The following is a 64,068-nucleotide window of genomic DNA, read 5'->3' as shown; positions in this document are numbered from 1 at the left end:
GCAACCTGTTCTGGTGTTGCATTACCCCTGCAGTAAAAATGTTTCTTCCTGTCCAACCTATGCCTTCAAGTTTAAGCAATTTGAACAGGGCTCAACTCTGTTTCAGTGGAGGAGCAATAAACCCCCACATGTTCCAATTCTACAGTACCTTGGAGCTCCATAGTATCCACAGCCATATTTATCACAACCTCGGATCTCATTTGTAGGATTCCCGGAGCACAGTGTTGCCCAGTGTCTGTCTTCTTGTGGGAACGGTGGAACAACTTTGAAATACAGAAACACAGCACATCAAAGTTAACTTTTAGGTTCTAGAGTGTTTTGTTTGTAATTAGCTGTGCTTTAATTTTAGTTGGATAGAAACATTCTATACATTCCACGTGTGTAGCTGGATGTTTGCTCCACAAAATATATCGTCCTTTAGGAAATAGAGTGTGCACCTAAGACTGGATTGTAATGTTTCTAACTGAGGGCTATCTCATATGAGAAATGTGACTTAAAGATAAAAATACAGAAAGGTTATCACAGTTCCTACAGTGTAATTGGAAGGATGGTAAAAGACTCAGTATTGTCTTATTCTATGCCCAGGCTGATGGGACTGAGCTCCTCAAGTCCTCTTCTCCATTACTGCCAATGTAGTATTTCTATTTGCAGAGATTCATCCCAAAGTCTGCTACAGATGTCATACTGAGATCATCTCAGTAGTTAAAAGTGTACAACCAGAAGAGATGTCTAGCTTGGTTTATTGCTGAGACCTGATGCTGCTGTGTCATGGGGCAGGCAAGAAACACAAGTTAAGCTCATATATTCTCTTACCTATAACTGCCTGCAGTCCTGTTATGCTGTATGTATAATGCATATTCTTTTTGTTTTGGATGTTGCTGTCACGGAGGGGGATTATTGCTATTTAATATTGCTTTCCTTATTTGAAATTAATAACTTTAATCATTATACTGGTTATTCTGGGGTGGCTTTTTGTTTGCTATTTTTTTACCAGGAGTAAGTAGATCAGTAGGATCGGAGTGGTCGCAGTTCTCAACATGGATGTGGGAGATAATGCCAGGAAATACTTTTTGCATTGGCAGCATTCTCCCAAGTTGTTGCCCTCTCTGGATTTGGCCGTTGTACCGGATGGGGTGAATACAGACGAGCTTTACACAGTAACCTGGAAGAGACGGGAGAGGAAGCAAGGTCAGGAAACATCAGCTGCCTCTGATCTTCGGGTGATCAAGAAACCTTCTGTGCCAGCCTCTTACTGGAGACTGTAGGGATGAAGCAGAAATGTGTGTCAAGGTACCAACAATCCTCACATCAAAATTACTGAATTTGCTGAGGAAGTGAGGAAAAGAGTGAGTTGGGACAGAAAACATCCTCTCAGCAAAACTGAGGGCTATTCCTGATACTTTATTTTTACTCTTTCGTTTTTTTGATCTGGGGTTGTTTTCCTGCTACCTGTTTTTCAGCTTTTGTCCCTCCTTTCCAAGAAAAGCATAGGAAAAGGACTACATCCTGCTGGTGCTGACTTGTGGTATTTTGGAGCAGCAGTGTAGTTGTGCTTCAGTGGAAGAAGTAGAGAGGGTGTAAGATCAATCAACACTTTGCTTGAATTGAAGAGGTACAGAAAACTTACTCGAGTAGATAAAATGATTACTTGTTCCTGTTTCACGAGGTATCTGCTGTTAATTACTTGCCTGATCCTCTGATTTGGACTCCATCATCAATGGCATTTCCATTATGGAAGAATCGAATGGGTCCAGAGAGCTGCCCGCTGAAAGGAGCATATACTGTCGCTCCATCATGGCAGATGACATCCACGCCAGCATGCTTTCCTTTACCACTGTGCCTGAAAACACAAATATGGAATTAGAGGAGTCTGTCAGGCTTAACACCATGTGTCGATTTGGCAGTTAACACAGTATGGTATCTGAGGCTTGTCTAAGACATCTTTTGCATCTGCAGTGAAATTGAAAAGAAGCATTGGCTTTGATCCATCTTTACTGTAAAATGTTTGTATTACCCTGGCCTTCATTAAAGGGGGGGTGAGATTTCAGATTCTAAGGGTACTTCTAATTTTCCCTTGTTCATGGTGTATTTCAAGCTGTTACAGAAAAGTAGCCCTGTTCTGCGCCAAAATACATGGGTGTTGGTATAAAATAGAATCTTAGGTTTTGCATTTCCTCGCTTAGAGATTTGGAAGTTGCATGGATGAGGATGGACACTTCTTACAGTGCCTGGAGAGAGGAGGTGACAGGGAAATGCAGGGAAGGCAGGAGCCATTCTATGCATAAAAGCATTTTTCAGGGAAATACAGCCTACTTAAAGACAATGATGCTGGCAGACCATTAGCTTGTGTAAATTAATCTACTTGGTATCCTTTAAGCTGTTGCTGAATGTTAGTTTAAGTATCTGGTCTATAACCAACAAGAATAAATGATTCACATCTTTGAAATGCTTCCCATTTCTTCTACTCTGGCTGCTAATTCATGTAATGGTCTTGCTTCTTCCCCCATGCATCAGTTGGTAGCAGTGGTATTACTGCACTGTAATACCAAACCAGGCTGTGATTACCTGTCAGCACCGAAGTTGCCACAGCCGTATCTATCGCAGCCCCGGATCTTGTTGGTGGGGTTCCCGCTGCAGATAGGAGCCCAGTGTCTATGTTGCTGTTGGGGTGGGTGTGCATCCAACTGCGTGGCAAAAACTGCATGTGCAATAGAGGAAAATGGGGAAAATTTAACCGCATTCTTTGTATAGCACAAAAGAAAGGGTTAAGGTGCAAAATAGGCTGTTTAAAGCGGAAGACATGAGCTCATCGGAGTTTATAATTTCAGAACATAGGTAAGAGAACATTGTATAACCTGCCCTATAGATCTGATTGTTTTTTCTTGAGATCTTATTGTAAGGTACACTAAAACCAAAGCAAAACTGTGGATAAATGTTTTGAATATTAGTTTGTGAAATAAGTTAAGCTATTTTCACTTTCTTCATAAAACCTCTCAACACATCAATATAAATATCTAAATGCACACCTAATTCAGTGTTTTATAATAGTCATAACTGTGCACATTACCATAATTCTTCATAGAACTACATCGAAAACCCCTTAGAATTATTTATGTTTGAGCAAATGTCATTAATTCATTAGTGCCTACCTAAAACCAGTCAAGACCAACTGCAACTTAGAGATCTCAACTCACCAGTGGACACCAGGCTGACGAGGGCGACCAGGCTGAGAGCTGGCATTGTGTGGCTGGTTCACCAGTGTTCTTTGATCAGATCAAAGACATTGAGCGCTTGCTGCCTGGGGTATTTATGTGTTTTTGAAAGCCCAAGCCTGTTGTCTTGGCCAATCAGTCTTAGGTGAAGTATTACAGCTCTGGGCAGATGCTGTTGCCACATTAGGCACTGAGGATGTCTGCAAACAGTTGTTAGAACTGGTTGGGAAAGATGGATAAAATAACTGGTGTCTTAGCACACAGTAACAGATGGAAACGAACAGTCCCACATTTCAGGAAGCTCTGAGTGAAACATTTCTTAACACCTTTTCTTTCCCCTCCTGAAGCAAGGACTCATTTAGGCCAGAAACGGTAGGAACCAAGAATATGGTCCAGAGGATTGAGTTGGAGGGAAAACATGGGCAAAACTCCATAGTGGTGGTAACCCCTTCATTCCAGTACCTCCTCCCCAGGGGTATGTGCCATTAGAGCTTCTAACAGTGGCAGAGAGCACATGAAGGTGTAATGTTTGCTGTAGCATAAGTATTCATTGAGGCTAAGAAGTACAAATGTTTCTGCATGGAAATGTCTCTTTTTCATCACCTAGCCTGGACTTAAATCCAGGAAATCCATGAAGGCTTTTCACCGAAACCACAGTTTTTGACAACTAAATTCTTATTAAAGCATCTCCAAGTTCTGAAACAGTTGCAAACCCAAGTTGCACAGAATAAGGTTTTTAAGTGATTGATTTAATTTCTGCTTGATTTTAGCTCTTGCACTATTAAGCAGGCTCCTTAATGTCTCTCTTAATCCTCCAGTTTGATTTTCTACACTACGTGCAGAAAAGCATTAGGTTTTCTTTACAGGCATGTCTTGGTTAATATGAAATTTAAATGAACCATGGTGCTTTCCGATGCTATTTGATGTTCCAAGTTACAGAAACCTTTGGAAACCCTGCAGGCTTTATTTGGAGGACAAACATGTGTCCCTGCCCAATTCCAGTTTGCAAAGAGCATCTGCACATTGTGTTTTCTGCAAATCTCCATGGAATAAGCAGTTGGAGACAAATTTTCTGCTTATGGTTCCAAGCTTTTTTTACTGACAGCCAATATTTCACCCCCAAACAATCTTTTAGCCATCCCTGGGGTTACTACAAGTGGCTTGGCTGATTTTACCCATGCTGCTTTCTCCCCAGTCCTGCCAGAAAGGACTGCTGTTATTCACACTCATATTTATATATGAGGCTAGTTTTGATGGGGATTTTGGTTGTCATTTGCTCAATATAACAGAGTCTGGGCTGACAAAGGTGCTGGTAAGAGCTCTTGACTTGCGGCACCTCAATCTGCTCTACATTGTCTTGCCAAGGAAAGGCTGGGTGTAAAGCCAGCCAAGCTGGGAGGCAGGAGGAGAGCAACTCTGTTGTAGGTGCAAAGCTACTGAAAGCTTCGAGTCCAGTTTTGCAGTGTGGTGCTTTGTAAAATGGTTCTAAGCTACCTGTTCTTTACCATTTTTACTTCATCTCATTTGTGTTAGAGCTGACTCCAAATGTCTCATAGCTGTGTACAATAAGAGATCTTAACAGCATTGTTTCTAGCTCTTTTCCCTCTAAAACTTGTCAGAATGTCATTTGCTACTATAATGTATCTAATGCAGTTCTGGTAAAGTATTCTTAACAAAATAGTTTTCAGGGTATGGTATTGCAGTTGCATTCCCCATCTTCCCTGGGCAAGCTGGAAGTTGCAGACCTGCTTGGTGAAACACTGGACCAAAGCTGGTGGGATTTCTGTGTGGGGCAATGGGGATGATAATAGAGCAGTTGGTAGGTGCAGTTATGAAAGACACAAACTGGCTGCCGAGCACATTCTAACAGAAGGATATGGGACAACCAGCCCGTGTTGCACCATTTCCTTCCCTGTGGTGGGGAGTGGATGAGGAGATGGAGAGGAGCCAGCACTTGCAAGGAGCACAGTGAGAGCAGGTGGGTGCACTTAGGAAATGCTTGTGTGAGTTCCCCATTTTGCCCTTTTTATGTCAGTTGTAACTTCCCTGGCTGTGTAAATCCATTGGAGGTCTTCTCATGGACCAAGCAAGAGTGCAGCAGGCAAATGAGTGCTTAGGGTGATCTTAACAGGCAGTGAATGAGTGAAGCCTGATGCTACCCAGGAGAAATCCCTACTTTGCTGTTGAGCCTTTCCAAAGGTGCTTTGATTGTGCTGTGTAAATGATGTGGTGTTTCAGAAGGGTCCCTGCCAGCTACCAGTGCTTTTGGATGTATGGTAACTGCCATGTATGTGCCTGTAAACCTTGCAAATGTTAGACTGGACCCTCTTATTATACTAATTATCTTAACATTGCTTCTTAATAAGAAAATTCAGATGTTAAAATGATGGAACAAGGGTTTTGGAGGAAAAGAGGCCAGAAAACTATGAGCAACGGTAGTGGACCCTTGGAGCAGAAACATCACCAAAAGGCAGGGCCAAAGCCCAGCCCCAAGGCCTGTGGCTTACTTCCATCTTACTACTTTATATCTTCACTTGCCACCCCCCTTTGATTGCCCCCAAGGGATGGCTGCTCTCTCCGTTTCCTTTACACACGTTTCAGCCAGTGTCCAAAACCTGATGGTTTGGTCCATGAAGTTCTTCCTCTGTGGGAATGAAAGTTGCACATCTTACTTCTTGGTCATGTTACTACATCATTACTGTAGGTTGGCCAGGCTTGTTAGCAGGCAATTGGAAACGTACATCCTCTTCCTAAATGTATCTTACAAGGTAATTGACTTTGTCTTCTTGGCTAGTGCAGTGTGTTCAGTGTGGGACACGCCGATGCTGAGTCCTCACCTCCCAGCTGATGTGTGTGCAGTATTTAAAGGACCTTAAAAGGTTTCTCTGAAAACCTAATAATATTTGTGTTATTATAAAGCAAAATATCTTCTGTAGAAGAATTCCCTCCTGCAATTAGCAGCACAGGCTTTCATGGTGAAAAGCAAGCTGGCACAGCATAAAGTAAACTGCAATCTCTATTGAGTCAGGCTTCTGATGGTGGACAAGGCTGAGATAAAAGGTATTTTGCCTCAATGGTTACGCTTTGTGTGCAGTATCGCTGAAAAGTCAGCAGGTTGCGCTAGCTGATCAGCCAAAAGGCAGGGCTGGGTATGTCATTCCAAAGCAGGTAGCAGGCTGTAGGAGACCTGAGTGTGTTGCCTTCCTCCTTTGCAAAAGTACGAGCTGAAGATGCAGCTGAAGTTGTGCTGGTGCACAATTCTGATGGAAGGCTCCATCCTGGACTTATTTCGCCTTTGTTAACATCCTTGCTAAGCCTGAGTTAGGCCGGTTTTAATGAGGATTGAGGAACACAAAATCTTTTTGCTACCTATGTCCCGTCTTATGGGGAGGCCAAAGCTCTGGCTGAACCCTTCGGGAGTCCTTTAACGCTTGGTGAAACAGAAGGGAACAGTGTAGATTTGGGCTGCAACTTTAGGCAGGGGGACCTTGTGGTCCAAACTTATAAAATAGAAGGGGTGACAATGGAAGGATCCCTGCAGAACTGGTGCGGAAGCAGAGCAATTCTGCATGGCTCTTCCCTGAAAGGCCTTGTGGCACAGGTTACTTCCCCAGCACCCTCTTCCCTCACCCTGATTATTTCTACATCTGTGTGTTTTACCAGCCCTTTATTTCCTTTCCTATTTGTAGAGCCAGCTACAAACTGTCCTTTCCCTCCCTCTACAGCCAGTGTTTTACTAGACTGAAAAGATAAAGCTGGATTTACTGATGCTGTTTGCCCCAACTGCTCTGCAACCTAAGCCAGTAAGTGTATTTGCTTTTCCCTCCCAGCTAAACTGGAAGCTTTAGTGTTTGCCCTGTTCCTTTTTCAGGAGCATCCTGCATCCCAAAGCAGTGCACCTCCCTGTGCTGCTGCTGGAAAAGCTCTGGTTAAACAGTAGTTCCCTGCAGAAGGTTTGTGAAACCAGCCTGTGGGGAACACCACAAAGACATTGAGCTGCTGTCCTTGATGTACAGGAAGAAATGCTTCTGAAATTGAAATGTTTCTGCTTTCAGTGTAAGGAAAAGTGCTTTTTCACTGCAAATTCAATTGTATTCACCCTCCTGCAGTGACTGGTAGCTCTTTGGCCCTGCAATATATTTATAGGGACGTGCTGATTTTTCACTCATAGCAAAATTAAAGTGGTTCCTGTGGGAGGTGAATGGGACACGGCACATTAAGCACTTCTTACAGATGCAGTGAGTATCCTTCTGTAGTTTCTTAGGAGAAACAAGCCTGCTGTCAGGACACACGCAGCTCCCACTGAAGCAGCTTATCGGAGGCTGCATTTGTGATGGTAAATACATGAGTCTGCAGAGCTTGTAAAGCCATTTAGCTCTTGAGACTCCCAGTAGCATGTTGGTAGTCTTGGCCTCAGAAGCCCTGTCCTGTTAACAAGAGCTTGTTGTCCCGGGAAAGTCTTCAGCTGATTTACTAATGGAAAGAAATGCCTCACTTGGACAAAAGGCAGTGCGGGTTTGCCAAGGCAATGCTGAAGCAGGAGTCAGGGGAAAAGGAATGAGTTACTTCATTAATGGTGGTTTATGTTTTTGGTGATGGGCCCCAGGAAAGATTGAGGTTTCAGCTTTATAAATGGGTTTTTCTCCCCAGCTGTATTTAAAAAAGCAGAACCCAGCCCAAACTCTGTGACAGCACTGAAGGAGCTCAAAGCCATTTGTAGTGAAGCAGGTCTTTAATAATGCCATTTTCCATATGTTAGTACAAGTGATATTTCTGGCTTATTGAAGAAACCTTCGTGTTTGGCTGCAAAAAGAGCTGGGAAGTCCAAGAGGAGAGAGCTGCAGCTGAGCACCAAGGGTCCATCACCTCCCAGCCAACCCGTTCCCCACTGCTTCAGCCTTCACCTGCGAGTGCCATGACATGCAGTATACGATAACAGTGTTAAAGCATGTGTTATACCTTACTCTGAGCCTCTTTATGTTCAGATGACCACCAACATATTGCTCATGGATAATTTTTAGGTGGAACATCCATTTGAGGCTCAGTGGCTTCGACTTTACTAGTGTGGCTACCCAAGCAATTTAATGAGTACAAATAGGAGGCTGAAGGCTTTGCCCATGATGTGCAGCCTCCCATTTACAGGTTGGGAGTAGGATCTGTTAAGTCGCAGTTCTGGATGTGGACATGGGATGTAATTCCTCTGTAGACCTTCTGCATGGGCAGCAGGACGCCGATTTTCTCCCCCTTCCTGATGGGGCCGCTGTACTTGATGGGTTTGATGTAAAACATCTTAATGCAGAAGCCTGTTAAAGGGAGAGAGAAGAGAGGGAAACTTGCTCCTGTGAAATGAGCCTGGAAAAGTCATAATGTTCAGTAGCAAAATACAAATGACAATAAAATTATAAAGAGATTCAGCAGCAAGAACAGTTACAGAAAATGATGCTCCTATAGCATCACGAAGAGAGAATAGGAAAAGAAATAAGAGGGGAAGGGAGTTAGGGTGGGTTCCTTTAATTATCCAAAATGTGCAAAGGGACCGGCTTCATCCTTTGGCTTTTCTAATGGAGGTTTCCAAGTTAGTTTTCACATGGATTCACTTGCAAGCACACACGGTTCGGGTTAGGGTCATGATTTTTGGGTTGGTTTAAAGCTCTGTAAATGAATCAAAGGGGTTTGCAGTCAGACTTTGCAAGACACACGTTTTAGCTCTGTACCTGATCCTGACAGCTGGACTCCGTTGTCGATGGCATTGTTGTTTCCATAGGGCCTGGCTCGCTTGTCAATGTTCCCTGTGAAGGGTGCATGCACCTCCGAGCCATCCTCACACACCACGTCCACTCCCTTGTGCTTCCTCCCTCCTCTGGAGAAGGAGAGCAAAGGGGTTAGCCCACAGCAGAGTGCTAGAAACCTTCCTCTTGCCCATTTTCTCATGCTTATTCCTATTTTAAGGAAGCTTTAAGCACATCCATCTCCCATCATCCCATCCCAGCACCTGGGGTTGTTGTATCCGCCACAGCCATGGGGGTCGCAGCCTCTGATTTTGTTTGAGGGTTGACTGGAGCAGATTTTGGCCCATTGTGCTGCAGTAGCTGGAAAAGAAGAAAAGAGAAGAACAGAAGATGAAAGCCACAAGCTAGAAAGGGGATTTTTCAGCCTGTGTTGTTTATTCAACAACAAGGTCCCTTTGGACTTTGCTGTAATCAGGGATCAGGCTTCTGGGAACTTGAAAGTTGCTCCTCTTTTAATGTAAGTTAATATTAGGGGTACAATGAAACAGCATTCTGTTGTTTCATGCTTTTTCCAGTGATGTTTGAGGGTACTTAAAGCAGCAATCTCAAAGCAGAAATGCAGAACAAATAGATCTGGAGGGGACATCACAGGGTGACCCACTCCTCTCCCACTGCCCCCCAGGTGGGTTGTGCTGCACCCACAGTGCCAGGCATGAGGCCAGAGCTATGGGATCTCTCTGCCTGGAAGGTGAGCTGAGCCACCAGGAATTTTGAGACATTGAACTATAAATGGGGCTTCGGGAGACCCACTGAGTTCATTCCTGTTCCCTAACATGGGATCCAGTCAAAAATATAAGCTGTCATCCATCTTTTACTAATTGCATTTTCTATCTCCCAGTGTTTCTGTATCACTGTTTCGAAGTAGCAATCAGTAGGGGATTAGAGGAACATCCTCCTAGCGTTCATTCCAGACTCTAGCTATCACCACCCACAGTCAAATCCGTGCTGATGCTAAACCCCTTATGATGTCTGAGAGGTGGGAGACACAGGAGAGAAGGGGGGAAAGGCAATGCCTGCCTTGCTACCTTCTGCAAGCATCTGACAGCCCTGCTCCCCTCCCAGAACTACCAGGACTTCCTATAGGATGCTTTAGCACAAATGGGGCTGGGAAGAAGCAGCAATGAGTTGAGGCTTATTGGTGTGTGTGGACAGCTCAGCTTGGGCTTGGGAGTGCACACAAACAGGGGAAATGTGCTGGCACTGAAGGTCTGATGCTATGAGGGTGCAGGAAACCTCTAATCCCTTTCTCCAGCAAAACAGCCCTTTGTTCTAGGTAGTCTTCATTTAGTTTAATGACTTCTGTATTCTTTGTGGAATCAAAGGTGAAGACATTAAACACTGCAGCATCTCTGGGAGCACTCTAAGCTCAGCGGGCTGATCTTTGAGGGGAAGGCTTGTGAGAAAACATGCATGCTGTTAGTGATCGATGTGCTTCATCTTATTCTTTCTTACCCATTCAACATTATTACTCCAACAAAATCTCACCACAACTCTTTACCGTACCTAAAAGGGATTTTCCCATGGAGGTTTCTATGCAATGGGCGAAGGGCTGTTTTCCAAAGCAAGAAAACAGCAGAGAGCAAACCAGTTCCTAAACCCTTAGAGCTACCCCTCATTAAAAGCACAACAAAGAGGGCAGGTTGCAATGAGCAATGCTCACTACAATGCAGGCAACTCACCACTGGAGATCACAATCACGAGGACGACCGCTGTGGCTCTGCGCATGGCCATGCTGCCTGGAGAGCTCCGCTTTCAAAGTGGAAGGTCCCAGATACTCTGTTTTCCATTTATACTCTGCAGAGGCTCTATCCAGACCTTTTCCCCAGCCAATCAGGGAATTTATGTGGCCTCAGTTCTCCTGTTTGCAGATCGAGGCCAAGAGCAAGAACTCGGAGAGGCCCTCGAGGTGTGCCACCAGCCCTGCTAATCAGTGGTGAAGAGGAGCCAACCTCTTGTGCAATAGCAGCTGCATGTTTTGTTTGCCTTTCTTGACGATGAAACCATGATTATTAAACACAAATGTAAAGCTCCGTTTGTTTCTGTCCCTGCCCCTTGCACAATCCTGAAGATAACTTAGGTGAAGAGGGAAAGAGCTTACATGAACTTAACAACATATCTGGGCCCATGGATACCTTGCCCTCCCACCATGGCTGTTGCTTCATGGAAGGAAGGTGGACACAGCACTTGAGCATCACAGCCAAGCTCATACTGGAAACCTCTGATTAGGCAACCCATGAAATGAGACCTTTGTACCCCAGTTTTATTAGCCAGCTTCATTAATGCATCCCAGATATTGCCGTGTGCTGCTGCTGTCCCTTCAGGATTAACAGTGGGAGTGGCAGATGTTTACAGTCTTCACTGGGCCTGAACAGAAAATGTCATAAAGCCTATAATGTTGTGGCTAAGCAGGATTACGGGAAAAAGGAGAAGAAGAGAGCACTGGAGCACGAACAAGGCCACCTCGAGTGTTGTTTCTGGGAAGGGAGGGAATGTGATGCCCTGGTTTATAGCCAGGAGCTGAAATCCTTTGTGTTCTTGGCTCTTTGGCCGCCCGGTCTGTGCTGCTGGGAGCCACTGACCGCCTTGTTTCTCTGTGCAATTAAAATCTGGGAACCCAAGTTAGGTACAGCTTCGGGTCAGGGCTCCCAGCCATGATGCTGTGCCTGTGCTGGCACTAGATGGGTGAAGACTGATTTCACATCCCAAAGGACAGCCAAGAGCAATTCTATTCCACAGGGTTCAAACCTCTTCTTTGTCATAGAATCCCAGCATGGGTTGGGTTGGAAGGGACCTTAAAGCTCATCCAGCTCCAACACCTGCCACGGACAGGGACCCCTTCCACTAGAGCAGCTTGCTCCAAGCCCCTGTGTCCAACCTGGCCTTGAACACTGCCAGGGATGGGGCAGCCACAGCTTCTCTGGGCACCCTGTGCCAGCGCCTCAGCACCCTCAGAGGTGTTCCCACCACGCTGCATTTCATGGGGTTTGCAGCCTTGTTCTGTAACTGAGCAGCAGCCCAAGGACTGAAGCAATGCTCGTGGCCTGCCAGTTGCTTCATGTTTTGCTTGTTGCTGGCTGTAGCCAAGGGTGGGTTCCTTTCCTTGGCAGAAAATCAGGCTGCAGAAAGGTGGCCGCAATTTGCAGTTGCTTGGTTTGGCATTGATGGCAGGTGAAAGAGTTAAAGCAGGTCAAGGGGAGGAAAGCCAAGGGCAGAGTTTGTTTGATGCACATGATGAAGGGCCTCTTCCTTGGGCAAACAGTATAGGAGGTAAGTGAGGCAGGGGAGAGCTTTTCCTCATCTCCCACAATGCTGGAAACCACTCAGAAATAGAGGTACAATGTGTGCATTAGGCAGTGTGTATGACTGGAGGGGACTAAACCCCACAAACCCACCCCAAGCACTGCAGCTTTGCAGGATACCTTGTGGCTTACAAATACCTGTTGTGCTGTGCTTAGGAATGATGCTGGGGTTAGGGGAGGTCTTGCTTGCAAAAGGATGAGTAAGGAGCAAAATGGTAAAATGCAAATAGAGCACGGCAGCACAATTGAATTAAATGTGGTTTGAATGAGATGAAATTGAAAAGACAATGACTTAAATCCTCGCTCCCAAACTCATCAAACTCCCTAAAAGCAATTTCCAAACTTGTAGCCATGCTGGGATCTAATAAAGGTTTCATTAAGGAGGAAGTGTTTGACTCAGCCTGGCACTCTGCAATGTAAGGGGTTTTTCCCCCCCTGTTATGGAAGGGATGCACACGGCTGTAATATCTGTAATAGTTTCCTTTCTGTTTTACCAAGGCATAACTGAGTGTGCTGGAAGCCCTCTGAAGGCTGTGAATTCCTAACTGACTTAGGCAAAGAGTGCTTTTTCTCCTCCCTCCCACCCCTTCAAGTTTGACCTTTTGCTAACCCAGGTATGCTGCAGCTCACAGCCTGCTCTCGTTTTTGTTCACCAGAATTACCCAACACATAAATACAGCAGGAGCTTCTCATGCTCTTCTATTTAGTTCTTCTATTCAGGTGTGGCTGCCCCATCCCTGGCAGTGCTCAAGGCCAGGTTGGACACAGGGGCTTGGAGCAAGCTGCTCTAGTGGAAGGTGTCCCTACCTGTGGCAGGGATTGGAACTGGACGAGCTTTAAGGTACCTTCCAACCCAAACCAGTCTATGGTTCTATTCACCAGTTAGTGCAGCCTGAAACACCTAAATATGCTTTAAAAGCCTTCAGAGTCAAATAGAGTGAAATCCCTGGGTACAGGTATGTTGCAGTGAAGAAGAGCGCGCAGTTTGGGTACTGAAATGTCAGGTTTTGGAAACATCCAGGTTTTGCAAGATCCCACTTAAATTTCTAACATGAAATTCAAGGAAGTGAGCCCTGAGGCACGGTACTGCAGATGTCTACTGCCAGCATCTTGGTTTTCTTCTCTTTGTTGTTGATGGTAGCAAATGCCACACATGAGCCTTTCGAGGAGGGGATGAACTGTAACCCCATGTGCCAGCACGCTTTCCCTCTTGCTATGCTGGCTTGCGTTGACCATGCCCATAGAGACTGCTGAGTGCATAAACCAGGCCTTGAATTAGTTAAAAAGCTGTTTGTGTGGATGACTACTTATTGCTTCTGTTCATTATGCTCATTAAGAACAAATATATTGGGAGAACAGGGCATTCTAGAGAGAACTCTGGTGTCCAAAAGCAGCTTTTCCACCTCCATCCCCTTCCCCGATAACATCCCAGACTTTTAAAGAAATAGGAACCAGTTTATCACCAAAAGTTCCTTTTTTACATTATTCTTTCTATTTATTTTAAGAGGAAACGTTTTTGTTGTTAGCATGTAATGGATTCCTGAAGTGCAGCACCCACCTAGTGTAATGGCTGGTAATGAAACCCACTGTAGGCAATGAGTGTAATTTAGAGACTTTATTGCAGAGTTTCATGGGGGGGGGGGGGGAAGTTTAGAAACCTTCAGCCTGTGGAAAAGCAGGGTTTTGTGGTTCCTCAGAAAGCCTTGCTTCAATCTGTGGAAACACAGAGTGGGTTTTTATTAGCCAACTTGAGCAACTGAAGGTGCTGTGTGCAACCATGAACGCACACTTACCTCCCAGTGCTTTCTGAGCTGATGGAGAGCTGTCCCACAAGGTGCTCCTCTGTGTCACTCTGCACCCAGCCTTTAATTTAGCCCGTTTTCAGCTTGCAACCCTGCAGTTTACTGGGCAAAGCTGCCTCTTTGCTCGTGCAGAAAGGGATTCCTTTGGGTTCCTGGGTCCCTGTTAGCGTTGGGATGCGATGGGATGAGCTGCACGGCCCCATGTCCCTTCCTTCCTGATGCAGTGCGTCGCCCCCAGGCTGCTCTTCATGCCCCAGGGCAGTGGTCACTGTGTATTCTCCATCACAGGTCTCTGCTCTTGTCCTGTTGCTGGGTTTGGGAGCATTTTAGGATGTTTTCTTCTTCCAAAAGAAACCCTGTTGAGCAAGAGCTCATCTTGGCACAGCTGGAATCATCCTGGAGAAACCCATGGAAACCTGGTGCCAGCAGGGTTTTGGCTTTGGATACCTGAGAACCAGGGGAGGGCAGTGATCACCCTCCAGAGCATAAAGGTGTTCATGAGATGAACTGGACTGTGCAGGGGATGGTGGAAATGCCACTGCTCTCTGATGGAAAGCAGGTGAACACGGTCCTACCAAGCAGCCTGCCCTTATCTCCCTGGGTCTTTATATCTGTGTATATAGCTAGAGATAAAATATCTCTGTGTGTGTATATTTACCACCTGCACTGCTCCTTCTCTCATGAAGGGAAGCCCAGCCCTGTGGTGGGTTTCATGGGGATGCTCATCAGCATCTGCCCACTGGGACTGGAATGAACTGGTGTGTGCAGGTACCCAGGATCAACCCACAGACAGCTCCTCAGTACGATGGCATTACCAGCAAGGAGAACTGCAGTGCAGTGGATCTTTAAATATGAAAGCACATAAAGATGCCTACAAGATAAGCGGTACAGATGTAGTGGTGATTGTTACTCCTTTGTGTCCAGCAGATCTTCTCTTACCCTGTAAGAGGAGCTGTTGTTGGGTTTTTAAATGCAGCAGGGAGAAAGTGTGGTGCAGGCTTGAGGCCAGTTTTGCTGATAGGCAAAGGAGATGCCACCTCTCCCCTTACCCTGCCCTCACTAAAATAAAGACTGTGTGGGAATGGTCTCTTGGCAGGGCTTTGAACGGAAACCATATAATTATAAACCACTGTCTAGCCCAAAGTACTGCTCAGTGCTCGAGCTATCGTATTTCCAGGGCTCATTCAGAGGTATTTTTAGCGTTGGTGGAAAAAGTTGCTGACTCTGGGTCAAGCAAAACCCCTCCCGCAGCCTATGGTCCTGATTCGGGGAATTAACCATGTGCTTAAATGGGGTGAAGCAGCCTCTCTGCCCAAGCCCAAACCTCAGAGTTGAGATGAGCACAGCCAGGGTGCCCCTTTTTGAGGTGTGATACCTTAAATCCCGCTTCCAGCAGCATCGGCCCCCACGCTGCTGAGCACGTACCTCAGGTTGGATAACTGCACTGCACTATTAAGAGAGGGTTTGTAAATAACTCCTCTTTGCACTATTAAATCCCTGCCCTTATATTTTATTGCCTGGTTGCTGATAACTCTCCTGTATGGCTTCTCTTGGAAAACGGCCTTTCCTGCTAAGCATTTCCTTCCGTTGGTGCACGGGGTTAATTAAAACCTCCCTAGGATTTGTTGCTTTGCAATGAGGGAAGCTTTCTTTTGCCTTTTAAGAAGCAATCGTGTGTCTGCAGGTAGCCTACACGCTCCTGCGGCTCTGCTGAAGGAATTCCTACTTGTTTGCAAGGTCCTTTTTGGACACACAACTTTGTTTAGTGCGTTGTGAAATGGGGGACATGTGCTTCTGCAGAGCTTCATGGGCTAATGGGTTGTTATGGAAAGCCACTTTATCTCAGGCTGTGGTTGTCCAGCTCAGGAGCTGGATGATGCCTCTCTGTTTCGCCCCATTGCCCTTCACAGGTAGAACGTGTCCCACCAAGAGGTGGGGGCTGAGTCCAGCTCACACAGGGCTGTGGATCCCCAAAACCTGGTGCAAGGGGGAGGATGCCCATTTGGGCTGACTGGTGGCTGCACATAGAGCAGAGAGAGGTGCTTGGCCCCTCTCTGGCCTTTCTGACCTATACCAAGAGTATGGGATCCATCTCCCCTCTTTGCTCCTGGATGCTGCTGCAAGGCTGTCCCTGAGCTGCTTTGGATGCCTAGGTTAAACGATGTTTAATTATTGCTGGGAGCAAATTCAGCTGCACATTCACTCCTAGTCGAGACTGATGCCGGATTTGTCATTCTTGGTACCCAGAGCACGATTTGCACCATTGCTCATCTCTAACTGGGGTGAGAGCTTCTTTAGCCTTGCTGTGGTTTCATCTGTGCTGCACAATTAGAAAGACACCTTCAGGAAAAACTAATTTCCCTTGTATAAGACAATACAATGTGAACTGCTGGTCTAAAGGAGTCCTTCGGCAGTGGCCGGCAGAGGGTGCAGTGGGTTTTTGCATCTGCAGAGCTGGCTTTTGGGGAAAGGATGCTCTCATCCCTCGCTTCTGGTTGGTTTTGAAGGGAAAAAGAGATTGCAGGGCCCTTTTGCTGCCTGAAAACTGAAATTATTTCATGCCGCCATCAAAAACTATTCCATTTTGGAGAAAAATAGAGTAGAATTAGAGCTCCTTCAGAAAACACTCTGATAAACGACTGCATGAAAAGCTGTCAATATGCAATGACTGGGTGGTTTGTAAGTGTCCTTTTGTATTGAATTCTATATGCATTGTGTCTGTTCACATTTGGTAGTGGTTTTTGGGGTGTGCTCTTCCCAGGCCTTGTAGCAAGGGCAGGATGTTGCTTTCCCCATGTTACAGGTGCTTGGTATCACAGATGCTGCTGGAGAACATAACCCTGGTGGATCACCTCAACCTTTAGATTCTTGGCTTCAAAATGCACTGTGCAAAATGAGCTCTCCTTGAAATCAAGTACAAAACTTCTCCCAGGGCTCAGTGGCCACTTTTGTATTGACTGACATGAGCTTTTTCCCCTGGAATAGCAACTGTTGGGCAGGAGGAACCTGACACCACAATTACAAAGCCCTCCTTTGTAGGACTGGGTTCAGAAGTCACTTGGTTATGACCCTTATATCGACCAGTCGTGAACAATTCCTCTGCCACAAAGGTCAGCCAAGCAGTGATGCAGAGTTGCCAGGGGCCAAGCAGTCGCCTTGGCCAGCAAAGTCTGGTTTTGGGGGGTTATTTTGAGCAAAAACCAACAACAAACGCAGCACTTGTCCTGCAAAAAGCCAGCAGGCAGGAGCAGCACTGGTGTGAGCCGGGCAGCCTCAATGCACCTCTATATGTTGACACCCAGCAAGAAGAGGAGAGGATAATTTGACTAGATACAGCCCAGGGCTTGATGCTGAAGGCTGAGTTGATCAAGGCCTTGTTATTCCCATAGCAATGAGCTGTTGTGCCAAGTTCACCCGCTGGTGAGCAGCACGACACAAGTGCCAAGTCTCCATAAGGTCCCCAATCTCTTTGCAGAGGTATGGGGATTTATTCATTTTATAGTGCCAGTTATGATTGACAGGAATTGGCATGAGGATAATGAGGGCTCCTGCAAAAATGATCTTAGGCTTTGCAAACCCTGCTCTTTGCAAGCATCCAGCAATGTAAAGTGTGTATCTCAAATGGGATTGGGCTTTCGTGGTCTTTTTAAGACCTGGAACATCGCAACTCGGTGCAGCCTAATTGGATTCAGCCTCCTAAGTCAAGTCTATATTCTCTTTTTAATGAGCTGCAGATCTTGCAAAGATTATTGATGGGATATCAGTGACTGTGTTGAGCAATGCACCAGATTTATTCCTCTTGCAAAGGGAGAGAGAGCCAAGAGCTTGGCGATGCTGAGTGCTGGCTGCACCCAGGCTGAGCACCCCTCATCGCCTCGGCGGCTCTAACAGCCATGTGCACTTATCCAATGAGGGCCAAAAAGTGATCTAATTCCTGCGGGATCTGCGCTGAGCAATTCAGCTCCCATATTCAGACCTGCTGCTCCCACTTAAGGCTACGCCAAGGACATCAGCTCAGGCCTGGGTATATGCACTGTCCTGCTCATGGCTGTTTGATTTATCTATTTAATTTGAGCTGTCCCTAGACATCACTAAAGGGCATGATCATGTGTTTGGAAAGCCCATTATTTCTCTGAAAGGGGAGAGTTCCCTCACTGAATTGTGACACTTCTTTTGCCTTGTTGTTACCTCAGGGCTTGGCTTCCACTGAACCTGCTCAGATGTGTTGGGTTCAGACAATAAGTGAGAGGCATAAATTCAGCAGCTCCTTGTCCTCCTGGTAGAAAGAGAAAATGAGGCTTTTTTTCATTTCTGCTTCCTCCTTTCCTTCCCAAGGAATGGGATGAGAAACTGGGTGGTGAACTTCCCGTATCTCTGAAAGAGGAAACCAGCCTGATGCTGGTCAGTATTGCTGCTTCCCCATTACTTGTGCTGTGATCTCTGCAGGAGGATGGTGTCAGGGCAGGTTGGGATGAATTGATGCAGAGGGCAAGACGAGATCATTTCACCCATTTCTCAAACACTTGTGTTCCTTCTTTTTCACCTCCCCTGGCCCCTTGGCTCAGAGCAGAGCTGCGGTGGGTGAGGGTCTCAGCATCTCTGTTTCAGCAAATGACCATGAGATGCTCTGTGTGATTTGAGCTCCCACAGTATTTCCAATGGAAGAAGGAACCAAAATGACTATGAAAGCCCCTAAGAAACCTTCCTGTGAGGTTTGTTACAGCCCTGAGTAAACTCAAAACCTTATTCAGCCATAGGAGGGGGAGAGGAGGGAGTTCCTAGTGCTCTTCTGCAATGAGCTGGAGGTGTGAGTTTGCTCTGGGCAAAAGGCTGCCCACTGCTCAGCTCTGATGGTCAACAGTCCTGAGTAACCCTCAGGCAGCTCTCGCTGGTAATTAATAGGTGACTAATTAGTACTCATAGGTTAGAGTCCATAGTGGGTATTTGCCTAGTGATCAAAGCAAGCTGAAGCAGTGATGTGCAAGCGCTGCATCCTGTCCACACCATCCCTCTGGGCAAGGAAGTCTCTCCCCGTGCTTCCTAGCAGGAGGTTCAGATCCTAACCTAACCGTATGTATATTCTTCAGATATGATGAAGCAATGTTTTCCTACTGAAATATTACTCCACCCCTCCCTGCAAGTAAACCTTCATTTTGGTTCTCTGAGGAAAATGTACATCTCATTTCAGCTCTACCTCTGTCCTGGTCTCAATCTTTTGCATTTGCAGTTCATTTCCTACTTCAAAGCGAAACAGAGAAACTCTTTGATTTACTAGATTGGCTAAACCCAAGATCTTTCCCAGAAGCAGTGGCTCAGTGTTTCCTAACAATAAGTTCAAATGGTTGAATGATATAATTTCCTCACTTCTGACACTCGTCAAAAGCAGCGTACTGCATCCACGTTGGTCTCCTTCATACCCCCGTGGCAAGCTGAGCATAGATTTCATCCGCTTTAAACTATAGCTGTGTTTGCCACACAGTGTCCTACAGCTTCGAGGTCTGATTCGTGATACGAATAACATGCACAGTTGGACACCTACGTTAAGTCTGTATGATGAGATCACTTCCAGTAAAAGCTTGAAATGCAGTAATGTGAAAAACATCTGGTTGTTGTGCGTTTGATTTAAAGTTGGAAGTCTTGGACAAAGGCACTATACATCTATTAGTGAGTTCTGTGCCTTATGGAGGTTTCCGTGCAATTTACTCATTAGACTTCAAAAGCAGGAAATTATACCACCTCTTGATTGAAATTAGTTTGTTAAACATCAAAAGTAGGAAAATACATGATTTCTTGGTGGGAATGAATTGCATTGTTGGGGTTTCTTGAAGTCTAAATTTAACATAGCAATTCTCTCCTATTAACCCACCCCCAATGCAATATGTGTGTGCATGTTTGTGCCTACGTGTGCCAAATAAAAAGGGGGGTGTGTGGAGGAAAGATGTGGATGTTGGGAGTAGGCCACACCAAACCATGCGGATTCCTTGGCTGGTGCATAGGGTAGGGCCAGAAGGGGGGATCCAGGGGCTTCCATGGCACAGTCTTTGGCCCTTGCCAAATTCCTGCCCCATCCCTGGCAGTGTTCAAGGCCAGGTTGGACACAGGGGCTTGGAGCAAGCTGCTCTAGTGGAAGGGGTCCCTGCTGGTGGCAGGGGTTGGAACTGGATGCGCTTTGAGGTCCCTTCTGACCCAAACCAGTCGGGGATTATATGAATGTAAGAAACATTTAAAGCCATGGGGGGTGGCTGTGTGATGTCTTTGCCCCAGAGCGAGGAGAAGCCAGGATGAAGCATCCATCACCTGGGTTAGTCCCTATGCTCACCTCTGTGCCCTCAGCAGGGACCAGCGCAGGCTCGGCTGCAGTGTGCTGTTTCAAGCAGTCGTGCAGGAATGACTCTGTGTCTGCGTCTCCCCAGCAAGAATGTGCAGTGTGTTTGAGACGTATCAGTAGCGAGCAGTGGTAACCATGGAAATCCAGCTGTTTAGCAAATTGTAGGGAGGAAAATTCAACAGAGGTGCCCAAGGGGGATGAATTAGGGCTGCCCCTTGGCAAGCGCGGCATAGAAACTAGTGGGGTTGTATTTATTTCTTTATAAAGCATGTACACATGTGAACTCTCCAATCTTTCATTCACTGCTGACTATCTGCTCTGAAACGTGGAAAGTATTTGCAGGGTGTTGCACTGCCTCCCACGTGGCGTTTGTGGTCCTGCTGCAGGGCAATGGCCTCTTCTTGCTCTGTGGGTACCAGTGTGATGGGTGTCCCTCTGCCTCCTCATCTGACATGAATATGCTCTTGGCATCCCCAGATTCACACGCTCTGAGAGAAGACCTCCAAATGCAGGGAAAAAGTTGCTGGAAGTGCTGTCAAGGGGCAAATCATCATGCAGGGGACTGGGGGGGGGGGGGGGGGTATGACCCCTTTGCCCATCCCAGCTGGAACATCCCTTGCTCTACATAAATCTTTGTATTTGAGCTCTCTGTCACTCTCCTATTGTGCCCTGCTCCTCACTAACACCCAGTTATGGTGTTTTGGTCATTTTTCAAATGTGGGAGCTGTGGTGGGGTAGATTGTGTCTAGACTGGAACCATCTAAGAAAAGCTGCTTATAAGAGCTATTGGTGTTTCTGAAATGGGTTTGTGCTGCATTCTCTCTGATGCTACTGAAAGGTGCATTTGTTTCTCTGTTTTATGTGGTACTGCTGAGGATACTGCTCCATTAATCCTTAGTTTCTTATAAATTGCTATACATAGAGAAAGAGTTTTCTTTTAGTCCCTATAACCTTTGCTGTAGAGAAACACGGATGGTAAAGCGATACATCTCTGCAGCACTCCCTGTATTGTCCTTAGAAATATGGGCAATCAAGCATAATTTAAAGCCATTTATTCCAAAGAACAGCTATTTTGATCTTCAGGCTGCCTTTTTTAGGATGCAGATACACAAACCTCTTGGCTTGGGCACAGTGGGGGTAAATAGGAGTAGTTTCCACCCAGTGTGCAGTTCCCCACCGCAAGCAGAGAGTTTTAAACCACTTTCTGATCACTCTTTTTTTGACACAATCTATTCTGGCCTTTTATCTTCTGGGTCCAGCAGCGTTTCAAACACAGCCACGGTTCTACCAACTGCATCCCTGTGTATGGGGAAACCGTCCCCTGGATGTACAGACAATTACAAATCCCCAGTGACTGGAAAATATTCCTCTAATGAAAGCGTCTGTACACAGTCTGACTCATCTAAAGGCAGACTGCAAAGACAAGTCACCTCTCGTGTTTATACAAACTAGGTTGGCCTCATGCATAAATACTCCTTTCAAGTAGCCCCATTACTCTATACCTGAGGCATGTTCTGAGCTCGCTGTGGGTTTCTTCCCTTGAAAGCATAACCAAGGCACGATAATCCCGCCTACCACGGAACATCTGCGCTACGTTTTCACATGATTTATAGCAACATATTGCCAACGTATATGGATATTTGTGTGTATATATATCTGGAAGGATAAGACATTAACACTGATCAAAAATCCTGCTTACTACTCTAATGCCAACAGATGTATTTCTTACAGTCCACGAACCACTTGTTGTCCAAATTCCTCCATACTGGTACAATAAAACAAGAAGAAAACTGCGGCTCCATGTGATCTTCAAAACCAATTGCCCTTAATTTTTCTATATGAAAAGACCATGGAGAGATTTATAGACAATATTTCTTTATTCCTAAAGTCACCCAGGACTAAGGTACTTAGCAGGAGCACTGATCAGCTATAATAGAATAATAGAATCATTTGTCTTTGTGTAATACCATTGAAGGTCTCCAATTATTGAAGAGCTTACAGGGTTTACACCATTAACTCAAGTTCCTCACATGAGCCTCTTCGTTTCTTTGTATTGTGAAAAACCTGATAGTATGTGGAAGAAAGAGCAATCTGAGCTGGGACATAGCAGGAAATTTTCTTGCAGACCAGCTTTCACTATTTGTACACTTTTGGGTTTGCTTCTCCTCACGCTACCTTTCTTTCCCTTGTTTCCTTTCAATGGAAAGGACTTTTTCTTCCTCCTTTTCTGCTTTTTATAGCCTAAGCAGAACCTGAGGCAATAGCACTGGGGACCAATGTCAGTGCCAGGCTTCTCCCAGTGGGCAGGCAAAATGGGAAAGTTAAATCCTAACTGTGAAAATGAAAAGTCCTCAGTAAAGATGCCTGAGGGTCTAGGGCAGCGCTTGGGCCAGGTACTCAGCTGCCATCAACAGCTTGGCCTATGCTTGCAGGTGACAGTTTGATGTAATAGGTTAACTATAGATATTGCATGGCAATAAGCAGTTGGGATATTTTCCCCTCTCTCTCCTCTCCCTGTTCATGTTAACCCTGATGATTTCATCTCCCCCATACGTAATACCCAGAGCTGCTGCTTCGGGTCCCCTCCTCCGGCGGCTGGGAATGAGAAGCAGCCCTCGACAGCAGCAAGGAGCCTACTGTAGGTACCGGGATGTGGATGAATCATGGCCTGCAATTATGTCAGACTCCACAATGTGTTTCTCATTTACTGAACTAAGGCTTTTATGAGACAATAGTGCACTGTGTGCTATGTGAAAGGCAAGAGAGCTGAAGGACAGCGGGGAAGCCAGAGCAGCAAGAAAGAAATCTACAGAAAATCTCCCCAGAAACCTGGAGAGGGGCTTTGGACAAGGGATGTAGGGACAGGCCAAGGGGAATGGCTTTAACCTGCCCCAGGGGAGACTGAGATGAGCTCTTAGACAGAAGCTCTTCCCTGTGAGGGTGCTGAGGCGCTGGCACAGGGTGCCCAGAGAAGCTGTGGCTGCCCCATCCCTGGCAGTGTTCAAGGCCAGGTTGGACACAGGGGCTTGGAGCAAGCTGCTCTAGTGGAAGGGGTCCCTGCCCGTGGCAGGGGTTGGAGCTGGATGAGCTTTAAGCTTCCTTCCGACCCAAACCATTCTATGGTTCTATGAAATAGCCCATGGTAGGTATGGACATTGCTTCCTTTTCTAATTTTTAGGTTAAATTCAGTCACTTCTATGGCATTGGATTTATCCTCTTTGTAAAATCAGTATTGCCACACATCCCCATTTCTTTCTTTAGGCTCTTAGAGCCTTCCAAGGTTTAAGGGAAAAAAAGTATTTTTATTTAATTAATCATCCTTAATCAATAACAATTGTCAGTCCTGTAATGAATTTGCTCATTAATCCAGTCATCAGGACATATGGACACACCAGGCTATCGCTACTACAACGGAGGACTGCAAGCCATTTACTCTGTGGAGGTTTTTAGCCCTGTTTTCAGTCCTCAGCAGGCAATAAGATGTGCTTCAAACCTGGGGGCTGCGGTCAGGACCTGCCCCAGGGCTGGCATTCCTAGTGATGAGCAGTCCCTGTCTCCCCACACATGGGTGCTCCTTTACAAACAATACACATAAATCCACAAGTGCTCGCATGCCATTCTTTTGCACTGACTGCTTCGGTTAAGAGCAGTATAAAGTTACTGGAAAATGAATAACCACTGTTGCAAGTGTCAAAGCAAAGCATTTACTGAGAGCTCCGCTCCCTGGTTTCACCTCTCTCATTTTTCACTCTGGTTTTCTGTTCTTCCATCCCACCTCGCTCCCAAAACTGAAGCCAATGCCTGGAGCGTGCTGTGTTTTCTGGACCGACTGTATCATTTACTGGAAAAGAACTGGATGGGTTTTTTTTTTCCTTTGTGGGGAAGGAATAAGGTTACACTTGTGTTTTCCACCACACTTGTCTACACCTCAGGAGAGCAGTGGGTTGCAATCAGGTATTTGCTCTCCATCAGCAGGAAGGGAGGAGGAGGCAGCTTGAGGGGGATATTTGGTGCCAGGTTTGGGGATGCACAGGGCTGAAAGAAAGGGAAAAGTGCTGTTATATTACCCCAGGGTGATCCCAACACTGCAGATTCAGGGACTTTTGATGGGATTTTCTTGATGTCCATTTGCTGTAAGGAACGATTTCCATGAGAGGCATCCCCCAGGGCATTGGGGAAGGGAAGAGGAAGCATGGGGCAGGGCTTTGGGTTGGAGAAAGAAACCATCTCCCAGGTGGGGAGAAGAGGAAGAAGGCTCTGGGAGCCTTAATCCTCTTATATGGGTTTCTCCAAATTCCCTTAGGGAAAACATGAAGCACCCTACTTCTGAGTGCCCACGGAATGTGTATTAACATGTGCTGCAAAGGAGAGACAGGTCTTGTTTTGGAGAGAGCCTGTGGTCCTTTCCTGGGGTCAATGATGTGATAGTGAGGGAGAAAGGGGAAATCAGTCATCACTGGGACCTGTGTGAGAGGCAATGAGCTGAGCCAGTGCTTGTGGTCCTGCTGTCCCACACGAGCAAGGCTCCCCTGGGCTGGCCATGGAGGGTCCACATGGATGACCTGAATCTGGGCAGGATTCAGCCTCCAGCTGCATTTCAGGTGGTTGGGATGTGAAACGGGTGGGTTTGGCTTTAAACGAGGCACTAATGGCTCTGAGGAGACACCTGCACGCTCTTTTACAGCACCTATTTGTGTTGGTTTGCAACCAAACCTCCTTGTTTGGGAGTTTTGCTGAGTTGCTCTCTTTTCTGCTTCACCATAAATGACACACTGCCATAGAAGCAATGCTGATGCTGGTTTGACACCAGGCGTCTTAACCCACAAGCTCTGCAGCATAGAAAGGTGAGCAAGGTCTGACTATCTGGTTTATCTATCAAATACCTGGTGCTTGAACTGAGGCTGTGCTCTGGAGCACAGCTCCTAAAGGTTCTTGCTAACCTTCCTCAGTGGTTTGGGTGTCCAGATCAGGCACCTTGTGCCTGATAACAGAGGGTCACACTGAGCAGGGATGGAAGGCTTCAGCCCAGGCTGTGGGCTGGATGCTGCACAGGTCAGTGCTGAACCCTTAAACAAGGAATAAAGCTCCAGGAGTTGAACCTTTCATCTTGTCAACCTGGGAGAGATTTGCCCAGATGACTTGCATTAATTCTAATGGAAACTGTGTGCAGAAACCACAAGTTTAAATCAAGAGAATCATGTCAAAAGAGCAGACTTTACATTCACAAATTCAAATGACAGACTCCAAGTGGGTTTTTCTGCTTACTGCAAAGAACCCATCACTATTTTCAGCTTCTTAAAGCTGATAGGATGCCCAGCCTTCCCGTGGATCAAGTTTTGAAATGGTTTTCATAGTTCAAAGGACAAAGGAAGAAATCTTCCCCCAAGTAGGGCCATGTTAATAAGCAGCTACATTAAAAGAGCAGCTCTCAGAGACTTCAGCTCAACTTTTGGCTTGGCATCTCACTGCAGTCTCTGTGCCAAGGTGGGACGAGCTGCTGAATATCATTTCCCTGCAGTGGTGTGGTTGGGAGCATGGCGAAGGATGTTGCATCAGTCCATCCCGCTGCCCATCCCAGCAAGGAGACTGGCACTTTCCATGGAAGAAACAGCCTTTCCTGGCCAGCTGCACTTAAATTCTACCTATTCACTGAGATGAATGAAAGGGAAATACAAACATCAGGAACCTCCACAGGGGACAGTATGGATTTTCCTGAGGATGCTTTTAGCCTGGAAAAGCACCTCCTGAGGATCTGGGGATATAAGACAAATCCAACATAGCAATCCCAGACCGATCAAAATGCACTTGAAGAAGGGTGGAACATTTAATGTATTGCAACACGTTGAGAAAGCCATGACCATGTCTTTGGGCAAGCAGAAAGGAAAGGACCTGGATTCCAGGAGCCAAAATCCTGTTGTATCCTGTGCTTCAGGAGCCCTTTGACCTTCTCCATCAGCTTCTGGCCTTCTCCGTTAGCAAGACAGGAACGTAACCTGGCTCTCCCTGCTTAGGAGAAAGAAGTAGCCAGATGATTTCCATCTCTTCCACCCTGAACTGCTCCCAGAAAGCCCTTATACCTGCTTCTTTTTTTCCAAAGCCATCCTGACCTTGGCATCTGCTTGAGTTCATACCGGGCTCCTTGTGGCTGCAAAGCCAACATAGAAAAAGCACTTTTTAATGCCACCAAGCTTTTGGAGAACCTCATGGCCTGGGGTTTGTCCAACCCCACTGGCTGCATCCAGGTCTGGCACTTGTTTCTTTGCAGATCCTAATATGATGCTTTACGCCCCATTTTCTATTGTTAGTGCTGGGCGAGCTGAGAGCAGCTCTCGATGGCAATTGGGATGGGAGCTCCTCATAAGCCATCAGATCTCAGCCTTGATTCTTGGTGAGGAAGAAGAAACCCTCCCTGTAAAACCTGCTTTCAGACGGGGGGGGGGGGGGGGGGGGGGGGGGGGGGGGAAGATGAAGCTTTTCTGCTGGGAAACAGTAGCCAGCACTAACGAACAGGGAACGAGTTGTCGTTAGGCTCATGTCAAGGACTGACATGTTTGTGGCTGTGGACATCTGGAAGGGATTTAGCAGGAAGGTCTAGTTCCTGTGACAGCGCTCATCTCCCTGGCTGATGGAGTCAAAGGGAACGAGGTGGAATGAGAAAAGAAAACTGAAGATCTCATTCTTGTCACATGTGAAATAAAGGACCGGCTCAGGGAAGGTAAAACAAGCGGTTCTGCAGCATCAACCACTCTCTCTTGCCTTTCCCTTCTTATTTATCAGAGGTGACTACAATGTGCTGAAAGCAAAATGCACTGAGCCCTGCAGGGTCTGGGTTCCTTCAGGGTGATGGGGGCTCCCTGGCCACCTTCCCCTATTGGACTGAGCATATGGGGCTCAGGGATGCTCGTCCTGGGGAGGTGGTGGGCAGAGCTTTAACTAAGTCTAAACCACCACCCAATACAAACCCTCATCCAGATCTGCTCAGTACCTTTGAGGCTCAGCCTCTGACGCTGCCTTTGCCCCGGCAACCTTGTGCACCTGCTCAACAGCACAACTCAAGCAGACCCCATCACTGACCTGAGACAAGTGGGGGAGTCCTCCCACTGCTGCAGACATGGGGGAGAGACCCAGAAACACAAAGGTTTTAATGGCTGGTTTCATTCTGGTGTGGTGTAAACCTCGAGACTTCTGGAAAGGAACTGCTCAAAGAGAGATTTCCCAAAGCCAAACCCAGTGTTTGGTGGTGGGGCTCACCTGGGCTGTGGGAGACCTGAGCTCCCCTCTCAGGAATCACTTGGCTGCAGCTAAATGGGATGCTCCACATTAGTTGCACTTAGAAACGACTCAATCTGACATAAAATAACAAAGCCAAAGGCTGGTTCAGGACATAACCTGACTTTCCAACCTCCTTTATTATTTGGCTCTTGGGTTCTTCTGGGAGTGACCCAAATCTTATCTTGTCTGAAGCTCAGGAAGCCTTCCAGCTGTAAATGCAACACACACTGCATTGGTTGTGCTCTTTCCTTGGGTTCAGCCCTGCTCCAGAGAACTCGTTCCTATACATCGTGTACTGATGAGCGACATATTTTAAGGTGTTTTACTTAATATTCCAAATATTGTGTGCTATTCTCATATGCATGGCATGCTTCTCTTTATGTAAGGAGAAAATGGAAGGAATTTAGCCGGTCTGCGTATTTAATGTGCAGTCCTAAAATACACCATTGGCTGTCTCATGGTTTTGAGATGGTCTTTTTTAAGTACCATCCGGGCTAAAATAAGGGTCTGTCCAGGAGCCATGAGCTAATCTGTTTGCTCAGACCTTGGTAGGATTCAGATACAATTCCTAATTTGGACAATTCCTGATCCAAAGAGTCCCTGGAGGAAAACAGCCAGGGAATTCCCTGGTTCTTCAGTTTGAAGTGTAAATCACCAAAAGCAAGTGAAAGGCTAATGAGCAAACCAAAGGTACTGCAGCCACCTAAAAAAGTACTCCCAGCAGTAATCAGCTTAAAACTCCATTTTGTCTTATTCTTTTCTTCATTTTTGAGAAGGGTTTTCACTTAAAGGGGCTTTGAAGGAGTTTGACAATTGGATTTTGACAAGTTTTGAACACTCAGAGCAGCAAATCGAACATCCCACCCTGGCAGTCCTGTCACGCTCTGGAGCAAGCCTTTGTGCATGTTCATGGATGTGTATTTGTACATCATGTCCCTAAAGCCCTGTGGTTTGCTCTCGGCAAGCCCCAAGCAGGGTGAAGCGCGCTTCATCTCTTACCTACCTGATCCGGCCTCTAGAAGAAAAGCTCAGTTTGGGATTAAGCAGCCATGACCTCATCCTGGGAGCCTCACATTGCCGCGGGGATTAGGACCATATGACTGGAAAGCCTGTCTGATAAATGTTTGTTCCTGCTCACGGACGAAGCATCTCTCCTGCAGCACTTGGAGCGAGGCAGCGCTGCCTCCTGGTGTGAATTAGCCCATCCCTCTGCTAGAAGAAAAGAAGAAAGCAAACGTGTCCGCTTGCCAGCGTCAGAGTCAGAGAGTGACGGGTGCCGATGGTGCCAAACCATTGTGAACAGAGAGGCAGAAGAATTAAGAACTAATAATGAAGAAATTAGCCTGTCTTGATTGCGCTACAACTGCCAGACTAATCCTGCTGGAGCCCTCCCAGGCCACAGCATCACTTATTCGCTTTCTCAGTAGCTGGCAGCTCTGCTTTTATAATAGTGGTGGAAACAAGTTGGGTTTTAAGAAGCTCTTTACTTGTAGTGAGGTTTCACTTCATTTGAATTCCAGATTTCCAGGCACTCGGGGCTAATGCTAATACAAAGTCCTATTATATCACACTAAGGAAATCGCTTCTCTGATTCTTCCCATAAAAGCTGAGTTTCTGTTTACCTTGCCCGAGTGAGAAGTGCCACTGAAATCAAAAGGTCAGTTTGTCTAAACAAGAGGACCTGGATTTGACCCAAGATATCTTGCTTTACAATGTGCTGTGTCTCCTATAAAGATCCCTGTCTCCAGTTTCTCTCTGCTTTGGATGTGCCAAAGTCCTGGAGCATATTCAGACATCCTCTACTAAATCCATTCCCACACCTGTATCTCTTGTAAAAGACCATAAACCTGCATGCATCTCAACCTCAGAAATGTGCATATGCTTTGCTGGATGAAACAGCACATGCCTGTTTCAAACACTTGATTGAAACCTGTAGAAAATGCTGCTCCTTCTGTTTTATGGAAAATAAGCTACGTGGACCTGGCTGGTTGCAGAAGTGGTTTATCCAGGAACACGTCTGTACATTGAGCTTGCAGAATGAAGGCAATTATTTTCCATTCAACCTCCCTAACACATATTGCAACATTCATTCTCAGCAGCGGCGAGGAAATGGATCCAAACTGCTCCAGCTCTGCCTGGCCCTTTATCAAGGAGGGCGGTAGATTATATTACTAAATCATTTGCTCTTATAAACGATTACTAGCCTTGTCATGTTATCTACTCAGCTGGAACTAGAAAACCACTGCAACTAAATTAAGCCATATGTCCCCTATAATTCCTCACAGTGATGGTGAACTTGCAATACCTCATTGAGAAGAGTCTGTATGGGTTTTATGTTTGCATGTATGCAGGTATGCAGAGAGAAATGCTTCAGAATCACAGGCTTGGGTGAAGCTCTGCTTGGACATAAATCCCTCCCAAAGCAGACAGTGGTGAACGGGATGTCTCTGAGGTTTTTAACCACAAGGAAGCAGAAGGAAAAGGTAAAATCCAGATATGAAGGAGTTGATGAGGTATATAATCACCTTCAGTGCTTACAGACTCAAACCTGAAGGAAGTATTTTGCTGGTGCCAGTGTGATGCCAGGCAGGAGAGCCTGTGGAACAGGGCTGTTTTGCTCTTGTATCCATCATGGTCCAGCCCTGTGGGTATCAGTGTGGAGGTGGCCAGTGCAGGAGAGCTGGGGCAGACATAGCCTGTGCCCATGTCCCCCCACCTGCTGGGGCCTGTGGAGGCAGAGGAACTGGCACATGGGGAAGAAGGAGCATCCTTATTGGAATAAGTCAGCTGTAATGTTGAACTTTACCCAGCAGAAAGTGGTCCAGGAGTGTATAAGTGGATCTAATCCACACTGACAGCTCAGGTCATCCAGTCCGTCTCCCCATCCCTGGCTCAGTGCTGGCTTTCCCCTCCCTGCAGATGTCTATCTGAGCTAAAAGCATGAGGAGAGGTTGCTCAGCTTCAAGGATGGTGGTTGCTGTGTTTGAGTGCTTGTCTGAGGCATAGTAGGAGAGGCCTGTGCCTCTTTGGTGGTGGCCTGGTTTGAGACATGAATGGCTGTGTTGTGAGATGTCTCTCTAGTGCCATTGTTGTTTGTGCTTTCTTCGTCAGAAGCAGACTTTTCCTTATTAGGACCCAGTTTTCCTAAACGTTATTACTGCTTGCTTGGTCTTTTGTCTGGGTTACGTACCTGCTTCACCTTTGTGCTTGAGGAGGCTGTTGCCTAATGACTGGACTAAGCAGAAAATGCATCCAGCACTTGTATGACTTTACAGAAGTGGGATATAAGTGATGCACAAATGCTCTGTGAAACAGCTTCCAATCGTTTCTTAATATGAACTATAATTTAAGGCTATTTCTCCGTTTCTCTTAGGTACAGCATCTCTTCCTGCTGATGAGGGCACGAACGAAACAAGGCATGGCAGCCTTGAGAAATATGCTGCTGTTCTCCAAGCAGTTTCTTGTCTTCCCAGCACTTTGTGATTCTAAATGCTTTTAATACACTCCTAACTGCAAGATCCCTTGGGTTTGCTTCAGAAATACGGATAGCATGTTGGAAAATGTACTGTAGGGAACATGGTTGTACTTTCACCCTCTAATGTCTCTTTCCCTTTGCTTCATTGAGACGACTGCGCTGTGGTCCGCAGGTGATGACCACCTTGTCACGTTGGGTGTAGCAGTTTAAAAGCTCACTGAAGAAATGATTGTGCAGCACTACAGAGGGGTTTTGTTGAAGTCAGAGCTCTGTCACGCTGTCAGTGAGGTGAATTGCATCCCTAGCCTGTAAGCTAACAGAAGCAGCCTTCTGGCGACGCATCTCCACTTACGAGATGGTCTGTTGACATAATGTAGTTTGTGTCTCTCTTTGGCAGGCGATGGTTTCTTCTGCCTGTTCTGGTTAACTGCAGTTAATGAGTATCTGCTTTTTTTTTTCCCTAGGAAGTTCCAATATATCATCATAAACTAAATGAATTCAGATTTCAAAGCTTAGCCTCCCAAAATAACAGTCTGTTGTCATTTGGCTCAGGATAGCCCAACGTTTGCTCTCTTCCTGCATTTCAAAATGGCCTGCGGCCAACCTCAGCAGATTACTGCACTGACGTTTGGCGTCTATCAGACCTTTAAATCAGATGAAGCAGGCCAGAAAAAACTCGCTTTTATCCATTTTAAGGTCTGTAGGCTCTGCTCGTCAAGTGGTTTGCTCTCCAGTGATGGCACAGACTTTTCCATGGCTTATGCAGCTATGCGTGGAAATGAATACTCCCCAGAAAGATATGTCAGAATAAGATTTCTTAGGGGTTTTCTACTTCACTGCTGGCTTGCTGAAACCAAGAAGATAAATTGCAGGATAAGGAATGAAATGGGAACATGTGAGAGCTAGAAATGCCTTGTGGGAGCTGTTTTCTATCTGTCTTTTTTCTTTGTCATGTATGGACAATATGGCTAAGTGACACTGAATTATTCCCTGAAAGCTGAATTGCTACTTCGTGTCACTTCCTGCTCTCTAATTTTACTGTATCATATATCTGCAATATGGGGCAGGGGGAAGGAGGGGAAAATAGGAAACAGATGAGGGGATATCAGCTTGGCCCCACAGCACTACTCATGGTCTTCAGTGGGTTTGTTTTGTGTGTGTGCTTGTCAGCGTACGAGAGAGAAACAGCAATGGAGAGGTGTTCTTAAAGAGATTTATCTCAAAGTATCTACTGTGGCAAGATAATTACAAGCTTAAAGGATGAGGTAAGAGAATTGTTCAGTTTATACCGGAGAAGATAAAGCACATATTTCTTCCATCACAGTGATATAAAAAAGGAGCAGAATATTATGTATAATTGCTTTTTTGGCTCCCCAAGGACAAGATGATGCGGTGCCTTTAAATCTCATGAGCTGACTCAGGGCAGCTCCCCTCGATCACTGGAGGTCTAGTGTGAGATGCCCCTGCCCATGGCAGCAGCATTGGAACTGAATGATCTGAAGGTCCTTTCCAACCCAAACCATACTATGATTCCATAGGTGGGTTTGCCTTTTATGCTGAATCTCCACCATGTGTCACATCTCTCAATGGCCAGACAGGCTCTTCTGAGGTTTCAGAGACAGCTCATGCTGCCTGCCTCTGTTCCAGTTGCTGACCTAGAACTTACTGTGCATAATAATAACACTTCATGCATACGGAGGGACTTTGGACACAGTTTTGAGCAGAGCTGGAACATAAATCCCATGAATTTCCCGCTGTGTGCGGCGGAGGCAAGTGGGATTAGTTCTCTTCCTTTTTCAGCAGGCTCTGGACACATCAAATGGAGCTGTCTACAAAGGGAAATGACGAGGATTATGTGATCTTTATCGGGATCTTTTTACAAGGCTGATGTGCGAAAGCAAGAGTGTGGTGTGAAGGAGCATCTGCCACGTCGCTAACACATAGGGCATGGAAAGAAGACCCAAAAGGCGAGTGTGGGAGCATTTGGGGTGAAGAAGTTGTTCAAAAATGACCTGAAAAGGCACAGAAGGGCAATCTTTTCCCTTGATATTGATACTGATAGTGAAAACAGGGAACAAAGTGAGAATGTGGGGTGAGTTGGGGTCTATTTCATAGCAGCATATTGACAGGCTCATGGTTAAGGTCATTTCCCACCAGCTGACTCCTCCGCTGAATCCCAACGAAGCATGAACCTCTGTCTGTCAGTGCTGCTGCTGCCAGGGAACGTTTTCCTGAGATATACTGATTCCATTTATCTGGATTATTTATTTGCTTCAGCCCCTTTTGTGCTGGAGCTGCTCAGGCTTCCATACGGGGCTGTGCCTCTTGGCACAGCATTGGTCTGTCTCATAAATGCCATGAGAGTAAAATGAAGAGCACAACAAAGATGCCCATGGCAGGGGGTCAGAACCAGATGATCTTTACTGTCCCTTCCAACCCAACCCATTCTATGTTTCTATGCTACGAGCTGTTTTCAGGGCTTTTGCTTAGTCTGTCGAAATGAGAATAGAGGCTGGTGTGGGGAAAAAATCCAACCTGAAACCACCGTTAACCACAGCTGGAAATGAAATGGAGATTCAGCCTGTTGCAGGGATGTGGGTTTTACCAAACATCACTATATCTGTTTACAATGGGAATTATTGCTTATGCTGTTAGGCACCGGAATGGGTTGCCCAAGGACGTTGTGAATGCTCCATCCCTGGCAGTGTTCAAGGCCAGGTTGGAGGAAGCCTTGGGTGCCATGGTTTAGTGTGAGGTGTGAAGTGTTGGAACTGGATGATCTTAAGGTCCTTTCCAACCCTAACTATTCTATGATTCTATGATTAGTGATTCAGTAATATCAGCCTTCACATTTGTTCATAGAGGAAAAGCTTTTTACATAATAGAAGTTTATTATTGCTGAAGATGTCTTTGTTTGGCTTAGGGCACATCTTGCGATCCCTGCCTTTCGGTGGAGCAGCTGTTATTTCTGCTCCTTGCTCACTCTGAAACGTGTCTATTTGTGTAAGTGCTATTTTCTATGTGACTGATTCCCGACTATCTGTATGAGTGTGCAGAGAGTCCATTGCAAACTAAACACTGGTCTGAAAGCAGAGGGTAAAACAAGCGCAAAGCAAAGCAGTGGTCATTCACAAACAGGTTTGTCACAGCCTCATAGCCTGCTGTATTTGAATGTCTCTTTGCAGCAGCTGAACCGCTCTTAAGCAGATCCACAGAAGCTAATTGAAGGCTGGGTCAGTACAGAGAGTCCTGCCGGAGGGGATTAATGAATAAGGATGCACTGGAGAAGAACGAGGGGGCAGCAGGAGTGGGAGGGAGGGATGGGGAGGAAGGAAACCAGCATGGTAGGTAAAAACAGTGAATTTGCCCATGGGGTTTGCTGGAGATGATTTTCCATGGGAGATGATTTTCCATGGGAGATGATGTTCCATGGGAGATGATGTTCTTCCTGAGCTCTCAGCTGCCCTAATGGCAAATGCACCAGCTCTGCCCACCTGCCGTGCACTGCAGGTTTTCCCATCCTGCCTTTGCCTTGCTCTGTGTATCTCAGCACAACGGATCCATGCTTTTCGGGGCAGGAAAAGCAGCGTGTCCCCGTTTTCAGCCCCGAACCCCCGCAGCAGCTCGCCCCTCCTCACCCGCTGTTTGCCTTTGGAAGTCTCCAGGAAAGCACATCACTTGGAAAAACAAAGATTCATTTCCAACATCTTGGGTTCAACAAACTTCTGCTGACTGCAGCGCGGGGTTTGGTGTCTGGAGGATGTGAACCCTGGCTTTGGAAGGTCAGAACGGGAACATGGTGATCCCAGGGAGCTCACCCCAGGACAGGCAGCCTTGTACTGCTGGGAGGAGGATCTGGGGTTCCTGCTCCTTGGGGGTGAAGCTTACAGGTCTATAAATCAGTTGTGCGAACGGCACCATGTGGGACCTTTGCTGCTCTTCTTTGCAGAGAGATTACAACCGGCTATTGATTTTGGAGGACCCGGCAGTTGACAATGGCTTTGCTGTGATCTCCCTCCTCTTTTTGATTCACTTTTTAGGAGCTTTAAGCTTTTTCCTGGCAAAAAAATAATTACTGGCTGGTGGAGGAGGAGGGAATTTTAAGGCTCATTCCCTTCTGGGGTAAAGGGGTCTAACTGTGGCCTGGAAAAATGCACATCCATCAGATGAGGCTTCACAGCTCTAAATCTTCATCCGGAGCCAGGGAACCAAGTCACTGTGTTCTGGGGAGAGCACAGATCACTCCTCCCTTCTGTTTAAATGGAGCACTGGAGGCACTCCTAAAGTACCTCTGTTTTACAGGGGTGCGGGTGGGAAAGGCTTGGGTTAGGCAATACCCAAGAGGGTTCTAAACTCTGCCTTTTCCTTGCTAGGACCTAAAACCTCTATTTCTTGTCTTTTAGGCTGGAGCCATGAGCGAGCCTGTGCAGGTAAGGGCTTCATGATTCACCTACTTAGATGGAGGCAGCAATGAGGCACTCCTAGGGAAGGGAAACCCAACTGAGCAATGGGTCTGTGTACTCTACCCGAGAAGCACTGACGCTGTTTACAATAATCAGATTTATTTACTGTGGGGGGAATAAAATCTTTGTAAATCCGAAGTGTTTATTCTTGCTTAAGACTTCTCCTGTTTGGCTCAGTGGCTGCTCACTGGATGTGTTTTAATTCCCATCCCTTGCAGAGCAGCTGCCCTTTCTGGCCACTGCCCAGCCTGCGAAGCCACATGAGGTTTGTGCAGGAGGCTGTCCCAAGGGTAAGTGGCCACAAAGGACCCCTTCTGCTTCCCAGGAGGATTTAGGGAGGAAGGAGCCCTTCAGCTTTGGTGTCAGTCTGCTCAGAGTAAATCCATTGCAAACAGTGGGATGTGGCGGTGAGTCAAGTTAGACAGACTGGGGGCTGGGTGACTGGAATCTCCCCTGCCCCTTTGTGCGTGGCATTGCATGAGGAACCTCAGTTCGCTGTGCTTCGCCCACAGTTTGACCCCTTCAGGACTTGTGCAAGGGCTCTCTCCTCTAAGCCCGTGGTGATGAGCACAGTGGGAGCCTCAAGTGAGGGTCTAACTTCTCTGCTACCATCACCTTTACAAGCACCACCGCTGCTCCCTGCCCTTGGCTGGAAATGAGGTTTCCATGTGAGCTCTTAGGATGGCTGCAGGGCCAGGGCTGGCCCTTGGTGCCTGTCCCATCAGCCGTAAGCACCTTTGTGACCTTTCAGAGCACTGGGCTTGCTTGTGCCAAAACTCCCTCTTAGGCTTCACCCCAGAGCCGTTAACAACAGCAACCCGGCCACGAGGACACGCCGATGGCACCCTTACAGCTCTTGCTTGGTTTAAAAGCAACCAGCAACCTCTCAACACGTGTGATCCCTGCCAGCACTGGAAGATGCTGGGAGTGAGGTGCGATCCCAGCGCGCACTAAGCGGGTCCCGCCATGGGGTCGCATCCAAACCAGTGGTGGGGCACGGCCGGGTGGCAGCCAAGAGCCCACCCTGGGGCTGAGATCCAGGGGACCCCGGAGCGTGTCAGCGCAACCGCCCCATCCTGAGCCCCGAAGGGGGGGACCGGATGGACGGACGGACGGGCGCCATCCCGGGGGGCGGCCCCCTCTCCTCTCCCTTCCCCTCCCCTCCCCTCCCGCCGGGCCGGGCGGTGGCTCCGCTCCCCCCCTCGCCGCCGCTCCCCGCCCCCGGCCGCCGCCGCATTTAACGGGGTGAGCGGCCGCCGCCGGCCCGTCCCGTCCCATCCCGTTCCCGTCCCGCCGCCTCCCGGCCATGGCGCGCCCGCCCCTGCCGCTGCTGCTGGCGCTGGCCCTGGGTCTCGCCGCCGCCGCCAAGTCCCCGTACCAGCAGGTCCTGCAGCACAGCCGGCTCCGCGGCCGGCAGCACGGGTAAGCGCATCCCCGGGGGGGGAAAGGAGGGGACAGTGAGGGGGGAATTGTTTCTCCCCACGTTTGCACGGACCCCGCTGCCGCCGTCGGCTCTTTGCGCGGCTGCGGAGGAGCCGCGGAGCCCGGGGCTGGAGCGGGACAGCGGCAGGTCGGCCCGGTCCCCGGGGAGGCAGCCACGGTGCTTTCGGCCCCGAGAACGGCTTTTTCTTCCCTTATCTCTCTGATCATTGCTTCTATCGCCCTCGAGTGACTTCTTTCTTCTACGGATAACTTTCCTCTCTTCTCTCGGGATGCTTAACGTTGCATCGAGCCGCCAGTGATTCCTTATCAGCATATCTCTGCTAAGGGAAAAGGGAAAAAAAAAATCCCCAGATTTTGAAGGGTCAAACGTTTTGTGGAAGGGATTCAGGAATTCTCATTTTCATGAATTTATAGCAAGAGAATTGGTTCAATGGCAGGGGAGTGTCTCTGTGGAGTTAAGCAGCAACTTCCTCTTTGAGGGGAACCCCCACTCAAAGTCTGGGAAGTTTTATGGATGTCTTGAAAAGTCTTGGAAGTTTTCTGGATGAAAGTGATCACTTATTCACTCATAAAGCTTCCAAGGCAAGGGATATCCAGAAATGCGTGTAGACCTCTCGTGCTAGATGGACAGTGTCTTATGGACTGAGTAGCTTGAGTCTTCATGGACAGGCAGAAAACTGACCCAATGTTAACAGTTCTTCTCACTGTGTTTAAAATGTACTGGGAATTAGGGAGGTGAAGGGATGACAGACTTTTCAGCGGGCTTCCGTCGTGCAGGAGGGTGACATTGATTGAACTGCAGCTTCCATTTAAATGGTTTGCTGAAGGCAGGGTCATAAAATGCTTTTAAAAAGCCCCCCAAGACTTAACTATTGCAGTTTGACACGTTCTCTGGCAGGGATCCAGCTCAGTGGTTGTGAACAGGGGTGTGCTGTTTGCGTGTCTGATGAGGTGCATTAAGTGCTGAGCCGATGCCTGTTTGTAAGATCTCGGTAATGAAGGGATGACGGTGCCTTACACACAAATGCTGTGAGTCTTCATCTCTGTCTGATCTTAAACTCACTAAATACCCAATTCTGCTGATAGCCCCGAGGCAGAAGTTTGCTCAGACTCAGAAAGTTAGTCTTGGTGTAAATCAGTGCACTCATCTCTGCAGAGAAGCCTGTTAATCCCTGTACAATCAATAGTCACAGGGTAAGAGGTGAGTGCTGGTGCCTGAGGTATTTGGAATACACAAGGAATTAGTATTCCAGAGTTTCCAGACGAAGTGAAGTTACGCTGAGATAAACCCAGTGTAGCTGACCGCAGCACTGCGCTCACTGGTCCCTTTGATGGAGAGAGCAATTTAGACCAAGCTGAATGTTAAACAGTGATTAATGATGTGCCAAAGAGATACAGCAACACAAAACCAGCCAAGAAGGCCTGGGATGTGAGGCATGTTGTTTTGCTTACAGGAGGGAACTTAGGAGGGATGTGCCACCCTTTCTGCTGCGAGCATCCCCCCACACCATCAATGCCCCTATTGAGCTGAGAGCAAGTTGGGTGGCTCTGCAGCAAAACTTGTACATCTTAATGAACCTTTAAAGTGAATCAGCTCAAGTCCAGTGGAGGAGCTGAGAAGTGTATCAGGAGCATTAACATTTGAAAATGAAAACCTAGGAGCACCCACCTGGCTTTGTGGGTACTGTGTGATGCTGGGGAGCTTCATGGGCATGCATAGTCACGGCAGGTAGCTTGGCCCATACGGTAAATCCTGCCCTTCTCTGCCACTTCCAAAGGGCAGCCGCGGCTCCAGCAGCTCCCAGCTGCTCCTGCCAAGTGGAAGGCTTCAGCTGAAAGGGAACAATAGGCAGTTTTATCCTCGAGTCAGCGCGGCTGGCTGGGAACGGCATGGCAGAGGTGATGAACTCCAACGAGGAGAGGGGAGAGTGTTGACAAATTCATTTTAAGCCCGACTGGGCAAAAGACCAGAACACGCACCGCAGGGAGCCGCTACTACAGCCTGCCTGCGGGAATCATTGATAACACGGCCCTGGAGGGGGATTTTCCATGCTGGTGGGAAGAAGTTTCCCCCCATAAGTCATGGAGAGAGCAGCAGCCCCACAGAGCTGCAGTCCCAGGCAGGGAGGAGGGAGCAGGGCAGCGCTGGGTTTGATGCTGTCCTGAAGACACAAGGGTTTTCTTGGCAGGCTGCTGCCAGGGATGCAGGGGAAGTGATCAAACAAGTCCTTCAGTAGCCAGGCTTGTCAAGATGAATATTAGATGGATTGTCCACTGCCGTCAGCCAGACGCTGAAATCAAGGCAAGGCTTGGAATTTGGATATAATTGGAACCATATTGCGGCACGGCGGGGCTGGGCAGCCGAGGTGGGCTGAGTCAGGGAGCACAGACGGCTCTAAGAGATGATTTGGTGTGGAACTTACTGAGCCCAGGCCCCTCTGACCAGCTGAAAGTTTGGCTTTGTGATTTCTAACTTGTAACTTCGTGATTTCTATCTTCAGTACTGTCTTTCTCCTAGTCCCTTGCCTTATATATAGAAAGGGAACTAAACCACCATTAACTGGATATGGCAGTAACCAGGGGAGTGGTGAACCCAATTCCTCCAGGTCCCACAGACCTCCCCTTTCCCCTCGGGGCAGGACAGAGGTGCCAGGGCTTTGCAGGGTCGGATCCTGCCTCTGAGGGCCCTGTGGCAGCCACGTCAACAAAGGCTCATTGAAGGCAAGCCAAGCTCCTGCTGAGACTGGCGCTGGACTTAGCCAACATATAGGAGACCCTCACATTAATTCATGCTAATGATGGGCAGGCTGGCCTGCTTTGGAGAGAGCTGAATTTGGGACGCTGGTGAAAAGCAAGCAGGTCGCAGGAAGACTTGGTGGTCAGGCTGCAAGCTCTGCTCTTGTTAACTCTGGTAGGCAGGCGGGCAGCATCCCAGTCAAACTCAGTGTGAAACAGGAGGCTGCTGCTCTAAACAGATGAAGACCTTTACTCCAGGCCCATCCAGAGTTTCATTTGTGCACACGAAAACTCTGCCTTGAAGTTGTTGAGCACTTCTGATGGGCCGAAGTGGTGATTTATGGATTTTGCTTAATTGTTTGTTTTCCCTCTATCTGCCTTGGCAGCCAACACTGTGCATACTTTTGGAGCCACTGCCTCAACTGGGGCATTGTGTTGGTGTTAGGAATCCAGCCTCAGTCGGGCTGAGCATCCTCAGCTTGCTTGGATGTTTGCTACATCTCTGGCTCAAGCACAGAGGCAGGCAGTGGCCTCACAACCCAGATCCAGAAATCATATCTCATGCACTGATTGTGCATTGCCTACGTCCATGGCCAGGGCTGCTGGCCATAAACCACAAAGCCAGGCTGAGCAGGGAAATGCTGTGCTGGCCAAACCAGCAGCAAGAAAACTCCCAACTCCTGTTTGACCACATCTTTGCTCGCAGTGATATCACTTCTTAGAAAGCCGAAAGGCTGAGTTAGCTCCCAGTGGGGTCAGTTACACACATAATGCCAACCGTCTGCTCTTCTGGTAGAGAAGGAGCTCTCAGTCCTTTATGGGCTGGTAGAGTCACTCTCAATCTGTGCTGTCATACCTGGTGTCTTGAAACAGGAGTGGGCAGTGCCACTGCTCATTTTCCTATCAGCAGCTCAGCATCTGCGGCCAGAATTGGCTGAGTCTATCCTAGAGCAAAAGCACCTGTTCCGGTTTTGGTGCAAGTTGGTCCCTAGGCTGATAAATGTCTATTTTCACATCCTAAGCAATAAAATAATAAGGGGGTTTGGAAAGATTTGAATTATTTCATAACTTTTTATTATGAGAGTGCTGAGGCACTGGCACAGGGTACCCAGAGAAGCTGTGGCTGCCCCATCCCTGGCAGTGCTCAAGGCCAGGTTGGACACAGGGGCTTGGAGCAAGGTGCTCCAGTGGAAGGGGTCCCTGCCTGTGGCAGGGGTTGGAACTGGAGGAGCTTTAAGGTCCCTTCCAACACAAACCAGGCTGGGATTCTAAGATCCCAAACTGTGAGTGCTGTTCACCATGTGAATACTAACCAAAGTGTTATTTTTGACTTAATTTCTTTATATTTTGGTGAGAGGTGGAACATGGGAAAAACTTGGGATTCAGTGAAGATAAAGATGCCCTGGCAGAGCGAAGATCTCCTTTCCTGCTTCCTCCATCCACCTCATGATAGTCATTATACACTCAAACTGAGCAAGTCATCTTACAGCTACGTTTCCTCCCTTGTAGCCCCAGCAGGGCTTGTTGTGCACTGTCAAGTGGGGTCTGGCTCCGTGCTGGGGGTCAGCACTGGAAGGAGGGAGGCTTACAGGACCCTCTTCTGCTTTGTCTTTACCTTTAGCCCCAACGTGTGCGCGGTGCAGAAGCTGATTGGCACGAACAGGAAATACTTCACCAACTGCAAGCAGTGGTACCAGAGGAAGATCTGCGGGAAGTCAACGTAAGTACACGAGTGGTGGCCAGGGTCTCCCACACGAGCCCGTTGTGGAGGTGGGTGCTGGCTGGGAGAAGCAGATGGTGTGACAGACATGGGATGCCACAGCCCACGGCGTGGGTTTAGTGTGCGTATGTCGTAGGAACCGGTTTAGCCTTTTACTCCCTAAGCAATCTTAGTGTTTTCCTCAAATGGCAACCATCATCCTAAAGCGCTTAGATGTTAAGAATGGGAAGTACCATGTAAATATAAACCCTGATGGTTTATTCTGCTTTTCTATATATATTGATAATTGCTCTCCGTTCTGTAATGAAGTGTGTGCCAGATGTTTTCTAGTATTTAGCTCTGTCTCCATACTCAATGCTGCCTAGATTTAAAACAAAAAAAAAGAGGGGGAGGAAAGGCAACCCAGAGCTGATGGATATTGGAGAGAACATAAAATTCATCTATGTGTGTTTGCTTTGGAAGGGAATACAGAAATAAGGGGAAAGAGGTGTCACTTTTAGCCAGCACTCTCTGATGACTCCACCAGGAAAATGGATTAGACTCGCAGGCCAATTCCACGTCTGAAATGGCAAACAATAATATTCAAGTAGCTGCTGCATCAAGTATCTGTGTAAGCAGCCTCGGGACATTCATTTGAAAGATGTAGTCAGCAGATAATTAAGGCTGTGCATGCCTGACTCTGTGCCAGGCTGTATAGGTCAGGAGCACAGAATCTTTCCCCTCAGTGGAGGCCAAGCTGGGCTTTCAGACACGTTTGCTGTCCTGTACTTCAGCACCACCGCATCGCCCAGTGTCAGTGCAGAGATGCTCTGAACAGTGCTGGATGTGGGCATCAGAGCTGGGGTGCTGGTTGGTCCTGGACCTGCAGGGTCAAGAACAAAGAGCATAAAATCATCTCATGTGTTTCCAATGTGGTCCAATGTAAATTGTAGATAGATCTATAGAAATAGGCAGTTCTTTATGTAGATTGCATAAACTCTGTTTCTGTAGTCAGCAGCAGACCTTGTGATTTGAACTGTGGTGAGATATATTGCTTTTATTTTGGTTGCCTTCATTGGTTTAGTTGTGATGTCTGGCCATTGGGATTCATTCTGTGGGTCTGGTGTTGGTAAAGAGAGGAGGAAGGCAAAACAGCAGTCAACATTGTGCACAGCTTTCAGCCTTCCATCGTGCTACCCATGAATTCATCTAAAAGAGGACACATCTATACTTCAGAAGGATGCATTGCAGGGTGACCATATAGTGGGCATGTGTAGTGGTTTCCCTTATGTCCAATAGTCTTTACCAAAGAAAGATAAAAGGAGAGAGAATATTGTAAAAAAGAACGCCAACTCCCTTCCCTTAATTCTTCAAACCCACCAAATCTTGGAAGACCTAATTTATGGGATTAGAGTTCAAGTTCTCATCTTGGCTGAATAGTGGCTTTTTTGACGTAAAATGGGGAAGATTATGGCCTGGCAATATGGTATCATCATTGCCTCTTCTGATAACAGATTAGCTTAGAAGGTCTCCAAAGAAAACATGACTCAGCTGTGGATGTGGGATAGCTTTGCTGTTGTAGTCCCTGCAAGGCAAAGCGATCGAGCCATGGATTTCTTCAGCTCCAAAGCATATGAAAACCTAACCTCACGTAACCCAAGTGTGCAGCTGAATTTGGCAGAGACATACTCATCTGCTTATCTCCAGGAAGAGGTGGAACAAGTGGCATCTGGCATTATGTCATGATTTCATTTGGGGAGATGAGGTGATCTCTTCTAACCTCATTTACTCTGCTTTTACCCGAGTGTCCAATGCAGTGATGCATCGCTGAGAGAAAAGTGCACAGAGCATTAACCTGCCTGTTAACCTATGAGATAATGTTCCCATTATACATGGAATTTGCTCACTCTTCTTTGCTTTGCATCATCTCCACAACGGGTGTTATTGTCTTCTTCTCTCTTCCTAGTCAGTTTTGAGCCTGGCCCTACTTTGCCCTTTAGCAGTGCTTGTGCAGAACAAAAGGCACGTGCCTTGACTCAGATTTTCCAGAGGACCCCGGGACAGCTCTGATTACAAACCTTTGCTGGTGATGGCTCCCACTGGACCTGGGGCTCCTGGCATATGGAAGCAATCAGGAGTCATTTGGGCCATAAAGGACACGATGCGTCATGCTACGGCAGTCAGATTCTTAAACCAGTGTAAGGGGTCTGATGCTGTGCTGTGCTCAGTTCTATGTGGACACAGTTAATGGTGCCCAGCAGAAACCCTTGGAGCTGGCCTATTGTGTGGGACTGAGCTGGTCTAGGAGAGGTTTTGGGAATACCAGATGCCTTTAAATCCCAGAAAGAGTCAGGATTTGGCATGTTCCTCTGCATAACTGGGTGGATCCAGAGTATGCTTGGGATCTATAGACAGAAGTCCTCTCCTGTGTGCTTGGTCCTCCCATTGGCAGGGGGATCCACTCCATCAGCCCAGGGAAAATGGTGGAGCTGGATAAGCACGGTCATTTCTCTCCTCCTGCTAAGAAGTTTATCCCACCTGTGAGAAGAGCAGTCCTGGGATAGGAGACACTTGACCCATCTCCCCTACTTCACATTTGACCTGGCTGTTATCCTCTTTATTTGCTTAAAGCGTTGATGGTTCCCTAGGTTGGACGTGTGGTGCAGGTGCAGATACACGGCTCTAGGAAGACAGTTTTGACTGCTTTGATTCCTTTTCCTCCTCTGAGCACTGTTTCAAACAGGTTGTGTGGGAGGAGGTCAGTGGGAGACGAGGTACGGCAGGAAAGCAAAGCTGAGCTCCTGCAGCATCTTCAGGTCCTCAAGGGTGGAGCGCTCAGCAGGGGCTGGATGTGCACGATGGAAATTCCCACTCATGCCTCAGAAGAGGGCTCTTACCTCTTTATCTGCCTCATTTTAATTTGTTTTTCTTCTCTTTGCTGGAGTGTTGGCTCACATGGGCGAGGAAGAAATTAGATAAGAGGGGTTCTGTACATCTTTTATCATTGCTGATGAAGTGAGATAAGACAGTTGGCAAGAAGTCTGACACTGCTTTGATTTTAATGAGCACTGAAACAAGATTGTTTGGGTAATTAGGTAATTTTCCACTCTTGGTTATTTCAAAGCCAAAGAAATAGTTTATTTAGAGTATATCCTCATCGTTGTGCCTGTGCTTTCCATACTCCCTTATGCACCGGGCTCATTCTTCCAGGGTTGGGGTTGCAATTGAGCATGTCCCCACACACTTTTTCGTCTTGGGAATGAAAAGGCAGCTTGCATACATCTCAGGTTTGATTATTTTTTGAGGAATAACTGGTGGCAGTCAGTTACCCTTAATACATTTCTTCTTTAACTTTTAATTTAACTTCCCTTTTCTTGTCTGATGCACTTTCCTGCCGGAGAAAAAATGACTCTCTGGCACTTACTTTGCAAACACAAAACATATGGATTTTATTACAGGAAATGATTACAAATGGATCTTTATTCACTAATAGATGCCTAAGCTTATTTTTATTGCCTTGAAAAATGTACTTAAGATTTCATTTCAGATCCTAAGAATGCAACAGCAGTGACACAAAGACCAATAAAGCCAGGGAGCTTGCTTCTGCACCCAGATCCTGAAAGACATTGAGCAAATAGAATGTTTCAAACCCAGAAGCTGAAAAACTATAGATTTGACTCGAAATTACTCAATGGGGAGGCCAGGAAACTGTGGTCAGAGGCGTTGCAGAGTGGATGACAAATGCTCTTTGTGTGAGGCAATTGCTTGTTTAACTTACATCAGTGGCATCTGCCATGTCCCAGTGTAGTGCTCTGCAGTGCTGACACCAGAAACAGGGATGGACCTGGCACTCCAAAGGCTTCCGTGCAGAACCCGTGGTGAGGTGCAGGGGAGGTGTTCAGTGTTTTCTCCCATGGGCTGTTTGTCACTGGCCATGTAAGAGAACTACTCCTCCTGGGCAGCAGACTGGAGGAGAACATGTCAAAGGAGCAGCCTTCCTCCCATGTGGATGTATAGGGTCTAGTAGCATCAAGATGCAGAGTCCACTATGGCTGTGCTGCTGCTCTCCAGGGCTGGAGGGGCTGCAGAGTCATCTGTGAGGGTGCCCTGTGCCCAGCCCCAAGCTGCCCCTTGAATGGTGCCCACGTGCCTTTGAGTGGCCTTGTGCTTCCATCAAAGCCACCAGCCATGGAACAGCAAACGGCTGAAGCTGAAGCTGTTTTGCAATCCCCATCTCTGGCTCCTTGTAGGTGCAGACACCCGGCTGAGCACCTCTGTGTTCACCCAGCCCCTTGCAGAAGTTTTCTGGTACGCAGCTCAAAATGCTGGCATGCAAAATGCACACCGCGTGATGCTGGTAGGCCACCTTCAGTGGGTGAAGCGGACTGGGGGCTTGAGGGAACCCCTGCACGCATGGAGCTGGCCCCATGCCCAGCCTCAGTGCTTCTTGCCATTAGCTTCCCTTGTGGGGTGGTGCTGGAGATGCCCATGAACCCGCTGAGTTCTTCCCTGTGAGGGTGCTGAGGCGCTGGCACAGGGTGCCCAGAGAAGCTGTGGCTGCCCCATCCCTGGCAGTGCTCAAGGCCAGGTTGGACACAGGGGCTTGGAGCAACCTGGTCTAGTGGAAGGTGTCCCTGCCCATGGCAGGGTTGGAACTGGAGGAGCTTTAAGGTCCCTTCAACCCAAACCTGGCTGGGGTTCTATGAACACCTGGTCCTTCCATCCCTCCCTGGCAGGAGCCTGGCTGCTGGGGCAGCCCTGAGCCAGTGAGCCCCACGCTGTGTGCATCAGCATCCTGCCCCTTCCTCACAGCTCATTAATCTCCGATCGATCTATAAATAAGCCTTTTAAAGCCTACGTCAGCACTCCGGAATTATTTATGCTGAACTTTGGAATGATTTCTCTTTAATCAGCTCTTCGGCTTTGATTACAGCTCTGAACCAAGGGAACTGTCTAGACTGGAGTTAGTTTCCAGGGAGAAAAAGTGGAGGTAGGGGAGGGAAGTGGTGGGGGGAGAAAGTGTGTGTTTCTAATGAACACGAGACAGGGGGGCTGGGGAGAGCAAAGCAGCAGGGTGTTAAGATCTCCAGTAGTCAAAGGAAGGGATTGCTTTAGGCAAACTCTTTCCCACATGGAATATATAATGTCTAGACAATCAGTCTGGGTTTGCTTTGTAATTCTCTTAGGAAACCATGACACGGAATTTATTTGCTTCTGTCACAGAAAAGCAGGTATTTGTTTCACTTACTGGCTCTTAATTACCCTGAAGAATTCCCTCTTAAGCCCCAGGCATTTCCAGTGTTTGTTAACAGTGTTAAAATGATGACAAATATCTGGAGCTTGAGGATTTTCCTTTCTCTGTGAGTGAGTGTGCCGAGGCTCGGCAATGCAGCATCCTCCTTGTCTCGAATCCAACCGGGAGCACAGAGGAAACACTTGTCTTTGGGAGGAGCACCTATTCCCTCGCAGGCTTAGCCCATCAATCAGATGGCCTTGCTCCTTTCACACCAAGCGTAAGAGCAAGAGGAGAAAGAATCCCCTGTGGAAAATAAATGGACAACTTCTGGATTTATTTCTTTCCTTGCTGGTTTTTTATTCCCCTGTTAATATCATAGAATCACAGAAGGGTTTGGGTTGGAAGGGACCATAAAGACCATCCAGTTCCAGCCAATCTGGCCTTGAACACTGCCAGGGATGGGGCAGCCACAGCTTCTCTGGGCACCCTGTGCCAGCGCCTCAGCACCCTCACAGGGAAGAGCTTCTGCCTAAGAGCTCATCTCAGTCTCCCCTCTGGCAGGTTAAAGCCATTCCCCTTGGCCTGTCCCTACAGGCCCTTGTCCAAAGCCCCTCTCCAGGTTTCCTGCAGCCCCTTCAGGCACTGGAGCTGCTCTCAGGTCTCCCCTTCAGGAGCCTTCTCTTCTCCAGGCTGCCTCAGCCCAGCTCTCTCAGCCTGGCTCCAGAGCAGAGCTGCTCCAGCCCTCGCAGCAGCTCCAGGGCCCTTTTCGGGATTTGTCAGCCAGGGAAATCCCTGAATCCCATGGGAAATGTGCCCAAATGAACCAGCACTTGCAGTGCCTTGCAAACGTTATCTGTTGGAACCATGGCATCAGTTTCCATCCCCTGTTTGTATGAATTCTCCTGGAAAGTGTGGTATTGAAAAGAAATTGTGCCTGCTTTTTTCTGTGGTGAAACTGGCAACACACAGCCCTGAAGGAGATAAAAATCATGGTTTGCTGTTGTTCCAAGTCTGTATTTCTAATGAAGAGTTTGCTTAGAAACATCTCCAAATATGGATGGATGCAGAACTATAGCAAATAGAGAAACAGCAGTGAGACGCCATCCATTAATCTGCTGTATCCATCTCTTATTCCAGAGTAATCAGTTACGAGTGCTGTCCTGGATATGAAAAAGTTCCTGGAGAAAAAGGCTGCCCAGCTGGTAAGAGCATGTTTGATGCTTTTTAGACTCCTAAAGCTGATACAGCTGCCTGGTAAGGGGAAATGTTAGGAAATTGCTCAAGTGGGTTTGATCTTTGCCATTTGTGCACAATATTGCCATGGACAAGTCAGAAATGGACTCGGCAGTGCACCAGCCGAGGGCCAGATCAGCTCCATAGCATGCAAAATGTTCCAGACAACTTCAAACCTTGGCTATAATTAAGCTTAATCAAGCATGGGAGGGCCGTAGGGAACTGCTTATTCCAAGTTATATAGCTGTATTGGAACTGCAGTCCTAAGGAATGATGGAGTAGCCAGTACCTCTGCCAATCTCTGCTCATTGTTATTTTGGCAAGCATGAGGTTAGCAAAATTGCCTTTAGGAGGAAACACAGTCAACCACTGGTGAATTCACTGGGTTTATTGAAGAAAGACACATTCTGCCTTTGCTTTCTGAACACTTCCTTGACGCTGCCCATTTAACCACGTGGGCTGGTGTGGATGGGCCAGTGGAGACCGAGACCAGCGGCGAGCTGCCAGCTCCGAGCATCAAAAGCCGGTGTACAAACAAGGATTAGGTGAAAGCAGTGAAAGTCATTGCTTGCCTCAATTCACATCCCTATAAACCCAGACTAACTCCATTTGAACCTGCAGAGATGCAGTAGGTCCTGGATTACTCTGCTGTAATTGAGGCTGGAGCTGTCAGGCTATGATTATTTATTATCTCATTAATGAAGAGATACAAGTTCCCTGACGTGCTTCATTTCCCCAGGTGTTCTCACCAGCAGCTCTCCTTTAGCTCAGCACAGAGCAGGAGGGATGGATGATGTGTTGGGAATATAACCTTCTCTTCTTTCAGCGCTGCCCCTTTCCAACATCTATGAAACCCTGGGAGTTGTTGGGTCGGCCACCACACAGCTCTACTCCGACCGCTCCAACCTAAGGCCAGAGATCGAAGGACCTGGAAGCTTTACGATTTTTGCCCCAAGTAATGAGGCCTGGGCATCCTTGCCTGCTGTAAGATACAATTCCTCTTCTTCCTCCTCTCCCTCTGGCTTTCTCTAGTGAAGATCCAGCTTTGCAGGGCCCTGCATCCAGCCCCTGCATCTGGCAGAACAGACGCAGTCCTGATATAGGAAGGACTATGATTTTCCAAGATGGGAATCACTGATGGGTCCATCAGCTCCAGAGCTTTGTTTCTGAAAGAGCCCAACACTAGAGATGTGGATGCTCTCCAGCAGGTGGATGTAGAAATCACCTCATTTAGCTTTCCCTGCCTCTTACCATTAGAGATGGTGTTAACAGACTTTCCATCCCTTTTATGTTTTTCTTGTTGACTCTTACTTTACCCCTCTGGTTGTTCTTAATAATTTATACAAGATGTGTAAGAACAGCTATTGGGACAGGGAGGGGGCATCTTTTTGGCTACCCCCTCCAACAAGCCTCTACCCAAACTTGCACCAGTGGAGCTCCTTGTAGGGATGCTGCTGCTGGGAAAGTCTTCTGGTGTATTTGTCCTTGGCCCTGAGTGATGCCTTTTGTCGCCTCACTGCTCATTTCAATGCAGTAATCCCGCACTGGAGCTTGCTGCCATCATCCCTTTTTCTGCCAAAGAGGAGGGTGCCAGGGCTGCTGTTGTAAGGCAAAAGATCTGCAAAAGTTAGAGCTCTTAATGTGCACAGATGGTGAATGAATCACTCAATACACACACACACACACCTTGGGAGCACCCTGGATGCAGCCAGAGAGCTTCTGGCTCTCTCTAACAACTGCCTTAATTCCACCCAGCACTAAAACCCGAATTCTTCTCATTTTCAGGAAACTCTGGATTCCTTAGTGAGTAACGTTAACATTGAGCTGCTCAACGCCCTGCGCTACCACATGGTGAACAAACGAGTCCTCACGGATGATCTGAAACACGGGACAACGCTTAACTCGATGTACCAGGACCTGCCTATCCAGATTCACCACTATCCCAATGGGGTAAGACGTGCATTAAACCTACCCACAGCAGGCTTGGGTTTCTGCTGCTTTGTACCTCCTATGCTGTCCTTGGGCCTCCAGGACTCTGTAATGCTCAGGTTGGCAGCTCTTAATTTAGGATCCATCTTTAGAAGGAGCTTGAAAAGTTTATATATATATATATATATATATAGTCAATAGTTGCATCAGTGCTATTGCAGGGAAGTTGCCCACATTACCTAAGTGTTGGTTCTTGCATATTTTCTTAGTCTTGATGACTCAGTGGAGACAAAACCACTGATTATTTTCAAAGCTCTTTAACAATCAAATGTTCCAAACATTCTTAATAGTGCATTCTCATTCTTTGTGTGTATTTTGGGGGGACACCACATTTGTGCTCCTGCTGATTCAGTATTAAGGCACTCGCTGTGTTTGAAATAGAAAACCAGCAGTGCTTGCTTCACCTTCTTGTTTCAATGCACATAACACCCCGTGGCTCTTTCCCTCTGCAGATTGTGACTGTGAACTGTGCCAGGCTGTTGAAAGCTGACCACCATGCCACCAACGGAGTGGTCCATGTCATCGACAAAGTCATTGCTACCACTACAAACAGCATTCAGCACATCATTGAGACCGAGGAAAGCCTGGAAACTCTTCGGGTGAGTCCATCCCACACGTGCTCCAGGCTCCTTAAAGATGTTCAGTCATCCCACCCGGTGAATTGTCACAAAGAGCTTGCCAGTGTCTTATGAATAAGCTGCTGATGAAATCCTTGTGCCAATATACCTTATTTTGCTTTAGGAAGTGTTTGATATCAGCACAAGTAGGGTTTTATGGCAGTAATTGTCATCCTGCTATTGCTGTCAGTAAAGTGATGTAGGCTGAGTCTATCTCCTCACTCTTCTATGGGAATATTAACTGCTCGGATTTGATGCGTGCTGATTTATGTGCCTTGGTATTCTCCAAGTTAGGGATAACTTAAAAGCACAGGGGTTTTGCGGTTAGCCAGCTGTGGGTTCTGATCTGAATTATTCACTGGAATTTATTGTGACCCTTTCCAGGCCTATCAGGGTATTTGAATTAGCTCTCAGTCTTGCCAAAATAGGGCTCTTGTACTCAAATTTCTGGAACACAAGAGAACCATGGGCCAGGTCAAATTTATAAAGGGACCAAAGTGCTGAAAGAAGCTATTCAGGTTTTTTTATAAGTGCTCTGAAATGATGAAAGCCTTAATAAATCTGGCCCTGGACAAAGTTGCTGACCTTTGTGTTCTGGCTGAGTGTGTTTTACCCTCTCCTCATTCCTCTGCAGGCTGCTGTGGCTGCTTCTGACCTCAACAGCTTGCTGGAAAGCAAAGGCCAGTACACGCTCCTGGCTCCAACCAACGAAGCCTTTGAGAAGATCCCACGAGAAACACTGAACAGGATCCTGGGGGACCCAGAAGCCCTGAGGGGTAAGTGCTTGTCACTGAGCCCAGGGAGAGACTGACGAGTGGGGTTAGGTTCTGCATTCCCTCTCAGGAACATTTGAGTGGCTCCTTGATGCATTCTGACAACAACTGCAGTAAACTGGTTCAATAGGCTCCAGCTTTTTAAACTGGACAGCCCAGACTGCTTTGGATGTAGATATGGTAGATGGGTAGATGTGACAGCAAGAGTGGTATCCAGATATGGAGGAGGGGGCTGAAGCAGTCCCTTTTCCAAGTTTTCCTTTAGCACTTCTATAAGTGATGGTCATTTCTATCAACCCAGCAAGATGCAAGAATACTGGTATCTAACTGGAATCTAATCTGGCAAATGACCACATGAATAACCACAGGAAACCTTTTGAAGCTGGCAAAGATGTATGGAAATTACTCTTTTTAGGCACTTCATTTCACAGGCTGCCCAACTAAAATCAGCACAGTCTAAAATGATTGTGCATCTCTTGGAGTGGAGCCCCATACAGTACAGTACAGAACAGGATCCCTAAAAGGTGCCATTATTTCACAGCTGATTTCTGCAGCTCACTGAGACACTTGCCTCTCTTATAGACCTGCTGAACCATCACATCCTGAAGTCAGCCATGTGTGCTGAGGCTATCATTGCTGGCCTGACAATGGAGACTCTGGAAGGAACCACCTTGGACGTGGGCTGCAGTGGGGAAGAGCTGACCCTCAACGGGAAGCCCATCATTGCCAACAAGGATATCCTGGCAACCAACGGCGTTGTACATTTTGTTAATGAGCTGCTGATCCCAGACTCAGGTACTGGTGCCTCTCTGCATCTCTCTGTTGCCTTTCTCTCATCTATTTTGCCAAGGAAATACTGGATCCGGAGGATGTAGATAATTCGCAGTGATGTGTGGGTTGTCTTTGACACAAGGTTACGATGGGCTCCTTTTCTTTGCAGCTAAGACTCTGTTTGAGTTGGCACAAGAATCTGAAGTTTCCAAGTCCATGGACTTCTTCAGACAAGCTGGTCTCAGTTCTCATCTAACTGGCAGCGAGCGAGTGACCCTCCTTGCCCCAGTGAATGAGGTGTTCAAAGGTAAACTGTGGGGAGTAAATCCCTTTCTTCCATCAGTTTGGGCCACAAATCTCAGTCTTCAGCCAAGTTTCGGTGCACAAGTATGCAAATCCTCCTGTGAATGCCTCAGCTGTAGGCAGTGGCATCTCACTTTACAATTAAAAACTGTGGGTGATACTCTGTATTGAACACTTGAGTGTCTCAATGGTCATTTTAAGTGAATCACTGGCTCTTCCCATGCTTTTTTCTGCAGATGGACTCCCCGTTGTCGACAGCAACATGAAAAACCTGCTCCTGAACCACATTGTTAAAGACCAGCTCTCCTCTAAATATCTTTACCACGGACAGAAGCTGCAGACTCTGGGTGACAAGGAACTGAGAGTTTTTGTGTACCGCAATGTGAGTTCTTGCATTTTGCGGTGCTCTGAATGACGGCTGCATGATGCTCGATGGCTGTAATGTTATGGCCAGCATGTTAAAAGTGTAACTGAGCACTGTGGAAAGCATAAAGATCTCCCTTTTGAAGCATATGCTAATAAAGTCTTTTTATCTGCAATTTGTTTTGCAGAACCTTTGCATTGAAAATGCCTGCATTGCTGCCCATGACAAGCGAGGAAGGTTTGGGACCCTCTTTAGCGTGGACAAAATGCTGACTCCACCATCTGGCTCAGTGATGGATGTTCTCAAGGCAGACCATCGCTTCAGGTGACCTTTCTGCTCTTCCTAAATGCTAGTTAGGAGCAGAAGAACTGCCAAAGCCGTTCCTATTTATTATGGGTTGTAGTCATGACTATATGTATTTTGTTTAACATAGAAAGAGCATCCAAAACCATGGTCTCATCCCTAAATTACAGGGAGTGAGACTTCAAATAACCCTTCAATGAGTTGTGAGCCAAGAATGTGTGGTCCCCCTTAATACAGTAAGAAGCTGGCTCCAGAGCCTCTGCCCATCCAAGCCACTGTGGCCAGACCTCTCTGTCCCCTCATTGCCATTTGTTCCCCAAGGAATCAGCATTCCCAGGTTGTCTTTGCCATTTCTCAGACGTTCTGGCTGGACCTCACAGGCTCATTTCCTGCTTAATCAACTTTCAAAGTCCAACAAAAGTAGTTTATAGCAAAGCATTTCGTGTATGTTTGTTTTGCAGCACGTTGGTGGCTGCCATCCAGTCTGCAGGTCTAACGGAGAACCTGAACAGGCCAGGTACCTTCACTGTGTTTGCTCCAACAAACGAAGCTTTCCGAGCCATGCCCCAAGGGGAACTGAACAAACTCATGGGTGAGTGTTTTTAGAGCATTTCAGTAAGGAGCTGCTGTGTGTTATTGGCATGATATGGGGAGGAATGCCTAAGTTTCTCTGCCATATCTCATTCTCTAACCCTGTCTGTTGGAAGCATGGGCTTCCTACACAAGTGGTTTGGGTAAGCCATATCCAGCAGAAAGGTGAGGATGTGCAGGAGAGCACACAAAGTGCTGACACAGGTTTATACTTTCCTTGTGCTTGGGAGACATGTTTGTAGAGTGTGCTACAAACTTATTATGACTTTAATTTGACTGTGCTGGCTGGTGTAAGCAAGGTAACTCTAAGGTGTTTCTAGGGGAACTGATGAGGTCCCTGCCTCTCTCAGGGATAAAAGAGGTGACAATGAGGCTGTCAGGGATCATCAGGGTGTCAAAAGTGAGTTTTGCAAATAGGAAACATGGTAACATGGTCCACGTTCAGCCTCCGGTTACACTGATTGAAATTTAAGCAGGAAAAGGATGGAGCTGTTGCTCCGTCCATATGGACAAAGCAGGAAGTCCAGTCTGAACCTGAGAAGATAACAAATATCCCAGTCTAGAACAGATGAAGACCAATATCCTGAAATGCACAGGTGTGCAGGCTGGGTGTGGGAAAAGCATGGGAATGTTTAGGAATACTCTTCTGGATAAGCAGCATGACCTTTTATTTTGCTCATGTTGAAAGCCAGCTGTGGTTGGAAACAACGTGAGGTATGTGAGTGTAATGTCTTCTTGTCATCAGAGCCCAACCAAACATTGACATCATAATTTGGGAAGCATCTGCCCGTGGTAGCTGGTTATCCTTTTAAGTGCAGGGATGAGGAACTGGTGATTCCACCCTGCACATCCAGTCTAGTGCTTAATACATAAATACTTCACAACTAGTGTAAATGGCTGCAGGACTGAGGTATCCCAGATGCAGACGCTTCAGATGTGCTGCTTTTTCACCCAAATCTTTAGCTTACGTTTCTGATGAAGAAGTGAATCATGCTGGTGAGGAGGTGCAGTGTGCACTGAGGCCACCCCAGAGAAACTAATGGAGAAAAAAACTCAGAGTGTGTTTGGGTATGAGCATTGAAAGAAAGCATCCCCTTTGCTGAAGGAGCTGCTCTGGTTTTGTAGCTGGAGGCTATCTTTTTGCACTAGGTGTTCCCCATCACCGATATATGGGGTTTGTCACTGATGCTGCATCCACTAAAGGAGAAGATGGAGGAGAGCTGCTGGCCTGGGCTGTGCACATCCTTGCCTCTTATGGAAAATGGATAGTGAAGGGGAAGCATCTTATCCTCCTAAAATCTGTTTCAAAGCATGGCCAGATGAGTAAAGACTCAGTGGGCTGGGGATCAGGCCAGCAATCTGTGAGCCACTGGTGACATTTCTCCTGCACTTTTCCACTTCCTACCCAGGAATCCCGCAGTTTCAGCCATGGAGATTATTGCCAAGTGACGCTGGTGCTGGCGAAAGCATCGACATTTCCAAATACCAGAGTGCTCTATCTGCTTCCTTATTTCAGATGGGTCTTTTCCCCTCCGCAGATTTCTTTGGGAAGTGAAAGCAGCAACAGAAGCAGGTTCATTCTGTGCACTGTGTGAGAATGAGGGACTGAAAAACCAAGAGATAGGGATTTCGTGTGTGAGGCTCGGTATGAACCAAGGTTGGACACGGGATTCACTGGGATCCTAACCTGCCCAAGGCAGGAATGGCCTCAATGTTCTACCCAGCTCTAATCAAGGTCCTTCTTCCTGCTCTTTTCAATTTCATATTGTTTCCTTGCACTTTTCAGGAAATTAAGATATTTTCCATGAAATCTCCTTCCAGCACATGGAATATGGGAACCCAGCCCTGATGCTGTTTTGCAAATGTAAATGTTTTCTCCCCCCAGGTAATGCCAAGGAGCTCGCCAACATCCTCAGGTTCCATGTGGCTGATGAGATCCTGGTGAGCGGCGCAGTCAGTGCCCTTGTGAGGCTCAAATCCATGCAGGGAGATAAATTAGAAGTCAGCATGGTGAGTCACCTTGGATGGGGTTCTGTGGTCAGCAGGGCTATGGTCTGTCCGTGGCAGGGACCAAAGTCTGTCTATGCTCATTTGGATGGTGTGGGAACCTCTTCTAGTGCATGCAGAGCCACCAAACAGTGTTTTCTGGGCTGCAGCTCAGGGCCCATTGCCATGTGTTCAATTCAGCGAGCTGGCAGTCTTGAAATGTGGTTTGCTTCAGCTTTCTCCCCAGAAGACCAACTGTGAATGATTTCCAGGAGCTGTTATAAATTGAACCCTGAGTCATGGGGGAAAAAGCATAAATAAATTAAACAAGTAGCTTGTTCAGCTCGCACGTCCTTTTTTAGCGTAACAAAAATGATCTCTGCATGGGCTCCCTTAGCGCGGCAGGGTTTATTTAGATATGTAATTTCATTTCACTAACTCTGCACTGCGTTAAGAGAATGTGGGGTCCTCGACTGAGCTGAAAAATGTGCTTCAGAAAATAAATAACCATGCCCCATGCTGTGCATAAGGAAGAAAACGCAGGATGAAATGGAAAGGGCAGTGCTGCCACGCGCATTGAGTTGGCCAACTTGCGTGCTAGACCTGTTCTATGTCCAGTCCTATTCTGCCCTCTCCTGATGCCATCTCCACAGCCGTCCCTCTTAGTGTGGCAAGGGAGCTGGTGGATGTGCTCTGCTGCCACGGGACAGCATCCCCAGCCAGTACATGGAGAAAGTCCATGCTCCAAAGCCTGCCAGCACCTCCAGGACAAACTGCTCAGGCTATAATTTGATTTTATATTCTTCTTAATTGGAAGAGGAAAACGCCTGCAGCCACCCAGTAAATGAATGGATAGAAAGAGGGGGCTTTCTAAGTGAAACTGATGGCAAATGTTCCTTATTTTCTACTTTTTAAATGTTTTTCTTTTCCTGACCAGAAAAACAACGTCATTCACATCAACAGGGAGCCCGTTGCTGAAAGTGATATTATGGCCACGAATGGTGTGATTTATGCCGTGAACTCTGTCTTGCAGCCACAGGGTAGGTCCACGGGTAGAAGTATCTAGAGCCACACCACTGCAGCAGAGCTGCTTTGGGAGGGCAGTGATTGCTTCAGTATAGTGAGTATATTAGTATCTTATGAGATTTTCAATACAAAATGATGGAAGGAAGCAGCCTATGTGCTTTGAAGAGTACTTCAATGCTATCTATGTTCCACCCTTAGCTTCCAGGCCGCAAGAAAGAGGTGATGAGCCTGCAGATCCCGCACTAGAAATCTTCAAACAAGCATCTGCGTTATCCAAGGTAAAAGGCAAATAAATCTTTCATTGTAGAACTACTGAAATCACATTTTGGTGATAATGATTGGAAGATATTGGCACATTCAGACTTTGGCTGAGAGTGAACGTATGCATGGAATGCACGGAATTCCACATTCGTGGAATGACCAATCCTCTCTTCTTGCCTGATTTAATTATATAAAAGATAATATGTTTTGCAATAGGAAGCCTACACTTTGCAGTGCGCTCTGAATGTAGCCTTGGCATTGTACTATCTATGTCAGCTTCCGGTAACAGAGAGTCACCCATCCATAGTTTTCGGAAACTAGGGATAAATATATTAACATGCAAACTGTTCTTATACCTATCAGAGATTAGTTGTGTTAATGCAAACCTTATGTTTTCTTCCTATGCAGGTTTCTCAGAGGAATCCTCGACTAGGTAAAACAACTTCCCTAGCTTGTTCCCAATTTCCACCTTATGTCCCTGTCCCTTAAAGAGAGGTTTATCCCTTTGTCTTGCTCCAAGCAAGATGCAGCATCACAGGGAAGGGCAGGAACTGGGAGATGCTGTGTGTATATCCCACCTAACTCAGTCTTCTCCTTGGCAGCACCCGTCTACTCCCGGTTACTAGCGAGGATGAAGGAGAACTCAGGTCGATTCTGAGCCGTGTCATGAGCAACCACAGTCAGCACCTCCATCCCATCCGCTCCGGCTGAAGAGAAGGACAGAATCGTTCTTAAAAACCAAATATCACCCTTTGTGTTTCTGATGAAATGGATAGGGAAAATGAAAAGCCATATATATATGTATATATTTTAAGACCATTTTTATTTGGGGTTTGACCTAAAAAGTTCCCAGACTGAGGATAGGTTTTGCCTGGTTTTGTTTTATAAGGTAGTCACTAATTTGCAGTTTTTAACATACCCAGTTTGGGGCTTGGTACATTCATGCAATGCAGGTGCTTCATTCTGCCCTGGTTCAGGAGCTCACATTGATGCTCAGAGCTCACCTTGGTGCTGTCTCACTGGGGGAGACTGAAAGGGGCTGAATTAAAGCCCCTTTTCCAGGCTCCCAGTGGTACCTACTGCCACTGCAGACTCCAGGCTTCCAGAGTGGGAAGCCAGGGATAATCTCACTGAAAACCCCCTCCAAACCAATGCCAGAATTGGGCCATTTGGGCCAGGATGACTTGGCAGGAATTGGTGTATGTTCAAATACATCACCCAGGGCCAACTCCATGGCTGGGCAACCAGCGATTGCTCTGGAGGAAGTAAATTTGCTGAATGAATTAACCATTCCCCAAGCAATTTCTTTTTCCTGTTTTGGGAGTTTATTTTGTGGGTTGTTTCATTTAATTTAATTCTTTTTAAACGAGCATGTTTCCTTCTTCCCTTGTGCTTTAAAAGTCTCCCCTGGAATTCTGACTTAAAGGCTTTTAACAAAAGCCCCTCTATTGACATTGAGGAAACTACATAATTATAAGCTATAGTTTGAACCTTTCTCTTTATTTTTGCTGTTTAACTGGGTTCTGTTTATGCCTATGGGTTTAAACCGTGCTGCCTTTTGTTCACGAGGTTGAAATGAGAGTTCTCCCTGGCTGAGTAAATGATCCATTGTTAATAATGGTGGGTTTTTTTTAATAAAAAATAAAAATAAAATCAAAAATATAAATATGAAAAGTGATGATAATGGTCGTTTGGGGCTTTGTTTGGCTTGAATTGCCTGGTGGCATTGGGAAGGAGGCGAGTCAGATCTGGCTGTATTAACAGGTCTAATAGTTACTAGAGTGGAATGGCAAAGCATTTCTCCTCACTGATCCTGGCCTGCTATCATCATTTTGGTGGTACTTTCAGGAGCAGCCACTACCACACACTTCAAGGAGCACAGGGCAGTGTGCGCATCCCTCCCATTGGATGTGCACATCCCCAACAGCTGGAGCTCAGTGCCTCATGCCATGATGCTGACAGCACTTACTCACCCCATGAGGACTTTATATTCATTCCCTGGCCAGTTATTACCTTGGTGAAACCAAGGATTATGAGGAAAAGAAAAGAAATAGGGTATCTATCAAGTGCAGAATACAAAACCCCAGATTGTTTTGGTCGCTCTGGCTGAGCAACACACTGACAGGTTTTCTTGTATTACAAACCCCAGTTGGAATCCCATATGCTGTGAAATCCCATCTGCATAACTCAAATGTGTGGAAAATAACGAAGCTCTTCTTTCATTTCCCTTCCCCAACTTTCCATCTCATCTTTTCATTTTCCTGGCATGGTGCAGAGCTGTTCTTTAAGGCTGGAATGGTGATGGGGAACCCTCTGAGCCATCTATTCCCAGCAGCCCAAGGAAGAAGTCGTATCAGGGGACTGGCTGCTGGGGGAGGTTCAGCTTTTTGTAATTAGAGTAATTAATTACTAGCTCCTACAAAAGCCTGAGAGGGAAGCCCACTTTGCATTTTCCTTAGTAGCAGCTCAGACAGTTGTAAGGGTATAGTCCTGCTGTTCTGTTCTGTTCTGTTCTGTTCTGTTCTGTTCTGTTCTGTTCTGTTCTGTTCTGTTCTGTTCTGTTCTGTTCTGTTCTGTTCTGTTCTGTTCTGTTCTGTTCTGTTCTGTTCTGTTCTGTTCTGTTCTGTTCTGTTCTGTTCTGTTCTGTTCTGTTCTGTTCTGTTCTGTTCTGTTCTGCTTGCCCCCTTGATGCTTCATGACTAAGCGACATAAAGCCCTTCACAACCTGGGGAAGTGGAAAGTAGATCTTATCCCCATCGAGGTGAGTGCCCCATGTTTATACCTTCTTGGTCTCTGGCTTGGTGACTAATTAAGCATTTCTTTGCAAAATGAAGCCACTTGAATAGATACGAGTCAGGGAAACTTTGCTTAGATGTGCTTAATAACTAGATGTCCATCTGCTGAGAGAGCAGTTTTCACCTCCTGGGAATACAGCCCTGGCTTTCCACTGTGTGGTTTATGGGCAGGCATTGGGACTGGTGGTGATGCAGTGATGATCTCCTTTATGTTTTGCTTATGGCCTGACTTTGCTAGGCTTGCTTTGAGGGGAACACCTGGTTTATGACACCCAGCAGAGTTTAGAGTAGATAAGAGGTGCTTTATCCTTTCAATCCAATTCCCTTTTTGCCCTCTCCCACTGTTTATCCTCCCTGGGGCTCTGGCATTGCTCCCTCCTTGCTCCCCCTGCTGCATCCTCTGAGCTGCTGTGGGTACCAGCAGCATCTCCCCGTTGTGCTGCGGATGCAGGGCTGGGGTCCCTCTTGCATTGCCTCTATAATTTCCCCAGGATGCCACATCCTGGGAAGCTATCCCAGGGCACCTTCCAACAGGCTCTCTGCTTGGAAGCCCCCTTAGGGCTTCGTGTCTCCAGGTGATACTTCACGTTGGTGTGACCACTTGAGATGACTTAATTCCCTCCTTTTCCCTGCTCCAAGTTGGTTTCTCATCCCACTGTGCTCAGGGAGGGTTACCCATATGGCTTAGATAAACAGCAATGGTTGAGCTGCTTTAGCTGATCAGTAGGGACTGCATCTCTCATTTGGATTCAGTGACACTTCAGGGATGTTTCCCCTCATGGATATCCATGCCTGTGCAGTGAGGGTGGATACTGGCAGTCACCCCACCAAGAACACCAAGATATTTTTGCTCCAGCCTTCAAAGGATGCAAAGGGAGGAAGCAAGAGGAGAGCAGCTGAAAGATGGGGAAATGAGGAGTGCTGAGATGATGGGAATATGAAACTTACCATTTTCTAAAGAAATCTTTTTCTTTATTTTTTTTTTAATGTGGCAAAAGGTGGAAGTGAAAGGAAGAAGGAAGTTGCTGGTGCTGGGGAGAAACACAACTCCTCTGGGGAAGTGCTGAGCAAGGGGCAGAATGCTCCCATCAGCTTGGTTGGGTGCAGGAACCTGAGGGATGTCCCAGCTGAGGGACGGAGGAGCTGGGGTTTCCCTGTGTACCCATCTATCCCACCCTGCAGCTGCAGGAGGGAGAAGCAGCAAGGCCGGATTAAGGTGCTGCTGGATGAGGGTCCAGGCTACTTTTGCTCCCTTCAGGGCTAAGAAAGAAGGAGCCAAACTGAGAGCAAATAAGAGCCTTTTGGAGAGAAATCCTGCTTTTCTTCTCCCTTTGGAGGGAAGAGTGTTTTGCTGTTGAAAATGTACAGGAATGTGCAGCCACCCTCAGTTACTTCTTTAGAATAATGAATCCTTCATTTGCAGTGGCTCCAGTTAAACAAAATAATTAAATGTATGCAGAAATCCATTCAGGAAAAATACAGCCTTTAAGTGTGTGCTCTGAGTCCTGGAATCCTGCTGATGCCTGGTGATCATGGCTGGGGTGATGCTGGTGGGTAGCTCCTGTGCTGGCTGAGCACCAGCGCTCTCCTGGGTTGAAGCAGTGAAAAAGTAGTACCTCTGAAGGGGGGGAAAGCAAAAGTTGGATGTGAAATGCTGCATTTTGGGAAGCTCCATGTGGTGGTTTTGCTCATTTACATCTTGAGACAAGAGCCAGAGATGTTTCTCTTCTAGAAAGTTCTTTTCCTTTCTGGTGGTCTTCTGCAAATGTATTTACAGTAGGAGCAAAAGCAGTGCTGTGCTTTGTCCCAGGAGGGATGCTGTAGTGGAAAACATGAGCTCTCCCAGCACCATGGGAATCCCGGAGCACTGTTTGCTTGGCTTATGGAAAAGGTTTGGAGCTGACCTGCCCCAGGCTATGGGGCGTGGGGGGGGTCAGGCTGTGAGTGCAGTGATGGCAGCTCCATGTGCCTCATTACATGAAAGGTGGAAAGGGAAAAGCCTTTCAAGTGTCAAAGGCCAGCAGAGGCTTGGATGAAGCCACAGCATCACAGCCAGATGTGTGGCAGAAGGATGACCCCTGACAGTTGAACCTGAAGGCAGGGGTGAAGCCACCCACATGCAGGCACTGGAAGGGATTGTGCTCCCTGCTTTTCCACTGTACATAAATCCCTGCTCCTACACGTGATTTATTGGAGAGTTGCACCTGTTAGATCCTCTCAGGAGGACCAAAAGGTAAAAGTAAGGGTTATGTTAGTGCTTGTGAAAGGTGGGCACAGAGGAGCAATGGTGTTGGAGGCATCCAGCTGTGGCTCAGGCAACCCTTGCGTTTTTCTTCTAAGTCCTTTTTGGTGATACATTTGAGAGATTTCGCAGAAATCTATAAATTCCCCAAGGAAAAACATTGAGCGGGACTTTCTTCCACCCACTTACTGCTTCGTAATATCTTCATGGTATTATGATGACTTTGCAAAAGCTCAGCACTTTCCCTAGGAGAAGTCATTTGGTACAAGAGCAGATGGGTATCAAGTGGCCAGTGAGCCACGCAGCACGCTGTGCCCCATGAAGGGCTAAGGTGGAATAGCTTTACCAAGGATCAGTATCACCTCCTGGAAAGGAAGGTGGGAGGAAAGGTTGGTTTGCTGGGTGCTGCCATTCAGGATACACTGGAAAATCTTTACAGGATGGTCATGAGCTGGTCCGGGCACATCTCTTTCTTGGTACCTTTACCCTTGACTTCTCTGTTGCTTTTCAGAGAGCTTGGCTACCCCTTGGGCTTTTGACTTGCCTCTTGTCTCTTCTTTCCCTGTTCAGCCCATCTTTCCAAAAGGATGTTATCTGACTTTTGAAGTAACACCTTCATTTTCTTTATGTGCATCAAGTCCTATTATCTGGCAATGCAGAACAGGTTATGTTTTAACTGTTACTTCTGTGCCAGAATGAAGATCTCTTGTTTTGGAAATAACTGAACAGAAGCTGGAGGCCTTCTGGGGGTATTTGTTAAATTGCTGGTTCTGTGGAGGCAGGAGGATGGATTAATAGATTTCAGGTTTTCCACCAGTGCTTCTGGGCAGCTCTTGAACCTCTCTGCCCTTTGCTTCCTAGTTTACAACTGGGATAAGTGAGCTTTTTCAGCCATGATTGGGCAGAAATCCCACCTAACTCTCCAGTATTACTGCAGCACCTGTGGCATTATCAGCCTCCATGAAGAGCCTGATGGGTCTTGAAGTATCAAGATCACCATGATAGCAGTTTTGGCTATATAATTAAGGCTGACTTTATAGCACTAACCTGAAGGCACATCCATCTGCTGCATGCATCTTAACCCCTGTATCTGGCATGGTGCGAGTTCTCCTAACAATGCTGTCTGTGGAGTTTGTGGCTTTAGACACTGGACAGGCTCATGGTGATGTGGTTTTTAGCTTGGAGCTGGCATATTGTAAGGAAGACGTTCTGCGCTATGAGGGTGCTGAGGCACAGGGTGCCCAGAGAAGCTGTGGCTGCCCCATCCCTGGCAGTGCTCAAGGCCAGGTTGGACACAGGGGCTTGGAGCAAGCTGCTCTAGTGGAAGGGGTCCCTGCCCGTGGCAGGGGTTGGAGCTGGGTGAGCTTGAAGGTCCCTTCAACCCAGGCCAGTCTGTGATCTTGGAGTTCTGGATGGACAGGGTAGCCTACAGGCACTGGCTGTGTCTGTTCTTGCTACTAGTCAGATAACAGATCCTCACCCTTCCTATCATGCACAGCCCAAAGTGCTCAGATGGAAACCTTCACAGACTCATGTCCCTGACCATGCTTCATCCATCCCCACACTCGCGCTGAAGGGACCCGGTTGTGCAATCTCTGCTCACATGAATGGCAGTGCCGCACCCCGTTAATCACCCCGCGGACGTGCCCTGGCACCAGCAAGTGATTAAAGTAGCACAAGTGGCTGGTTCCCTTCCTTAGCTCCTAACGAGAGAGCAGGAAAAAGTGGAATAAACAAACTAAAGCTGCAGAGCAGTCACGCAAGCAAAGGGAACCGAGGAGCATCAGCAGAAAGGGCTCCAGGACAACACCATCTGCGAGCACTTGAGGTTCAGGAAATGCTGCTCTTTAAGAAGTTCGTGGTGCTGCTGCGTACGGCCGGAAACAGGCTGGGGGTGAGGCTGTGCTATTATGCCTTTTATTTGCTCAGCATATTTTGCCTCTTTTTAAGTAAAACCAGCAAAAGAGGAACTTAAAAGTCACTTCTTCCAGAAAAGGTTTTGACTGCAGAATTGTTCATGGGTTTTCTGCTTTTGGGCTGTTTCTACCTCATATTCTTGC

General features: G+C 47.1%; 3 protein-coding genes across 3 annotated transcripts in view; 1 reads left to right on the top strand and 2 right to left on the bottom strand.

The window, feature by feature from the left end:
- Positions 1-3,306, bottom strand: part of LOC133271154 (myeloid protein 1-like) — a 4,182-nt gene extending 876 nt beyond the window's left edge. The window contains exons 1-5 of the mRNA XM_061457030.1: positions 3,195-3,306; positions 2,566-2,698; positions 1,689-1,840; positions 992-1,162; positions 149-263 (exon numbers count right to left, since the gene is read on the bottom strand). Of these exons, the coding sequence (XP_061313014.1) occupies positions 149-263; positions 992-1,162; positions 1,689-1,840; positions 2,566-2,698; positions 3,195-3,240 (617 nt within the window). The 5' untranslated portion in view covers positions 3,241-3,306. The remainder of the gene's footprint in view (positions 1-148; positions 264-991; positions 1,163-1,688; positions 1,841-2,565; positions 2,699-3,194) is intronic.
- A 4,619-nt stretch (positions 3,307-7,925) lies between these two features.
- On the bottom strand, positions 7,926-10,833 carry LOC133271319 (leukocyte cell-derived chemotaxin-2-like). The gene is made up of 4 exons (XM_061457244.1): positions 10,681-10,833; positions 9,205-9,301; positions 8,927-9,072; positions 7,926-8,515 (listed from the first exon to the last, which is right to left on the bottom strand). The coding sequence occupies exons 1-4, from the start codon at positions 10,730-10,732 to the stop codon at positions 8,349-8,351; spliced, it is 462 nt and encodes a 153-aa protein (XP_061313228.1). The 5' UTR covers positions 10,733-10,833; the 3' UTR covers positions 7,926-8,348.
- A 26,051-nt stretch (positions 10,834-36,884) lies between these two features.
- TGFBI (transforming growth factor beta induced) lies at positions 36,885-58,655 on the top strand. The gene is made up of 17 exons (XM_061457026.1): positions 36,885-37,062; positions 41,441-41,539; positions 47,892-47,956; positions 48,814-48,971; positions 49,773-49,937; positions 50,429-50,575; positions 51,228-51,369; positions 51,949-52,161; positions 52,307-52,444; positions 52,677-52,822; positions 52,992-53,128; positions 53,569-53,699; positions 55,584-55,708; positions 56,622-56,724; positions 56,909-56,988; positions 57,380-57,404; positions 57,574-58,655. Exons 1-17 carry the CDS (start codon positions 36,947-36,949, stop codon positions 57,627-57,629), a joined length of 2,046 nt encoding a protein of 681 aa, XP_061313010.1. The 5' UTR covers positions 36,885-36,946; the 3' UTR covers positions 57,630-58,655.
- Positions 58,656-64,068: the final 5,413 nt, after the last annotated feature.

Source organism: Pezoporus flaviventris, unplaced genomic scaffold (assembly GCF_033815535.1).
Source record: "Pezoporus flaviventris isolate CSIRO_AGI_PZ_B2104156 unplaced genomic scaffold, CSIRO_AGI_Pfla_v1 ptg000023l, whole genome shotgun sequence".
In the NCBI taxonomy this organism is placed as follows: domain Eukaryota; kingdom Metazoa; phylum Chordata; class Aves; order Psittaciformes; family Psittacidae; genus Pezoporus; species Pezoporus flaviventris.
The sequence above is the reverse complement of the archived record's forward strand: the minus strand, read 5'-3'. Positions and strand labels throughout refer to the sequence as shown.

What these genes read in the sequence shown, in the direction of transcription:
- LOC133271319 (XM_061457244.1), bottom strand. Translation starts at nt 10,732, where the DNA reads ATGGCCATGCGCAGAGCCACAGCGGTCGTCCTCGTGATTGTGATCTCC. An exon ending in CGTGATTGTGATCTCCAGTG is followed by an intron (nt 9,302 to 10,680) that starts GTGAGTTGCCTG and finishes CTTCTTTTCCAG; the next exon opens with CTACTGCAGCACAATGGGCC. An exon ending in GGCGGATACAACAACCCCAG is followed by an intron (nt 9,073 to 9,204) that starts GTGCTGGGATGG and finishes CTCCTTCTCCAG; the next exon opens with AGGAGGGAGGAAGCACAAGG.
- TGFBI (XM_061457026.1), top strand. Translation starts at nt 36,947, where the DNA reads ATGGCGCGCCCGCCCCTGCCGCTGCTGCTGGCGCTGGCCCTGGGTCTC. An exon ending in AAGCATCTGCGTTATCCAAG is followed by an intron (nt 56,989 to 57,379) that starts GTAAAAGGCAAA and finishes CTTCCTATGCAG; the next exon opens with GTTTCTCAGAGGAATCCTCG. An exon ending in TCAGAGGAATCCTCGACTAG is followed by an intron (nt 57,405 to 57,573) that starts GTAAAACAACTT and finishes TCTCCTTGGCAG; the next exon opens with CACCCGTCTACTCCCGGTTA.